Source organism: Bos indicus x Bos taurus, chromosome 1 (genome assembly GCF_003369695.1).
Source record: "Bos indicus x Bos taurus breed Angus x Brahman F1 hybrid chromosome 1, Bos_hybrid_MaternalHap_v2.0, whole genome shotgun sequence".
Taxonomy (NCBI): Eukaryota; Metazoa; Chordata; class Mammalia; order Artiodactyla; family Bovidae; genus Bos; species Bos indicus x Bos taurus.
In genome coordinates, this window is record NC_040076.1 from 72,382,253 (window position 1) to 72,454,341 (window position 72,089).

Sequence of the window (72,089 nt, forward strand, 5' to 3'; positions counted from 1 at the left end):
ACAGTGCTTTCCTGATTTCGACACAGCAAACTCTGGGTACTTTTCTCTATCATGAAGAGGTTTTGGCTGTGGTTCTCTCTCCACAGGTGTAGTCCAGTGAGACGGGCTGTTGAAATGTAGGCGGTGTTCTTAGGAAAGGGGCCTGCCCTTGGAATTAATCCTGCAATTACGGTGCCAAGCCAAGCTATGGCAAAACATCAAGCAGGGTGTTGATGTTTATTTCTAGATACCGTGCCTGGTTCTAAAACGAAACCATGATGCTAGCAGCAGGGCGGGAGAAACTAGTGCCTCCTGTGCTATTTGGCTGCAATACAAGTGGATAAAGTTTTCGACAACATTGTATTTTGGGTTGGTGTTCTTCCCATGATAAATACCAAACCAGTCCTCAGCAATAATGAGTTCTTGGCAATAGAGACTGTTGCCATGAGAAAAATTCCTCAATTTTCTTTGTCTAGCATGGGCTGTTGGATACTCTTCTTTGTTGGGGTAGGTTTATATTTATCACGATAAAGATAAATAAAATAAGCAATTAAAATAGCAAAGTTGAGAGCATAATTCATATCCCTGGGCTACTGTGCTCCAAATACTTCACTACTTTGGAATTAAAAAAAAAAAATCTTTGTGTAACAGTCACTGGCTTTTCCAGATGAAACTGGGCTACACAAACATACTTTGAGTGTGTGTGATTTCACTTAAACCACGCGTCCTGGCTCAGGGACCTATTGCAAAACCTGATGAATTCAGGGAAATGAATAATCCTTACTCTTGGATCACTTTGTGAAAGAGCGTTCAGCCTTCTTTGAAGCCAGAGAAGAAATGTTTTTTAGACCCAAAGCTTCCTGTGCGGTGCTGAGCCCCTAGTATTACTCCATTGAGGGGAAGTAGAGGAAAGGGGAGGGAATGTCGTGGAGAGAAACCACGTCACTGGACCAAGGTTTAGGGTTCTTTAAGATGCACCTTCCTGTGTCTTGCCCCGGTTCACCACCAGCCCTTCCGCCTGCCCTCTCCTTGGTGGGTCAGAGTGTGGGGGAACAGGATGGACCGGGAGAAGGGGAGGTGAGAATGTGAACTTGCGTCCTTGCGTCTGGCAGGCGTGTTTGGGTGTAGGTTTTACACATGAGGAAGAGGTTGTTAACATTTCTTTGACTTTGAAAATGCCTTTGACCCCAGCTGCACAGAAACTCGCTTTACTGGCTTGGAAGACAAATAGGAGGACATCTGTTTGTAATGTTCCAACTAATCACTTTAGCCACCCCCACAGCCAAGTACGCAGGAAGTTCTGTCCCTCTCAGGACATCCCACCTGGTAACACCAGGAATTCTCAGCCCGCAGGGCCCTGGAATGGGCTGAAGAGTGGAAAGGAGGACAAATCAACAGGGTTCTGCTTGAGAAGACGCTGAGGCTCCTCTGTGGTCTTACGCTTTAACCACCACCTAAAAGGTGCGGGATGAGGACTACAAACTTGTATGGGGCACTAAGGGTCCTGACTCCACACCCAACTTTCCCCACCCCTTCAGGAGGAGCTTGGGGGGACAGGATGGATCTACTTGGAGCCCTTTCCTGCCACCTGGCCCCAGAACCAATCACCTGAGGCCACACTTCTAATCATGTGGATCCTCAGAAAGATGGAGTCAGGGCTGCTTTGGGGTTTTCCTTCCTGGAGCTTCCTTGACTTTGCAGTTTTAGCAGTGCCTTCACGAGAAAGGCGGTGGGGTGATAGAGGGACAGGTTTATCCCTGGTTTGGAAAATCTCCTAGTCTGTGAATAATTCTAGGTTTAACCCCTTCCCACCCCCCAAGTAAAATTCTATGGCCATGGTAGGAAGGTCTCACAAGGCACAAGGAGACTGTGTCACTTAGTAGAGAGTTGGAGTTTTGTGGCAAGCGCTCAGAAGCCTTAATTTATTCCTAAGGAATCTACTTCCACCTGGGAAATCTGCACCAAGTCAAGGTCACACCGGTCAGCAGTAACGTCAGTTTTAGGGTCTGTCCACTTAGGCAGATGCAACTAACTCAAAGCATATATAACCTGTTTTTCAAACAGTATTTGTAACTCCTCTTTTTAGTGTAGATAACTTACTCTGACAGCTACTTTCCCCCTGCAAAGTCTTATTTTAATATTTTCAATCCTACAGAAAAATTTGCAAATAGACTTATGATCTGAGTACTTTTCTGTAATGCTTCAAGAAAAGAAAATTCAGACTGCTGCATTGAACACCCACATATCCTTCAGCTAGATTCACCAGCTTTAATGTTGTGTCATATGAGCTTTACCTCTCTGTCTCTCTGCACACACGCACACATACATTTGTATATTAAAATATGTATATATGTTAGTACGTATACACCTTTAAGGTAGTTTAACCATGTGAGAGTATGTCGCAGACACCACGATTCTTCACTCTTTAATGCCATGCGAATAAAAATAGAACATTCTCCTACAAAACCACAGTCACTCTAAGGAAACTTAACAAGGATACAAAACTGTGATCAGATATATAGTCCCTATTCAAGTTTTCCCAGTAGCCATGATAACTGGATTTAAAATTTCTAGGATACAATTGGGAATCATACACTCCCCTTTAGTTGCCATGTATTTTTAGTCTATTTTCAATTGGAATAGTCCCCACAACTTTAAAGAGTATCTTTTGTGACACTGATGTTTTTGAGGAGTCTAGGTAAGCTGTTTCACAGACTTGGATGTTTTGAATGTTTCTGATTGTTTCTACATGATTTATGTTAAGCATTTTCAACAGGAACAGTACATAAATGTTGTTTACTTCCATTGTATCTCTTGAGGGGACAGCACAAGGTGCCTGTCCCATTATAGGGTATGTTAAATCTGATTGTTCAGTTAGGGCCATGTCAGCCAGATTTCTCCTCTGTGACTACTATACATTTCAGTTGGAAAGAGTATGTTGAGAGAACATTCTAAATAATAATAACTTTAAAAAATGCTTTTAGCTACTGGCTAATATAACAGTCCACTTTATCTCTTCTCTTCCCTTTAGTTTCCTGACAGGGTTTCAGAGTCATCCAAAGCACTTCTCAGGCAGAAAGGCACTCGTCCGTTTATACAGCTGCCTACCATTGATGACCGGCTGGTTGCTTGTCCACAATGACTCTATGACTCTCATTGGATGAAAGGTCCTCCTTCCTCTCACTGGTTCAGAGATGTTCTCTGATTAAGCTGGGCCAGTCGGCCAGCCCTGAGGGAGCCTGTGCTGACTTCTCCTGTGTCTCTCTGGGCAGGAACTGTCAGAGAGAACCTCTTTTTAAGGGTCATATACATACTTGTTTTCTCCTCTTAGACAACACAAATGACTGGATCAAAATACAGCTCATCTTCCCAATTAATCTCATAAACATGACACAACCTTGCTGCTGCTGCTGCTGCTGCTAAGTCGCTTCAGTCATGTCCAACTCTGTGCGACCCCAGAGACAGAAGCCCACCAGGCTCTCCCGTCCTTGGGATTCTCCAGGCAAGAACACTGGAGTGGGTTGCCATTTCCTTCTCCAATGAATGAAGGTAAAAAGTGAAAGGGAAGTTGCTCAGTCGTGTCCGACTCTTAGCGACACAACCTTAAATATAGCTAGAAATACACTAACAAAATAGAGGAGTTTCAAAATGAGGGCGATTATAATGTAGGAAAAGACTGGACTGGAAGTTAGGAGAGCTACATTCAAGTCCCAACTCTTTGATTTACAAGCTGTGTGATTTGAAGCAACTCCTTCACCTCTCTGAATTTCAGAATAATTAGCTCCAGAAATAAAATCATATTTATGTCTGTCTGTTAATGCATCAGGTAAAAGAAACCAGATGAATTTTCACAGAAACTGGATGACTCTTTAGGGGATATAATAACATTTGCTGTGGGTGGTCCTGAGGGACACCTCAAAAATATAATTATATCTGTCCCAGTTACGCTTTGGTAACAACTTATTCCCCAATCTCAGAGACTCAACACAACCAAAATTTCTCTTTCTTATATATCCATTACCGGCTTTCTATGGCTCCAGGTTAGTCACAGCAGTGAAATCCTGATTTAATGATGGCTAGAGGTTGGAGGGGGTTAGAGGGAGTCTGTTAGGCAGAGACTGCAATAGCTGTCACATAGATTTCACAGGCTTCTTGTGGGGACTGAGCATGATGTCATGTGTAAAAAGACTTCAGGCTAGACAAATGTGAGATCTGATTATGTCACTGCCACTAGACTTGGGGCTCTTTAGGAGTAGGGAATAGAGTTTATTCATCTTCTTCCCAGTGCTTAACCCATGGTAGCGTATAGTAGAATCTGAATAAATATTGATGGAATGAATGATGGAATAAGGACACATAGAAGGAAAATTTAATTAGGATAATTTTTTTAAAAGATCCAAATCTATATTTGATAGTGATGGGTAAACTCTTTTTATCCATGAAGTCTGCATGATCTTGATTGGCAAGAGTGATCAAGGAAGAAAAATTACAAACCAATACTTCATATAAAAATGAATGTAATAGCCCCAAGAAGGTGCTCATCTTACAGTAACAGAGTAGCATGTATTGAACCAACCCTCCTGAAGACAACAATGATAAACTCTGAAGAAAATAAAAAAACAACTAGCTGAAGGCATTTAAGGGCAGACAGAAACTGGAGGGGAATCAATATTTAGCAAAAAGAGATGTCATAGGGTGAGCCCCCTTTTTAAAAATGGTTTTTAACTACGTAATGAAAGAGTTTGGAGAAAAAGTAAATAAAGGTAAAATAAAATATTTAATTCTTCTTATTCTTAATTGACAGAAAAGATAACTATTTTCTTAAGAAGTAGTAACAATGTTAATACGTAAAATGAGAGCTGGAAACACTGTTACAAGGTACCTACACTGCAAGTAATGTGGTATCAGATCAGATCAGATCAGTCCCTCAGTGTGTTCCATAGTGTTATTTGAAAATATACTTAGGTTAGTTTTAACATATGTGTTGCAAACTCTAGGGCAACCACTAAAATTTTTAATAAAGTATATTTGTTATGCTAAGAGAGGAGAAAAGATGAAATCACGTTAAATATTCACTTACAACCAGAAAAGGCAGAAGAGGAGAGGGAAATTATAAAACAAAGAATAAATGTAATGAACAGAAAAGCATTATAAATATGGTAAGTATTAATCCAACTATGTCAATAATTGCTTTACACATGAATGGTCTAAATATACCAATTAAAAAACATATTGTCAGACTGAATAAAAGAACAACACAACTATATACTACCTACAAGAAACCTACTTTAAATATAGAGACTTGGATACATTAAGCATGAGGAGGAGGAGGAAGAAATACTATGCTAAAACAAATCAGGAAAAAACCTGGAATGACTATATTAATTTCAAACCAAACTCACTTCAGAATGAAGAAAATTATCAAAGATAAAGAAGGACATTACAGAATGATAAAGGGACGACTTTTCCAAGAAGATATAACAATTCTAAATGGATATGCATCTAACAACAAATATGAAATATGTGAGTCAAAACCAGATATAACTCAAGGAGAAGTAGACAAAATTTACTAGTATAGTTGGAGACTTCAATACACCTCTTTCAGGAATTGATAAATCAAGCAGACAGAAAATCAGTAAGAATATAGTTGAACTGAATGCCATTATCAATCAACTTGATCTTATTGACATTTCTAAAATACTCCATCCCCAAACAGCAGAATACATATTCTTCTGAAGCTTACAGGAACATTCATGAAGATAGATCATATCCCGGGCCATAAAACACATGTTAATAAATTTAAGGAAATATAAATCATATAAAGCATATTCTCAGACTACAAAAGTATTAAACTAAAAATCAATAATAGAAAGCTGGAAAATCTCCAAATATTTGGAGATTAAGCAAAACACCTCTGAATAACACATGGGTCAAAGAAAAAGTCTCAAGAGAAATATTTTTAGCTAAACAAAAATAAAAATACAACTAATCAAAATTTTCAGGATGCAGTGAAAGCAGTGTTTATAGGAAAATTTATAGCATTGAATGCATATATTAGAAAAGAAGAAAGATTTAAAATCAGTAATCTAAACTTCTACTTTAGGAAACTAGAGAAAGAAAAAGAATTTAAACCTAAAGCAAGGGGAGGAAAATAATAAAAATTAGAGCAGAAATCAATAAAATTAAAAGCATGGAAAAAATAGAGAAAAATCAATAAACTCAAGGTCCATTTTTAAAAAAAAAGATTAGTAAGACCTATAAAACTCTAGGAAGACTAACCAGGAGAAAAAGAGAAAGATACAAATTACCAGTATTAGAAATAAAAGAAGGCCCATCTGCTGATCCTATAGACATTAAAAGATAATAAAGGAATATTATGAACTACTCTGTGTCCACCAATTTAACAACTTAGATGAAATGAACTGATTCCTTGAAAGACACAGACTACTAAAACTCATACAAGAAGAAATAGATAGTCCAAGTAGGCCTGTATCTATTAAGGAAATTGAGTAAAAAACTAATAACCTTCTCCCCCAAAAGCATCAGGGCTGTAAGATTTTACTAGTGAACTCAACCAAACATTTAAAGAAGAAATTATACATATTCTCCACCGTCTCTTCCAGAAAATATGAATTCAAGTATACAATACTATGGAAGATGTTAATAATAAAAGAAACTGGGTGTGGGGTTTATGAAAACTCTCTACACTATCTTTATGGCTTTTCTATAAATAAAAAATTATTCTAAAATTTAAAAAAGTAAAATGTGGAAAGTAAAAATTATCAACCCAGAATTCCATATCCAGTAAAAATATCCTTCAAGGATAGAGGAAAAAAAATAAAGCCATTTTCAGATAAAGGAAAACTAGGATAATTCATTACTAGCAAATCTGCACTCCAAGCAATACTAAAGGACTGAAGGAAAATAATACCAGCTGGAAGATCAGATCTTCAAGAAGACAAAAAGAGTATCAGAAATATTAATTTTGGGGAATTCCCTGGAAGTCCATTTGTTAGGACTTGGCACTTTGACAGTGGCGACCCTGGTTCAATCCCTGGTTGGGGAACCAGGGATTCTGCAGATCTGGGGAACCAGATTCTGCAAGTCACATGGTGTACTCACTCCCCCAACAAAGAAGGGAATAAATGGTAACTTTGTGGGTGTATACTTTTAAAGTTATCTTTTTTCTCTTAATTTCTTTAAAATCTATTTTACAGTTTAGAGCAAAAGTTATAACATTGCATTGTGGGGCTTTTAGAGTAATGTAAAGTAATACTTATCAGAAGTAGCATAAACATTATAAGTTAAAATGCTATAGTTAAAAGATACGCGTTGAAGGATAGCATATAAGATATACGTTAAAATGAATATAGAATTAGAAGGTTCTTACGTTTTTACATGAAATGGCTTAATATTTACTCTAAGGAGAATGTTAAAATCTAAGGATTATCATTGAAATATCCAGATCAACCACTTAAAGACAATGCAAAGACCTGTAACTAAAAATTCAAAAGAATAACTAAAATGCAATTCTAGAGAATATTCAGTTCACCCAAAAAGTGGCAGAAAGAAGAACAAAGATCAGATGATACAAATAAGAGACAAAGAACAGACACTGATCTAAATTCAAGCATGTCAATAATAACATTGATAATTGATACCATTCTGTCATTGATAAGACAGAAATGAACTGAACATCCCAATTAAGAGGCAGAGATTATTGGAATGAATTTTTTAAAGAGATCCAATTACATGGTCTCTATAAGAGATGAGCTTTAAATACAATGACACAGATAGATTGAATAAAAAAAGGATAAAAAACATGCAAATATAAAGCATAAAATGTTGTAGTGGCTGTATTAGTATCAGATAAAATATACTTTAAGATGAAGAATATCACAACACATAAAGAAACACTTCAGCATGTGTTTCATGATTTCACAGGAAGGGGAAGTTTTCACAGGAAGATACAACCACTATAAATGTGCATGCATCCAGTAACAGGACTTCAAAATGTACTGAGAAAAAAATGGACATAATTAGAAAGAGAACTAGACAATTCTAATGAAAGATGTTAATACTAGGGGAAACAGGGAAATTTTGATAGGCCCCCCCATAACATAAATCACTTAGGTGTTTATCTAACTGTATATGTCCAAGGCCTTTACAAGGAAAATTAAAAACTGATGAGAGAAATTGAAGACTAAATAAATGGAGAAATGGAGAGATATACCATGTTCAAGAATTAGAAGACTCAGTGTTGTTAAGATAGCTATTTTCCCTGACACAGACTTATCACAATATCAATCAAAATTCACATTGTTCATGGGGTTCTAAAGGCAAGAATGCTGACGTGGTTTGCCATTCCCTTCTCCAGTGATCTCCTAAAGGAAATCAATCCTGAATATTCGTTGGAAGGACCGATGTTAAAGCTGAAGCTTCAATACTTGGGCTATGATGCGAAAAGCCGACTCCTTAGAAAAGACCCTGATGCTGGGAAAGATTTAAGGCAGGAGGAGAAGAGGATGACAGAGGATGAGATGGTTGGATGGCATCACTCACTCGATGGATGTGAGTTTGAGCAAGCTTGGGAAGATGGTGAAGGACCAGGAAGCCTAGAGTGCTGAAATCCATGGGGTCGCAAGGAGTCAGACATGACTGAACAACTGATCAACAGCAACAAATAGAAATTCAAGTGAACTTTTTAGAAACACATATTGGCAAGCTGATTCTAGAATTTATTTGGAAATACAAAGGACCTAGAAAAACCAAATCAATTTTTTTTTTAAGTTAGAGGGCTTCTTTACACCATCCAATTGAAAAACTAACCATAAAGCATTATAATAAAGACAGTGTCAAATTTGTGAAAAGTTATGCATGGAAATCACTGGAAAAAAAATAGAGAATTCAGAGAAAACAAAGAGAACTACATGTGTATGATTATTTGATAGTCGACAAAGGAGTAAAGGCAGTTCAATGGGGAAAATAAAAGTCTTTTTTAACAAATAGTGTTCAATCAAATGGATATCTCTATGGAAAACAGTGGATATTAGCCTTTAAAACATCCCATATGGAATAATTAACAAGATATGGATCATATACCAAACTCTGAACATTTTGATGAATTTGGTCTCAAGTGACATTTATCTTCCTTGACCACCTTACATGCAGAACTCTATTACTATCTTCCTTCATGCACAACTACTGTAGGTCCTCCTAACCTGTTTTCAATCATAATAATCTCATCCCCCAACACCTTCAATTTTTCTGCCCTTGTTTCATTATTGCTTCTTTTATTATTATATCTGATCCTGTAAAAATCCCATAAGTGGGACAATTAAATGGAGAGCAGTGGGAAGAGCTGTTAGGGATACAGCTGTGTGGATTTTCCCCTTGAGTAGGTAAGGTCACTGCAAGTCACCACACTGTTACAGAGAAAGGCCCGAGGGTGACCACAGCCACAGTCTGTCTAGAATCGGGATGTCATATGGGAAGAAACATTCCCTGTTCAGTTCAGTTCAGTCACTCAGGTGTGTCCGACTCTTTGCAACCCCATGAACTGCAGCACACCAGGCCTCCCTGTCCATCACCAACTCCCGGAGCTTACCCAAACTCATATCCATTGAGTCAGTGATGCCATCCAACCATCTCATCCTCTGTTGTCCCCTTTTCCTCCTGCCCTCAATCTTTCCCAGCATCAGGGTCTTTTCAAATGACTCAGTTCTTCACATCAGGTGGCCAAAGTATTGGAGTTTCAGCTTCAACATCAGTCCTTCCAATGAACACCCAGGACTGATCTCCTTTAGGATGGAATGGCTGGATATCCTTGCAGTCCAAGGGACTCTCAAGAGTCTTCTCCAACACCACAGTTCAAAAACATCAATTCTTTCGTGCTTAGATTTCTTTATAGTCCAACTCTCACATCCATACATGACTACTGCAAAAACCATAGCCTTGACTAGACAGACCTTTGTTGACAAAGTAATGTCTCTGGTTTTTAATATGCTGTCTAGGTTGGTCATAACTTTCCTTCCAAGGAGTAAGCATCTTTTAATTTCATGGCTGCAATCACCATCTGCAGTGATTTTGGAGCCCCCAAAATAAAGTCTGCCACTGTTTCCACTGTTTCCCCACCTATTTGCCATGAAGTGACAGGACCAGATGCCATGTTCTTAGTTTTCTGAATGTTGAGCTTTAAGCCAACTTTTTCACTCTCCTCTTTCACTTTCATCAAGAGGCTCTTTGGTTCTTCTTCACTTTCTGCCATAAGGGTGGTGTCATTTGCATATCTGAGGTTATTGATATTTCTCCTGGCAATCTTGATTCCAGCTTGTGCTTCCTCCAGCCCAGCGTTTCTCATGATGTACTCTGTATATAAGTTAAATAAGCAGGGTGACAATATACAGCCTTGATGTACTCCTTTTCCTATTGTATCCTACTTCAAATAATGCTGTGTTCCCCTGACCCAGGAGATGAAGGAGGTGACCATGAGTGTCTTTAGGGATAAGGGATTTATTCAGAATAAGACCAAAGACCAGGAGAACTTCCTCTGAAAGAATAAGCATTCACCTCTGAGTGGAAATGGCCTGAGGTGGCCCAGCTGACAGTGCTAACTCATACTTGAACAGACATACTTGGGTTTTGGGAGTCAATATGATGTGTCTGTGTTTGGGACTTGTCAACCTTTTAAACTGATGCTAAATAATAAATACAGAAATGTCTGCTCCTGTCCCCCCCCTCCTCCTCCAACCTGACAAACATCGGTGTGATTCTCTGGCAGCTCTAGGAGAGTCTGATGGGGGCTTTGGGGATCCTTCCAGTCCTCTTCTGACCCCAAGGAAGCAGCTGGGCTCCCCATGGAGCCCAGAGAAAGGACCTTTCTGGCTTCCAGTTAGGAAGGGGGACTGCTCCTCTGAATTGCCAATTCAGGCACAGATGGAGAAGGGAAGCACAAGAGTGTAAAGCTCACACAGTGCAATTATATCCAAGCAGAAAATGAGGCAGCTGGGCAGCTGTTCTAGGAGCCAGAGTCCCAGTGGTTCCCATTTGGAGAGAGAGAGGAAAAGAAACTGTCTTCCTTTCTCATGTGGTCAGCGGCTCTTAGGTCTCAAACACCTGTTGCCTGGGGGACCTCATCTGACCCTCAAATCTGGACAGAGCACTGATCTGGAGTCAGGGAAACCTGGCTTGGAGGGCCAGGGGAAGCAAGGGGAGTGCGCCTGATTTGTCTAACTCCTGTAATGGTCTCCACGGTGCTCTCTGGCGCCATCTTATTAGGCTGTCCTTCCCTGATACTAGCAGGTTCTTAGCAAAACCCAGAAGTGTTGAAAGGTTTGCATTATCCCATGCCGCAACTTCAGACCCCAGCTGGAGAGCCAGCCTGGTGTCTGTGAGGCCTGGATGATGGCTCAGGGGCTGCAGGAAACCATGCCCCATTCGAGGTCTTTGGTGAAGGCATGAAACTCAGCGCATATTCGTAGCACACTTGATAATGACTCCTGGTTTTGTGTGCAGTGAATATATATTACAGAATTATCATGGGTAGATTTATTGGAGATGGGAAGTAACCAAGTTTTATGAAAAAATAATTACCACCATCAATTGATTTAATTACTAGTACTGGTTTTCCAGGGTTGCTACCCAATTTTATTTATAGGGAATTTTTCTGATATGGTTTAAACTACAGTCTGAGAATAATTGGTCTGTTTTAATTGATTTCCAGACTGCTCCTCTGCTGCCCCAGCTGGCCTGGGGAGGATGTACTGAGGGCACGTGTGGTGGGGTTGCGGCCGTGGCCTCTCTTGATGCCAGGCCAGGCTCTCCTAGGAGGGAGGGCTGGCTGGAGAGCCCTAGCCCTTCTGCCTGGGGAAGGCAGTCGATTGGCATGGTTCCTGTCAGAATCATGCCCTGGCTGCCCTTCTCTTGAATAAATGATTGTATTCTTTGGGATGTAGGCTCTCACAGAGAAATTGACTAGAAAGATTGCAAACGAAAATAAACAACAACAGAAGAGAAAGAACATAGGTCTTAGAATTAAGTAGGACTATGTTTTAATGATGAAAGTGAAAGTGGAGAGTGAAAAAGTTGGCTTAAAGCTCAACATTCAGAAAACGAAGATCATGGCATCCGGTCCCACCACTTCATGGGAAATAGACGGGGAAACAGTGGAAACAGTGTCAGATTTTATTTTTCTGGGCTCCAAAATCACTACAGATGGTGACTGCAGCCATGAAATTAAAAGACGCTTACTCATTGGAAGGAAAGTTATGACCCACCTAGATAGCATATTCAAAAGCAGAGACATTACTTTGCCAACAAAGGTCCGGCTAGTCAAGGCTGTGGTTTTTCCTGTGGTCATGTATTGATGTGAGAGTTGGACTGTGAAGAAGGCTGAGCGTCAAAGAATTGATGCTTTTGAACTGTGGTGTTGGAGAAGACTCTTGAGAGTCCCTTGGACTGCAAGGAGATCCAACCAGTCCATTCTGAAGGAGATCAGCCCTGGGATTTCTTTGGAAGGAATGATGCTAAAGCTGAAACTCCAGTCCTTTGGCCACCTCATGTGAAGAGTTGACTCATTGGAAAAGACTCTGATGCTGGGAGGGATTGGGGGCAAGAGGAGAAGGGGACGACAGAGGATGAGATGGCTGGATGGCATCACTGACTCAATGGACGTGAGTCTGAGTGAACTCCGGGAGTTGGTGATGGACAGGGAGGCCTGGCGTGCTGCAATTCATGGGGTCACAAAGAGTTGGACACGACTGAGTGACTGATCTTATCTGATCTGATGTTTTAATGTTTTAATTCTGGTTCTGCCACTCACATCCTGGTGACCTTTACTAACAAGGTCTCAGTTTCTGTCTCTGAAATGAAGGGACTCTAACTTGGGGAGTTGTGGAGAGAACTACATGGGGTGATGTGAACCAGCCCATTCCAAGTCTGGCACCAGCAGGTACACAATTAAATGTTACTAGGAGGTGGAGGCTGGGGTTGGGGGAAGTTAACCTCCTTAAGTGGCACCCTGGGGAACCCTGGGAACCCTGGGTAGCAGGGTACCTGAGGTCTCATGTGGGGAAGAAGACTTATCTCCAGGGGCCACATTCCGTCGTGGCTGAGAGGGTTGGTGTGGGCACCTGACCTGAGGGCAGCAGATCGTGGGTTGAGGAGCTGTTCTATGAGGCAGCTTAGCCCAAAAGGTTAATCCAAACAAGGTAGATGAGTGATTAGCTGAGCCAAATGGGTTTTCTCTGAATGGTCCCTGAGGGGCAGAAGCAAGCAGGCATCCAAGGAGAAGCAGAGAGACAGAAGCCAGCACAGGTAAGAGTGGAGCCCCAGAGCTGCTACAGGTAGACAGTTAACACACAATGGGCTTCCTGGACTCTGCACGTGTCCCCCGGTGCGGCGCTCTGTGCCAGGCTCCACAGATCCAGCTACGGCCATGTCTGGGTTCCTCTGTGACTCTTGCCTTCCTCGTTACTACTGCACTCCTGCAACAGCCTTCATCAATTGAGATAACCTGTGTGGGTCTCTGTTGCTTGCAATAAAAAGCCAACATAGCACTGTTGCTGCTGCTGCTGCTAAGTTGCTTCAGTCGGGTCCTACTCTGTGCGACCCCATAGATGGCAGCCCACCAGGCTCCCCCGTCCCTGGGATTCTCCAGGCAAGAACACTGGAGTGGGTTGCCATTGCCTTCTCCAATGCATGAAAGTGAAAGGTGAAAGTGAAGTTGCTCAGTCGTGTCCAACTGTTTGCCACCCCATGGACTGCAGCCCACCAGGCTCCTTCGCCCATGGGATTTTCCAGGCAAGAGTACTGGAGTGGGGTGCCATTGCCTTCTCTGCAACATAGCACTAGAGACAAGCAAAATGATGTCCTGCCCCCAAGCCTCACTCACCAGCACACCAGACGCCTGGAACACTGGACCCCAGAGAAACCAAGCACCACTTACTGGGCTAGTGGCCCAGCGGAGGTTTGAAACCAGGTCATCTGATTCTTAGTTCATTGAGAAGAAGGGGCTGGGTTTGGGTTCCTCTGAAAGCTGACAAGCATGGTTTTGTCGGGAAGTGGTAAAAGGTAGGGTGAGGAGAGGGGTTGCAAAGGCAGTCGTTTCTGCCTCTAGATCCAGTTATCTAAAGTGCCCTCTTTCCTAGACTGTCTTGCCCTCCCACTCCCTCTCACATACTGTTTGTGGTGACTTCTTTCCTGGTGTTCTTGGTAATGCTGGCCTCCTACTCTGTGATAGCTCGCACCACCATCAGGGGGACATTGCATAGCAGTTCAGCAGTTCTGGGTGTGTGTATAAGAGAGTGTGTGTGTGTGTGCACGCACATGCTTGCTTGTGGGCGACTCTATGTCTACAGAGAAAATCTCTGGGGTTCAGAGCACTGGGAGCCTGCCTTGTCTCCCTTCTCTAGTGAGTGCTGGGGGCTTCAGCTGAGAAAGGCATCCACGAACCCCTCACTGGGTATCCCCAAGACAATGCTCATCCCCCTCAAGGGCAATTTAAACCTTTACAAAGCTAACCCTCTGCTGCCTCTTCTGCCTCTCTCCCAACACATGACTCCTACCTTTACTTCAGTGGAAAACAAAGACCATTCCATGGAAGCATCAAAACTTCCTAACAAGAGTTATAGATTTTTTTTCAGAAGTGAAAGGAAAGTTTTTCTATTGAATAAGCATTTATCAGCCTTAGTGAGGTATAATTGACCAAAAATTGTAGAATATTAAAAATGTACTTGATGATGATTTGATAAACGTACAAATTGTGACAGGATTCCCCTCATTTAGTTAATTAACACATTTGTCACCTCACATATTTATCTTTAGTGTGTGTGTGTGAAGACAAATTCTACTCTTGTAGCAAATTTCAATTACCTAATACAGAGTTAACAACAATAATCCCCATGTTGTGCATTAGAGCTTACTCATCTCCGAGCTGGACGTTTGTAGCCTTTGACCCATCTCTTCCTGTTTCCTCCACCCCGCAGCCCCTGGCAACCACTTTTCCACTCTCTGTTCCTATGGATTTGACTTCAGATTCCACATGTAAGTTATACCAGGAGGTATTTGTCTTTCTCTGTCTGACTTATTCCACAGCTAAATATTTATTTGTCTTTGTATCCATTTCTCTCCTGCTTCCCTCTTCCATGAGAGAAAGATCCTAGCGTTCTGGATCCTAACCATCACTTTCTTTTTCTTTCTTTTAACAGTCTTAAAGGCCTAAGATGCCTTGGGTTCTATTGCTATTTCCAAATTCCTGAAAGACAATCTTTGGGAATTGGGAATGAAAAATCGGAATTTCTGGGGCCCCACAGTAATTACCAAAATCATAAGTTATTATAAAATACTTTGCAATATTCTCCATACTCTATTCATTATGATGGATATCTAAAAATTCTGTTTAATAAATAAATACTAAGTTCGGTAGCCTTTGTAAAAAACTTGTACTTGAAAAAAAAAAAAACAAAAAAACTTGTACTTGATTATATATATGTGTGTGTGTATATATATATATATATATACATATACATATATATATATATAACATATACCTTGGTAAAATTTTAAAGTATTGCTTATAGCAAATATTCAAACACTGAGGAACACCAGTGAATATCATCGGGTAGTATTTGAATAGTGCTAGGTTTCCTAGCAAATATAATAGCACCTCACAGAATCTGTGTGGAAATTGCCAAATTAAGGAATTATTTTGCTTCCAAAACTAGTTCATATTAATGCTTACTATACATAGAAACGTTAATATTTATTGTGTTTGGAGCAGTGATTCATCATTAGCAGCAGATGTGTCCAGAAACACACATTTATAACAAGCAATGCTGACCAGTGAGACTACGATATCTCTTCTACAGGCTCCTGTCTCAGTTCCCAGAAATGCCAACCTTAGCCTTCAACTCCACAGGCCAGTGTTTCCTGCTCTTGCCTTTGATTTGATGTCAGTGGATACCTTTGACAAGTAATGTCTCTATTAATCTTTAATTCTCACAGAAGAATTATAATCCTTTTCTTCAATTTCTTGACGGATTTTTCTTGGTTTTCAGGATTGGAAATGTAAATTCCAAATTTCCAAAGAAATGCAGGGAAGGGATTCCTGCATGGAAACACTGATATTGAACATATGGTAAGTGCCACAGTTGTGATTAAGGGCTCCAGTTTGAGGATGTAACAGACCTTGATTATAAAGTCTGTTTATACTACTTATTTCCTGTGGTTCATTGCTAAAGAATCTGACTGCAATGCAGAAGACCAGGACTCAATCCCTTGGTTGGGAAGACCCCCTGGAGAAGGGAATGGCTACCTACTCCAATATTCTTGCCTAGAGAATTCCACGGACAGAGGAGACTGATGGGCTACAGTCCATAGGGTCTCAAAGAGTCGGACATGACTGAGCAACTAACTTTCACATACTACTTACTAGCTCTGTGACCTTGAGCAAATTACTTATCTCTGAGCCTCTTTTTTCCTAATTAGTTAACTTAGCTCATAGAGTTGTTTTGAGGTTAGGTGTTTGTAAAGCCTTTAACAATCTCTGGCATACAACATGTAGGAATATATACTGTATTTTTTAAGACACAAATCCTGATGAAGGAATGTATGATTTTTTTTCCAAGAGAAATAGAACATGAAACACAGATGTAAATTTAAATTTTCTGGTTACCACATTAAAGAAAAAAAAAACAGATGAGATTAATTTTAATAATATATTTAACACAATATATCCAAAATATTATAATTTCAGCATGTACATAATATAAAATTATTAAGGAGATATTTTATATCGTTTTTTAAAAAACAAGTCATGAGTGTGTTTTTTACAGTACGTGTTAATGTGGGCACTAAATTTTCACTGAAAATATCTTATCTGTAATTTACATAAATTTATAGTTGAAAAAGTAAATTCACATGCTCAAGTTGTTTCAAACAACTTAAAAGTTTTCCGGTAACTGAATAGAATACTAAAAAGTAATTTTTCTTTGCTATTTATATTCATGTCACCAAAACTGCTTCATCTTTTTCAAAAGAGTCAATTTAACTTTGAGACACGAAGGCATATTAGTTTCAATACTATTTCTGTTCAAATGCAGTAAATTAACTAACTCTTGAGTCAACTAAGTATCATTAGCATAGAGTTCAAAGACAAGGCATAAATTGAAAAGCATTTCTCTACTTGCTGATATCAACAAAGCATTCTTCAAATTTTCTTGTATTTTAGCAGCAAATTTTTTAAATTTATTTTAATTGGAGGCTATGCTATGCTATGCTATGCTAAGTCGATTCAGTCGTGTCCGACTCTGTGCGACCCCATAGACGGCAGCCCACCAGGCTCCCCCGTCCCTGGGATTCTCCAGGCAAGAACACTGGAGTGGGTTGCCATTTCCTTCTCCAGTGCATGAAAGTGAAAAGTGAAAGTGAAGTCGCTCAGTTGTGTCCAACTCCTAGAGACCCCATGGACTGCAGCCTTCCAGGCTCCTCCGTCCATGGATTTTCCAGGCAAGAGTACTGGAGTGGGGTGCCATTGCTTTTGCTATATAATATTGTGGTGGTTTTTGCAATACATTCACATGAATCAGCCATGGGTGTACATGTGTTCCCCATCCTGACCCTCCCACCTCCCTCCCCATCCCATCCCTCAGGGTCATCCCAGTGCAACAGCCCTGAGCACCCTGTCTCATGCATCAAACGTGGACTGGGATCTGTTTCACATATGATAATATACATGTTTCAGTGCTATTCTCTCAAATCATCCCACCCTCGCCTTCTCCTACAGAGTCCAAAAGTCTGTTCTTTATATTTGTGTCTCTTTTGCTGTCTCACGTACAGGGTTACCGTTACCATCTTTCTAAATTCCATATATATGCATTAATATACTGTATTGGTGTTTTTCTTTCTGACTTACTTTGCTCTGTATAATAGGCTCCAGTTTCATCCATCTCATTAGAACTGATTCAAATACATTCTATTTAATAGCTGAGTAATATTCCATTGTGTATATGTACCACAAATGTATTCTTTTTAATGGCTGAGTAATACTCCATTGTGTGTATGTACCACTGCTTTCTTATCCATTCATCTGCTGATGGACATCTAGGTTGCTTCCATGTCCTGGCTATTGTAAACAGTGCTGCGATGAATGTTGCGGTACACATGTCTCTTTCAATTCTGGTTTCCTCTGTGTGTATGCCCAGCAGTATGCCCACACTGTTCTCCATAGTGGCTGTACTAGTTTGCATTCCCACCAACAGTGTAAGAGGGTTCCCTTTTCTCCACACCCTCTCCAGCATTTATTGTTTGTAGACTTTTGGATAGCAGCCATTCTGATCAGTGTGAGATGGTACCTCATAGTGGTTTTGATTTGCATTTCTCTGATAATGAGTGATGTTGAACATCATTTCAGGTGTTTGTTAGCTATCTGTATGTCTTCTTTGGAGAAACGTCTGTTTAGTTCTTTGGCCCATTCTTTGATTGGGTCATTTATTTTTCTGGAATTGAGCTTAGCAGCAAATTTAAAGGATGCTATTACAATTAAAATTTTCTGCATATCAATTCATGTTAGAAAATGTACAAAACATTATGGTTGATTTTTCATTATAAATAGCTTCAGTTTCATCATAAACTTTCATACTTATTTAGCTAGGTCACCAAAAAAAAAAAATGCTTTTCTTTCCTAGGAACTTCAAATTTTGCTCATTCATGTCCAGTATGATAGGGTAGTATTCTTTCTGTGATTATTTAGTATTTAGCAAACATTATTCTCATTTCTTGGAGCAGGAAATGGCAATCCACTCCAGTATTCTTGCCTGGAAAATCCCATGGTCAGAGAAACCTGGCAGGCTCCTCTGGGGTCGCAAACAGTCAGACGTGAATGAACGACTAACACACACACACATTCTCATTTCAAGAAAATCTTGAATTAGAACAAATCTTTGTAAAAAGAAATTTCCATTGAAACCACAAGCATTGGTTAAAAAAAAAACAAAACCTAATATTACTAAACTTATTGTCTTTGTTTTCAGCATTTCTATAAACTGGCAATAATTTATATATGTATACTGAAAGATTAAAACAATTATATCCTTGACACTTGACATAATTCTTCTTCAAAAGCTGAGAAAAAAATACTTTCACAGAGGAAAACATCAGCCTCTTACTTTAGAATTCTAATAAAATCTGGATTTTTAATTTTAATGTAGTTGAAGCACTATCCAGCATGTTAGAAACTATTTTCTCATTTCTAATGGAAATTCTTATTTGACAGATATCAATGATCCAAAAATGTCAATGCCAAGAGTTCAGTTTTTTTGGCTATAAATGGACATTTCTTCATAAATTTGGACATCTTTTTCTATAAATTATATATAAATATTAATTGAGTAGAATATTTTATATTGTATGACTCATCCAAAGCTAAAGGAAAGGACTTGCAATTTCAAAATATTGAATCAATTGATTTTTGATGTTATTAAAAAGTCTTGAATCCTATGAACGATGGTGTGGCAGCTTTACTGAAGATCTCTCACAATTGGTATCTTTTTTCTTCATAATTTCCATAATCTAAACAGTGAAAAAAAATTTTTACCATTATTCATCTAAAATATTTGTGTGTATGTTTGCAAAAAATCCAAACCATTTTATAGTTAACCCAAGTTACTGGCTCAGATACTATTAAATATAGTTTAAACTTTCAGATGAATATTTAATTTTAATTTCAAGGGACTAATTTCATTGATTCTGTTTTTTTCATTACTCACAGGAAACGTTTCAAATGCAGTATACATTTGCTAAAAATGTCTCTTAGTCATGTCTACTTTATTATCTTTAAAAACATTTACGCCACAAATAGCCTTTTTTTGCCCTGCTGCAGCTAATGGTAAATGCTATTCTCTGTCTCTATCCACATCTCTCATTTCTGCTCTCTCTGGATGTTGATTTACTTCTTTCAAATGACATTATCCCCACTATTTGGGAACCTGGTCCCTAGAAACTCACTTTTAGGGAACTAAGGGACTATCCTCTATCAGTTCCAATTAGAAAAACTCCAGGGGAGGATTCTGACTGGCTTGTTTGGGGGAATGTGGGATGTTTTGATTGGTCCACTTATGTGCATGCAGGCTTAAAAGTTCAGTCCTGTCCAACTCTTTATGATCCCAAGGACTGTAGCCAGCCAGGCTCTTCTGTCCATTGAATTTTCCAGGCAAGAATACTGGAGTGTGTTGTCATTTCCAACTCCAGGGGATCTTCGTAACCCAAGAATCAAAACTGTGTCTCCTGCATTGGCAGGAGGATTCTTTAACACTGCACCACTGGGATCCAATGTGTATTACTTCCCTATTCTCAAGGCCAAACAGGTGGGATCCATCACCAGAAGAAGGAGTGGAAGGCCAGAAGGGTGGCCCTTCATCCTTCCAGGGTGGAAGTATAGTCAGGGAAGGATTCCTGAAGGAGAGGATCCTTAGCTGAGTCTTATATAATGAATTAAAGGATTAAAACTCAACATTCAAAAAACTAAGATTATGGCATCCAGTCCCATCACTTCATGGCAAATAGATGGGGAAACAATGGAAACAGTAACAGACTTTATTTTCTTGGGCTCCAAAATCACTGCAGATGGTGACTGTAGCCCTGAAATTAAAAGATGCTTGCTCCTTGGAAGAAAAGCTATGACAAACCTAGACAACATTAGAAAGCAGAGACATTACTCTCCTGACAAAGGTCTGCATAGTCAAAGCTATGGTTTTTCCAGTAGTCATGTGTGCATGTGAGAATTGGACTGTAAAGAAGTCAGAGTGCCAAAGAATTGATGCTTTTAAACTGTGGTGCTGGAGAAGACTCTTGAGGGTCTATTGGACAGCAAGGAGATCAAACCAGTCAATCCTAAAGGAAATCAGTCCTGAATATTCATTGGAAGGACTTATGCTGAAGCTAAAGTTCCAATACTTTGGCCACTTGGTGTGAAGAGCTGGCTCATTAGAAATGACCCTGGTCCTGGGAAAGACAGAAGGCAGGAGGAGAAGGGGACTACAGAGGACAAGATAGTTGAATGACATCACTGACTCAATGGACATGAGTTTGAGCAAGCTCCAAGAGATGGTGAAGGACAGGGAAGCCTGGCATGGTGCAGTCCATGGGGTTGCAAAGAGTCAGACATGACTGAGCGACTGAACCACAACAACAAACCAGTCCGAATGAAGAGACAATGTACACATCCAGAGAGAGATTATATACCCATTTTACTGGGCATTTTTCATTTAGAAATTTATTTCATTTATAGGAAAATTTCTTAAACTGTTTATTCGATGGTTTCTTCTCTTCTATTTTCTTTCTGGAACTCCTATTATTTAGATATTGAATCTCCACAATTTTTCCTTAAGTTTTTTCTTAAGAATTTCTTCCTTATTTGTCATGCTTTGTTTTTTTACTCTACTTTTTGGGATATTTTTTCACCTTAATTTTCTAATCTTTCTATTGAGTTTTTCATTTCTGTTTTCATATTTTTAATTTGCAATGGGTTCTCACAATATCCTGCTTCACAGAATGCAATGTCTTATCCCTGCAAGGCTATTATGATAGATTCTTTAAAGTTTTATTCTCTTTGCATTGTTTCTGCCATCCAAGTTTCTTTTTTCTTTCTGTTTGTTCAGGTGTCTTTTATATTAGAGACTTTCCGCCCATGTCTGGTGATCACTGCTGTTTATAAGTGGGGCCTTAAAAGTAGGGCCTTAGCAGCAGATTGGAAGCTTCATGGGACAAGGGCCCTGTCCACTGTGATTTTCAGTGCAAAGTTATCTGGCTAGGGACCCCTAATGGCAATATCATCTTATCTTTTCTCTTGAGCTAGTCAGTTGCCCCAGTGAATAATACTCTTCTCCTGCCTGGACGATATAATCGAATTTCCAGCTTTCACGATACTGGATAGGAGAAGAGAGTTAATGATCTCAACAGATTGCATGTAAGCATCCATTTAATAGCTGTTTTCTATATGACACCTCTGTCCTTAGTATGGACCTTCAATGCAGACTCTCTCTTTTATTATTTATTGAGAATCAGTCCCAGTTTTCTGTACAGGGAAGTCCCTAGTATGTGAAGCAAAGGAATCTAACCATAATGGATCTAAACATCCCTTATACAGGTTTTAACCAATCCTCACATTTTAGCTCTCTGTTACCCTCACTTCCAGTGGTACCAGGAGTCACCAATTCTTGAGCCTTTTGAGAGTTCTTTGATATAAAATCAGAATATCTCTTGGCCTCCCATAGGCTGCTTTCTAATTCAACTTCCTAGGGTCTGCTATGCCCAATACCACTTATCAGGTCTGCTTTCTAATTCAGCTTCCTAGGGTCTGCTATGCCCAATACCACTTATCAGGTTTCCAGACTCTGAAATATTGTTGTTGATGATTCCTTTACCACACTCTTTGTCCTTATGAGGTTATGCCTTTGTTTAACTTGTGATTTTTCAAGTGATGTTTGGAGATAGAGGGGAGCAATCTGTACATTCCACCCATCATTTATCCTGGACTTCTGGTCATTTTTCATTAAAAAAAATTTCACCGAATAGTTCTCAATAGCAAGCTGCTCTGTAGCATTTAAAATAATACTAGGTTAGCAAATTCATGTTTCACAGTTTTCAGGAACCATTATTTTTCTGGAAAGCAGGGTGACTCCCTGGGAGAGACAGACAGTTTATCATCAGTCAGGAGCAAATGCAGACCCACCTTTTTGAAATTTCTGGTTTCTATTCTTTTAAAGATTTTTATTTCAACGGGCTAGTAAAAGTTTGGTTTCTGGGTGGAGACATGGCACTCGTTTCAGTAAAGGAGCTTGGAAAATGACTGTTGTCTCTTTGTGGTGACCAGGGTGGTGATCCCCAGCAGTACTGGTTTAAGCCAGACATTGCTTTAGGAATAGGCATACTTTAGGAAGTAGGGCTTCCCAGGTGGCTCTAGTGGTAGAGACCCTGCCTGCCAATGCAGGAGATGAAAGAGATGTGGGTTCAGTTCCTGGGTTGTGAAGCTCTGGAGAAGGAGGTGGCTACCCACTGCAGTATTCTTGCCTGGAGAATCCCATGGACAGAGGAGCCTGGCAGGCTACAGTCCATGGGGTCACAAATAGTCAGGCACAACTGAAGTGATCTAGCACGCACACATATACGCAAGTACAGCAAAGCATTGGCTGGAAGTCTGCCAGGAGTCTGCTGGAAGAACTTTTCTTGCTTCTGAAAAGAAAAATACAAGGAAGAGATAGCTTCTGTCAGTTCTCTCAGTATCTGTTTCTGGATGCTATACCTGGGGCTGCCTCAGCCTCCAAGCAAGGCAGTCTTTGATCCAACCGAAATTGAGAACTGCAGAATAGAAGAAGAAAACAATTTGCTTTATTGAGCTGCTGGTTGATCCAAGCTTGGGCTTCCCCTTCCTCTGAACTTCCAGTTAGAAGAAATGATAACTATCCTTATTCCTTAAGCCAATTTGAGTTGGAGTCTTCTGCTTCTTGTAGCTGAAAACATACCAACTCCAAATACTGCCAGTATACAAGCCACATTCTTTGGCAGAAAAATGTTTTTTAAAAATTCTATAGAAATTTTGATTTATAGTTTCTGTTTCAATCATGAAAATAGGTTCAGGAAGAATGAGTTTAATATCTGTACAGATAGGAAAAAACATATTACTTAGCATCCAGGTGCCTAAAGTTCACTCTTTTGAAAAGAGCTTATTTCATTGTTTTCAGCGTCTCCTATCAAACCAAAATTTGGGTTTTTCCCCATGTACTTGGGTCCCAGTAAAGAAAAAGTAGAAAATGAAGTGCAGTGAAATGAACCTTCAGAAGTAAGTGGAATATATAACTCCATCATTTTTAATTGCTTTTATCAGTTCTTTTGAAGTTCTAGTTTGAAGAGGACTTTTTCTGTAGATGACTCTGAAAGTTATTGGAGTTTTAATGCTGTGGATTATCCCCTAAAAGAAAAATTTTGTTATTTTTTATAATAAGCAGGTTTAGCAGAGAAGGGCTTCCCTAGTGACTCAGATGGTAAAAAAAAATCGCTTCCAGTACAGGAGACCTAGGTTTGATTTCTGAGTCGGGAAGATCCTCTGGAGAAGGGAATAGCAACCCACTCTAGTATTCTTGCCTAGAGAATCCCCATGGACAGAGGAGCCCTGTGGGCTACAGTCCATGGGGATGCAAAGAGTGGGACACAACTGAGTGACTATCAGTTTCAATTAGCAGAGAATTATCATGAGAGGGGGTGATATAGGGTGGGGCCAAATATGGTGACCAAATGTGTGCTTGCTGTGCTTGGAGGGTCAAGAATCCCTAACACCCTATATAAGGGGTTGCTTTAGGTCCTGGGCCCTTGAGGGCACACAGAGGCAAGACACACACACCAATGACCATCAGCTGACCTGGAAAGAAAATAAGGGCCTTGTGAGAGTGCAGGTGTGGTCTTTGGAAGGACAGAGGAAAAAGTGAATTTTTTGAGCTGGTGAATTACTACTAGAGGATGTGCGTTTGAGCCATGACAAAGGATGGGAGGCTTGGACATGCATCAGGAAAGAGGTGTAGGAAGCGAGGGGGAGAGGGTGAGCAATGCCACATTCCTTTCCTTTCCGGATGATGGCACAGCCAATGAATACTGCAGCCAGGCCATGTTACGGTCATTCCTTCATTTACTCACTTTGGATTCTCTTCCCATGCCATGAAGATGTTTACCTTCTTAATTCAACCTGGATTGCTGTTGTTCATGCCTCTTCCCTTCACTTTAACTGAATGTTTCTCCTGCAGAGATACCCATATTTGGTAGGTGAATCATCAAAAACATAAGGCTATGGGACTTCCCTGGTGGTCCAGTGGTTAAGAATTCCCCTTCCAGTTCAAGGGATGTGGGTTTGATCCCTGGCTGGGGAAACAAGATCCCACATGCCTTGGGGCAACTGAGCCTGTATACCACAACTAGAGAAGCCCATGTAGCACAGTGAACAATCCTGCATGCTGCAGCTAAGACCTGAAATGGCCAAAAAAAAAAAAGTAAGGTTTTGACTCTGAAATTTCAGAAACTGACACTATCCCTTCCCCCTAAGTTTGTTCCCTGTCTTTTTACTGCCTATTTGGAATGAGGAAGGGACCTGGTCATCTTTAAGGTACAGCTCAAGGACCACCTACTTTAAGAGGAAAAAAGGGAAATGCTTTTACTGAAAAGCCCCTCCACACAGGCATCTGCTGCCCACCTCCCCTGCCCCCTCCCACTTCCTCATTTAGCTCTCACCATTGTCGTAGCAGGGACTTCACCCAGGCTCTTGTGCTCTATGAACTGAGCATTCTGTGGTGCCGACACCAAAATTGGGTCTCGTCTTGATGTCCAGCCCCCAGCTGGTGATAGGAGCAGCAATGAGAGCCTGAAGTTCACACCCGAGTTCACTGGGTCCCAAGTTCACAGCAGGATCTGGCCGTATTGGGAGTCCAGCCAGTTTCTTCCTGAGGATGTGCTGTAGTGACTCATGACCAGCCCTGTGGGAGAATATCAGAATCTACTCGCCAAAATTTAACAATAGCAGCATTTTAATCATCTCTTAGGAGTGACGGACGTCACCGCCTCCAGGGGAAGAGGAGGCGTCCCACCCAGCTGCATCCTACGCGAGGCCTCCCTTCCTCTCAGGTGGGTGGCAGAGTTGGCAGGATGGGGTGGAGGTGTAGGTGAAAGGCTAAGAGAACTTGAGAGGATGCTGCAGTTTGTGGGATCCTCTAAGCCATGGGCCCTACTGTGTGAAATAAAGGGTTGGACTATATGATTCCTAAGTCTCCTGGAGGGCACAGGAGGGCCAAGAGGAGCTACTCCACGTTTGAGGCCAGGAGGGGCAGCCATGAGGAGATACGCCTTGTCCAAGGTAAGGAGCAACAGCTGCGCTTTGCTGGAGCAGCCGTGAAGAGATACCCCACGTCCAAGGTAAGAGAAACCCAAGTAAGATGGTAGGTTTTGCGAGAGGGCCTCAGAGGGCAGACACACTGAAACCATAATCACAGAAAACTAGCCAATCTGACCACACGGACCACAGTCTTGTCTAACTCAATGAAACTAAGCCATGCCCGTGGGGCAACCCAAGACAGGTGGGTCATGGTGGAGAGGTCTGACAGAATGTGGTCCACTGAAGAAGGGAATGGCAAACTACTTCAGTATTCTTGCCTTAAGAACCCCATGAACAGTATGAAAAGGCAAAATGATAGGATACTGAAAGAGGAACTCCCCAGGTCAGTAGGTGCCCAATATGCTACTGGAGATCACTGGAGAAATAACTCCAGAAAGAATGAAGGGATGGAGCCAAAGCAAAAACAATACCCAGTTGTGGATGTGACTGGTGATAGAAGCAAGGTCTGATGCTATAAAGAGCAATAAAGCATAGGAACCTGGAATGTCAGGTCCATGAATCAAGGCAAATTGGAAGTGGTCAAACAGGAGATGGCAAGTGTGAACGTTGACATTCTAGGAATCAGTGAACTAAAATGGACTCTGGAATGGGTGAATTTAACTCAGATGAGTATTATATCTACTACTGTGGGCAGGAATCCCTTAGAAGAAATGGAGTAGCCATGATGGTCAACAAAAGAGTCCGAAATGTAGTACTTGGATGCAACCTCAAAAACAACAGAATGATCTCTGTTCATTTCCAAGGCAAACCATTCAATATCATGGTAATCCAAGCCTATGCCCCAACCAGTTATGCTGAAGAAGCTGAAGTTGAATGGTTCTATGAAGACCTACAAGACCTTTTAGAACTAACACCCAAAAAAGATGTCCTTTTCATTATGGGGGACTGGAATGCAAAAGTAGGAAGTCAAGAAACACCTGGAGTAACAGGCAAATTTGGCCTTGGAGTACGGAATGAAGTAGGGCAAAGGCTAATAGAGTTTTGCCAAGAGAACGCACTGGTCATAGCAAACACCCTCTTCCAACAACACAGGAGAAGACTCTACACATGGACATCACCAGATGGTCGACACCGAAATCAGATTGATTATATTCTTTGCAGCCAAAGATGGAGAAGCTCTATACAGTCAGCAAAAATAAGACTGGGAGCTGACTGTGGCTTGTATCATGAACTCCTTATTGCCAAATTCAGACTTAAATTGAAGAAAGTAGGGAAAACCACTAGACCATTCAGGTATGGCCTAAATCAAATCCCTTATGACTATACAGTGGAAGTGAGAAATAGATTTAAGGGACTAGATTTGATAGACAGAGTGCCTGATGAACTATGGACGGAGGTTCGTGACATTGTACAGGAGACAGGGATCAAGACCATCCCCATGGAAAAGAAATGCAAAAAAGCAAAATGGCTGTCTGGGGAGGCCTTATAAATAGCTGTGAAAAGAAGAAAAGCAAAAAGCAGAGAAAAGGAAAGATATTTCCATTTGAATGCAGAGTTCCAAAGAACAGCAAGGAGAGATAAGAAAGCCTTCCTCAGTGATCAATGCAAAGAAATAGAGGAAAACGACAGAACGGGAAAGAGTAGAGATCTCTTCAAGAAAATTAGAGATACCAAGGGAATATTTCATGCAAAGATGGGCTCAATAAAGGACAGAAATGGTAAGAACCTAACAGAAGCAGAAGATATTAAGAAGAGGTGGCAAAAATACACAGAAGAACTGTACAAAAAAGAGCTTCATGACCCAGATAATCATGATGGTGTGATCACTCACCTAGAGCCAGACATCCTGGAATGGGAAGTCAAGTGGGCCTTAGAAAGCATCACTACAAACAAAGCTAGTGGAGGTGATGGAATTCCAGTTGAGCTATTTCAAACCCTGAAAGATGAGACTGTGAAAGTGCTGCACTCAATATGCCAGCAAATTTGGAAAACTCAGCAGTGGCCACACGACTGGAAAAGGTCAGTTTTCATTCAAATCCCAAAGAAAGGCAATGCCAAAGAATGCTCAAACTACCACAAAACTGCACTCATCCCACATGCTAGTAAAATAATGCTCAAAATTCTCCAAGCCAAGCTTCAGCAATATGTGAACCGTGAACTTCCAGATGTTCAAGCTGGATTTAGAAAAGGCAGAGGAACCAGAGATCAAATTGCCAACATCCACTGGATCATGGAAAAAGCAAGAGAGTTCCAGAAAAACATCTATTTCTGCTTTATTGACTATGCCAAAGCCTTTGACTGTGTGGATCACAATAAACTGTGGAAAATTCTGAAAGAGATGGGAATACAAGACCACCTGACCTGCCTCTTGAGAAATCTGTATGCAGGTCAGGAAGTAACAGTTAGAACTGAACATGGAACAACAGACTGGTTCCAAATAGGAAAAGGAGTACTTCAAGGCTGTATATTGTCACCCTGATTATTTAACTTATATGCAGAGTACATCATGAGAAATGCTGGGCTGGAGGAAGCACAAGCTGGAATCAAGATTGCCAGGAGAAATATCAATAACCTCAGATATGCAGATGACACCGCCCTTATGGCAGAAAGTGAAGAGAAACTAAAAAGCCTCTTGATGCTTGATGAAAGTGAAAGAGGAGAGTGAAGAAGTTGGCTTAAAGCTCAACATTCAGAAAACTAAAATCATGGCATTTGGTCCCTTCACTTCATGGCAAATAGATGGGGAAACAGTGGAAACAGTGTCAGACTTTATTTTTCTGGGCTCCAAAATCACTGCAGATGGTGATTGCAGCCATGAAATTAAAAGACACTTACTCCTTGGCAGGAAAGTTATGACCAACCTAGATAGCATATTGAAAAGCAGAGACATTTCTTTGCCAACAAAGGTCCATCTAGTCAAGGCTATGATTTTTCCAGTGGTCATGTATGGATGTGAGAGTTGGACTATAAAGAAAGCTGAGTGCAGAAGAATTGATGCTTTTGAACTGTGGTGTTGGAGAAGACTCTTGAGAGTCCCTTGGACTGCAAGAAGGTCCAACCAGTCCATCGTAAAGGAGTTCAGTCCTGGGTGTTCATTGGAAGGACTGATGCTAAAGCTGAAACTCCAATATTTTGGCCACCTCATGTGAAGAGTTGACTCATTGGAAAAGACCCTGATGCTGGGAGGGATTGGGGGCAGGAGGAGAAGGGGACAACAGAGGATGAAATGGCTGGATGGCATCACCAACTTGATGGACATGAGTCTGAGTGAACTCTGGGAGTTGGTGATGGACAGGGAGGACTGGTGTGCTGTGATTCATGGTGTCGCAAAGAGTAGGACATGACTGAGTGACTGAACTGAACTGAAGTCTCCCGGCACAGGCTTCAGGCTTCTGAAATTCCAGAACTCCTGGGCTATCCTTGAGGTTTTTCCTGCTTGAGTTGAACCTGGAAATTAAGGCTTTGGATCCCTAAAAGAAGGAGCGATTCTTCTAGGTTATTTCCCATCAGCTGTCATCAAAGCCGTCCTTACATTCTGGTCCCAGCCAGATTAGCTTCTTCTATTTGCTAGTCATTTCTCATGATCAGACACTCAAGCCAGAAGCTGGGACTTCTGGGAAAAGAGGACTCTGCCAAACCATAATCTTCTGCAGGACCCTTGCCTTCATGTCCTGGGCTTTTCCAAAGAACTCAGTTATTAAAGATTCCAGGAAAATAAATGACCCAATCAAAAAATGGGCCAAAGAACTAAATAGACATTTCTCCAAAGAAGACATACAGATGGCTAACAAACACATGAAAAGATGCTCAACATCACTCATTATCAGAGAAATGCAAATCAAAACCACTGTAAGGTACCATTATACGCCAGTCAGAATGGCTGCGATCCAAAAGTCTACAAGCAATAAATGCTGTAGAGGGTGTGGAGAAAAGGGAACCCTCTTACACTGTTGGTGGGAATGCAAACTAGTACAGCCACTATGGATAACACTGTGGAGATTCCTTAAAAAACTGGAAATAGAACTGCCTTATGATCCAGCAATCCCACTGCTGGGCATACACACTGAGGAAACCAGAATTGAAAGAGGCACATGTACCCCAATATTCATCACAGCACTGTTTATAATAGCCAGGACATGGAAGCAACCTAGATGTCCATCAGCAGATGAATGGATAAGAAAGCAGTGGTATATACACACAATGGAGTATTACTCAGCCATTAAAAAGAATACATTTGAATCAGTTCTAATGAGGTAGATGAAACTGGAGCCTATTATACAGAGTGGAGTAAGCCAGAAAGAAAAACACCAATACAGTATACTAACGCATATATATGGATTTTAGAAAGATGGTAACAATAACCCTGTGAACGAGACAGCAAAAGAGATATTGATGTATAGAACAGTCTTTTGGACTCTGTGGGAGAGGGAGAGGGTGAGATGATTTGGGAGAATGGCATTGAAACATGTATAATACCATATATGAAATGAGTCACCAGTCCAGGTTTGATGCAGGATACTGGATGCTTGGGGCTGGTGCACTGGAACGACCCAGAGGGATGGTATGGGGAGGGGGGAGGGAGGAGGGAGGAGGGCTCAGGATGGGGAACACATGTATACCTGTGGTGGATTCATTTTGATATATGGCAAAACCAATACAGTATTGTAAAGTTAAAAAGTAAAATTAAAAAAAAAAAAAGATGTGGAATGCAAGGATGGCTGGAGAAGCCACCGTGGTCCAGGGAAAGATGCTATTCCAGTAGCCTGTCATCTCTTTGAAGATAGTTCCCAGATCAGCATCTTCACTGTCACCCTCTCTCCACAGCTCCACCTGGATGCCCGTGAACATCTCACACTCAGTCTGTTCACTGAACTCAATGTCCTACCCTACAAACCTGCTGTCCCTCCTGCTGTCTCCACTTTAATGCCACCAGAGGGATCATTTGCACTCTCTTTCTCACTGGCTTTCCTATTATCTGATCCCTTATCCTATTTGGAAAAAATTCCAATAAATGTGAGTCTGAAGGGGGCTAGGTGTTCCCACACTTGCCCCCTCGTGACTGGGGCATGCTTCCATGACTTAGACATGGTCATTTACACCATCTGCAAGGGATTTTGGTTCCTGAGAGTGAGACAAGGCTAGAGATTATTCATAGCAGGAGTGGAGGAGGGCACTGCCGCAAGTAGCCAGTCATTGAGCTGCTTTCACTTCAACCTGACCAGGCTGTTCTAGTGGTGTGACCAGCCTCTCTTGGTCCCACCTATTTTCTAAGACTGGTTTTCCAGTCCTTTCATTGATTCAGTGAGCTCTAAAAATATATAAATTTTGTTTCTTCTTAGGGAGCCAGAATCAGTTTCTGTTGTTCGCAACTAAGTTCTGGCTGGTACCCTCTCCATTCCCCTAGTCTCCAAATCTGGAGCTACTTTTGGTCACACCTCAGAATCCAGGATTAGGCTGTATCCTCCATCAGAGTTTTTGGCAAGGAAAGAAAAAGAGAAAACTGAAGAAAAGAAAGGTATCCAGCAACTGTGAGTGGAGAGGGAAGAGAGAAGGCAGATGCCACAAAACAGGTGTGACTCAGTGTTCCTGTAATAACTCAGTCTTCCTGAGGTCCTGAGACTGGATGGGCTCTTCCTCTTCCCTGACACTTCTCCCTGTTTTCTAAACTCACATCAATGAAAAGTATTAATTACCCTTTAAATGGAAATAAATTAACTTAAGAAGATGCAGTTTTATATTGCTTTTTCTAGTAGCTGGGTTCCCTGAAGATTTACTAATGGATTTTAAATCCAAATCAGCCTAATGCACTTGGACAGTTTGCTGGGTAATGGAAATTAGTGATGACTTCTGTAAAGGAAAGGCTGGAAGCCGATTCCTCTTTTCCACATTTATATCACTGTGGGTGAGGTAAGGATAATCATAGGTGAAGAAAGCCCAGCAGCACCAAACTCTTATTTATTCAGTAAATGCTTATTACGCATCTATTTCATGTCAAGTACTGTGCAAGGCACTGGCCATCCAGTGATGAAATGGACAGACTTGGTCCCCCAATGAAGCTTATAGCTGAACACACTAAAAAGCCATTTGGGGGCTTCCTGAAGTGCCTATGCACAGCTCCCCCTGCCTGGGTCTCACTGAAGCTGGCTGTTACAGTAAGCTGGGCCCAGGAGGGTCCTGGAGGTAGAACATCAGACAGCCTCATCTGCAAGCACCAGGAGACTTGGGAGTTGTGAACAACCACAGAAGGGTGTCAGCTTGACTGGGCTCATCCTTGCCCCCACCCCACCACCGCTTCCCCAGCTATTCCTCCCTACAGACACAGGTTAATGGACAGAATTGGGCCTAGAAAACCTGTGGAGATGATCTCCAGAAGCTTCTTTCTGGCACGCCCATCTAGAGTTGCCAAATTTAGCAAATAAAAATACAGGACACTGAGTTAAATCTGAATTTCAGATAAATAATGAGCAATTTTTTAGCATAAGTATCAGGAGAAGGGGACACCAGACAGAAGATTAGATGGTTGGATGGCATCACCATCTCAATGGACATGAAATGTGAGCAAATTCCCGGAGATGGTGAAAGACAGAGAAGCCTGGAGTGCTGCAGTCCATGGGGTCACAAAGAATCAGACACAACTGAGCAACTGAACAACAACGATAATAATAGCAACAACATGTCTCATGCCATATTGGGGATATACTCACGTTCAACTTAATTGGGTTTTTCTGTTTTGTCTGGCCCTACCACCAGCTCTCCCAAGCCAGAAAGTCGCCCTTTGTCCCTATTAGCCCTGATACCTGCCCAGAAGAAGCTTCTTCCCCAGTGCAGGAATGCAGAATCCACCAGCCCTCTTTCAAAGTACACTGGTTATGAGGAGTATCCAAGCTGTCTACCTTCAGGTAGCTGCCCCCAGGAAAGAAATTCAGTTCAGCCACCTTGACAGCACTGACTTCAAGCAAGGAGCAATATCCCTTTGTATCCAGAGGATACAGTCACTACCTAGGGATACAGTCACTACCTAAGGAACCTAGGGATTAGCAGGGGAAGGGGAACAAGCTATTCATATATTCATGATACAAGGTGGAAAAGGAAAAATGACTTAATCCATCAAATCACCTCACAGCTTGGATGTGGTCATTCCAAAACTGGCATCCCAGATGAAGTTTTTTCATCATCTTTGACCTAGAAGTGTACCTAAAGCTACCAATAAGGACCTTCTTCTGGAAAGGGCATGCCAGGTGGAGCAATGAGTATAGACCCAAGTCATGAGAAACAGCCTGTGCATTTGGAAAACTCCGAGAAGTCTCATGTAAACAGAGTCGCAAGCTCTGTGTAGGATGTGTAGCCGAAGAGTCTGTCTCCAAGTTACATCAAGGATAGGGGGATGGAAAGTCTAAGATCGTGGGGAGCTGGGACTTCCATTTGAAAGCTGGGGCTGAGGGGTGAGGAGGACCACTGTTTTCCCTGGAGGAGGCCTCCCCTTCTCCCAAGGGTCTGCATAGGCACCATTCCTATTCCCAACACCCAGTGAATGCTGGCTGTGCCAAAGGAGAGAATGTCAGTCACACTCTTGGTAAATATTTAGACCCCTGAGGTTTCAAAGAGATAGTATTTCAGTGCTTGTTTTATTCTTGTGCAGCATCTAATGCAGGAGCAGAAAGGCTTCTCATTCATTGCTTCCTGGTTAATATGAGGGAATTTTCTCCAGCCAGGGAAAACATTTATAGCATCAGTGACTAAGCCCAGTCCTGATCATGACCTGAAGGTAGCCAGAGAAGAAAGCCAAATACTCTGACTGCCTGTTTGCAGAAGAGGCAGCAAAGAAAATATTCCACGGGGGCTGTGGTCCCTTTCTATTGGAGGGATTCTGTGGTCCGTGATGGCTTCATAGAGATTACTCTCCACACTCAGCACATTGTATACAGACCATCCCAGTTCTAAGGTCTCAGGAGACAGAAGATGGCTGGTTAATGAATCCTCCACCAGCAAGTCACTCTGACAGGCTCCAGCTGCCCCCGACCTGGTCTATTAGCCAGGCTGGGCTCCCTGGGTAGGGCTCAGCGCGGGTCTGTCAGGGAGTGTTTTTTGAGAAATTAAAATGTCATTGCTAAGTGGGTAAACACAGCTACCTCCCGTTCCTCCTTCTGCACTGCAGGAATAGTGCATGAGAGTGTGTTTGTGTTTCTCCAGAAACTGAATTTAAGCTGCCTGCAGAAGTCAGCCTGCACCCAGGTTCAGGCAGGGTGGGGCCAGGCTCGTGGGCCCCTCCCCTCAGACTCCTCTGGACCCTGGAAGGAAAGCAGATGGGACACTACTGGAGGCACTGAGGCCAGAGATTCAGGGCCCCCATCCCTGCCTGTCCGGCCGGTGCCCGAGTCCTCCCAATGGGGTCATCCAGAGCTCACTTGCCCTTTTGTGAGCCTGCCATCCCTCATATCTTGACCTCTTTCTGTATTTTCGCTTTGCCCAGGCCTCCATATCTAGGTGTTTGGAGGACTTGGCTATGACCTGACCCTGCTTTCAGCAAGCATGGGGGGCCCTGCTGGAAGGGCCCAGGCTCAGCTTCCCCTGGCTGGGGCCCAAGACTGCCATCCTCCCTCTCCTCTCCCCTTCCCCTTTCTCCTCCCCACTCCTCCCACTCAGCCCTCCTCCCTCCTTCTCTTTCCCCCTCCTCCCTCCACCAGGCAGCTGAGCTGGAAACCACAGGCTGAACTGGAAACCACAGGAAGGGGCTGGGTTGGCTTTGGCCACAGAGGCTGAAAGCTGGAGGTGGGGAAATCAGGAAACCCAGGCTTGATTCCAAAGTGAATTGGAAATATCCCCACCAGCCAGGGCATTAGATAAATAAGGCTCCAAAACCTGTGATTGGCAAAGGATTTTTTAATTTCCATTAAATTTTAAGACTTTTGTTTTGAAGCACAGTTCTACCAAAGAGGAGTAATATGTCTTTTTATTAATTCTTACAATACATGGTCATGGGGAGGAATCAAAATAATATAAACAGTATTAAATGAATCGTTAGCAGTTTCTTAGGTCAATTAGGTTTCAAAGAAACAAAATTCAGGCTTGAAACTGCAGAACTCGTGTAGAATCTGGGGGGTGTGTTTGGAATACAAAGGAGGCGCATGTGCGTGCACGTGTGTGTGTGTTTAAGTACAGGCCATGGCTTCCCAGGTGGCTCAGTGGTGAAGATTAGGCCTGCCAATACAAAAGATGCAGGTTAGGTCCCTGGGTCAGGAAGATTCCCTGGAGCAGGAAATGGCAACCCACTCCAGTATTCTGGCCTGGAGAATCTTATGGACAGAGTAGCCTGGTGGTCTATAGTTCATGGTGTCACAAAAGAGTTGGCCATGACTGAACCACTAAACACCAGCAACATGGATTGCTAACACAGGCTCCACCGTCAGTGGCCCTGGTTTAGATTCCAGCCCCTCTGCTCCTAACTGCGACAAGTCTGGTGATGTGCTTCACTTTTCGGTGCCTGGTTTTAGCATTCGTAACTGCTGAATAATGATAATAGTGCCTCCTATACAGTTGTGGAGATTCGACTATTTTTCAGCTCACAAAACATTGTGAACCTGTAAACACCTTGCTCATCCGGGCCTCAGTCCCATCTCCTTCTAGAACCAACAGGAATTCCAGTAACACCTGATGCTCATGCACTGGCCATGTAATTTATAGCCCTTGACACAGATGTCCTGGGAGGCAGATACATGACCCCCAAAGAGGTGAGGAAACCTGGGAGCAGCCACTTGTCTAAGATCCTAGAGCTGTACGTGCCAGAGCTGGGCCGAGACCCCAAACAGCATGATTTTGTGTGATTTTCTGGTGCTCCCATGGGGACATTTGTGGCTGGCTGAGCAGTGAGAACAGGAGCATGTGATGCTGACTAAAGGAGGGGCTCCTGAGTTTCTCTTGTTGCCTCCCCACCCCAGGAGTCTAACCTCGTGACTTAGGCGTGACGGCAATCAGGCCTCTTGTCCAGGGGTCAAGCTGCAGGTCTCAGGGGCAGAAGTGTCTACGGTCAATGTCTCAGGTTTCCTCCCCTTCTTCTCATGGAGTTTTTATGGTTTTCATCAACCTAATTGCTTGTTGTTTTGTACTTTAAAAATGTATTGCTTTTCCTTTTTACAAAAGTGATACTTGTGGAGTACAGAAAGTCTAAACAAGCAAACAGAAAGTGACAATAATAATTCTACAACAGTAGAATTGTTTTCTTCTTCTCTGAAGTGTTCCTTCCGGCCCCTGACTTGACCAGCAGCACCCAGAACCTTCAGCCAAGGATGCCTCTCAGCCCATCCCAGTTTCAGCAACAAGCTGATATCATGTGAAACTTTCCAAGATTCACAGGATTGATTACAATGATTTTGAGCTGCAAATGACTAATAAGACAACGGCATGACTTACTGCTTTTAAAGCTGCTCCTTAATTTAAAAATGAAGTTAAGGACTCCACCCCTCATGTGGAATTTGACAAAGTTCTTGGAAAAATCGATTTGGTATGTGGATCCAAAAGTGCCTCACTGCATCGGCTCCAACTTTCTTTGATATACTATCAAGAAAATAAACTCGTTGTAGAGTTCAACAAACTGTTTCTGTACATCATGGAAATCAAAGACAAGTAGGGAGAGAGAGGCACGCATGTAGTTACAATGAGGGGCATTGAGTGTCATGATAAAGATGTTTACCAAGAGCTGAGGAGCACCAGGATAGGGTGGGAGGGACTGCCTTTTCCTGTGGAGGAAAGGTCTGGTGAAGAGTACCGAGGAGCTGGACATTGAGTAGGAACTTGAATGAATTTTAGGAGCTGATTAGGGCTTCCCTGGTGACTAGTTGGTAAAGAATTGGCTTGTAATGCAGAAGACCCAGGTTCGATTCCTGGGTTGGGAAGATCCCCTGGAGAGGGAATGGTTACCCACTCCAGTATTCTTTCCTGGAGAATACCAAGGACAGAGCCTGGCAGGATATAGTCCATGGGGTTGCAAAGTGCTGGACGTGACTGAGCAACTAGCACACAAAGGCAGAGAAAAGATGGCAGGAAAAGATGTATGGAAGGTAGATAGGTATGGCCAAGGCATAAGGGGTGGAAGGGGTGGGGTGTGAAACTGAGTGGGAGGGGTCTGCAGGATCCAGAGATAAGGCTGAAGGAGGTGATTGAAACTGGGTTAAGAAGTACCTTGTGTGCCACATTGGAGATTTGGGTGTTCATGGATCCAGGTCCCAGGTCCCCTGCCTTCATCTGTTTGCAGGTAGGATGGAGGTAGAAGGGCTCAGCCTCACAAACCCCAGGGAAAGGTGCTGGGCAGGTTGGCTCGGGCAGAAGACAGGGGCTGGGTCCCTCTCACTTGCACTTTTACCAATCCCCTTCGGGGCTTCCCTGATAGCTCAGTTGGTAAAGAATCTGCCTGCAATGCAGGAGACCCTGGTTCGATTCCTGGGTTGGGAAGATCCACTGAAGAAGGGATAGGCTAACCACTCCAATATTCTTGGGCTTCCCTGGTGGCTCAGCTGGTAAAGAATCCACCCACAATGTGGGAGACCTCAGTTCAATCCCTGGGTTGGGAAGATCCCCTGGAAAAGGGAAAGTCTACCCATTCCAGTATTCTGGCCTGGAGAATTCCAAGGACTGTATAGTCCATGGGGTAGCAAAGAGTTGGACACAACTGAGCAACTTTCAGTTTCACTTTTCGGGGTTTCTCTGGAAAGTTCTTGTGTTTCTGTTACCAAGTGTCTGTCTTCAGCCAAGTTGCTTATGAATATTGAAACACACACGCACAGCAAAGGGAAACAATTAGTTCACTGGGTTTTTTTCCAAGAGTTATTTTTTTATTACTTATTTATTTTAATTGGAGGATAATTACTTTACAGTATTGTGATGGTCTTTGCCATACATCAACACCCAAGAGTTTTAATATGGGAACTAAGGACTGTAGAAAAATATAATTCAACTTAGGAGACAGGTAAAAGTCGATAGAAAGGGAGCAGGTAGCAAATAGGCAAAAGCAAGGAAGCAAAACCGAATCTCCTCAGAGGCGTATGTTAACTCGTGGCCTTTCAGCAGATTTCCTGCCCCTCTCTGACTTGCGCACGATGAAAGCAAAGAGCACAAAGCTGGCTCTACCACTAGTTACTTGCATTTTTCTTGGACAAATTTTGACCATCTGGGTTCTGTCAAGGTGAAAAATGTTTCAGCAGCTGGAAAAGCCCTGAGCCAATAAGTTAGCAGAAGGGAGAGCAGAGCCGGGCCTCCTCCTTCTCAGCACCTTCCCCTAACTGGTGCCCCTCTCCCTCCAGCCACTCACAACCCAGCCAGTCTGGAAGGAGCTGGAAGTCAAGCAAACAGCTGGACTTGATCAGCTGCAGTGGCCCCAGACCAGCTGATCCTCACTCTCTGAGCTGTTGAGCGCGTTTAGGCTGCAGCGGGTGGAGGTGCGGTGGAAAAGGCCTCACATTGGGACAGGGCTTGCTGGGTGCAGAAACGAGGCAGGGTCCTGGCCACACCAGCTCTCTTGTCATGGCCTCTAGTGTCTATGGCTAGAAACAGAGCTCTGGAGATGACTCTGTCCCTCAGTCCTGGCTTCCCTGAGGGATGGAGTGTGGTGATGGTCTGTGAGAGGGGACAGCAGAAGGGCATCAGGTTGCCACCTCTCAATGGGGGCTGGTCAGAGAGGGTAAGAAGCCAAGGACCAGGACTTGCCTCTGGTTACTGCCAAGCTTTCCTCTGAAATCAGCTTTATTCCTAGAATGTTTAGAAGGAAATAATGTCCAGACAGGAGGAAGATAACAGGTCCTACTGGTGTGACCAGATGTCCCCCATGTCCCAGGCCATGGAAATGCAAAGATAAGTAGGACCCGTCTCTCCAGGAGTGCTATGTACTTTTTGTTGTTGTAGTTTAGCTGCTCAGTCATGTCTGACTCTTTTGAGACCCCATGGACTGTAGCCTGCCAGGCTCCTCTGCCCATGGGATTTCCCAGGCAAGAATACTGGTGTGGGTTGCTATTTCCTTCTCTAGGGGATCTTCCCAACCCAGGAATTGAATGCATCTCCTGCATTGGCAAGTGAGTTATTTACCACTGAGCCACCAGGGAAGAGCTGCTGTGTACTTTATCAGCGCTTTATCTGTTCCCCTCCCCGGGGCCTCTGGAAGCCATGGGGAACTACCTCTCTCACTGGTACCAGAGGCTGAGGCTGCTCAAACCCCAGCATCCCAACATTCAGCATTTCTACCTGTGCTCCCTCCTGGACAACCAGAACCTGAGTATCTTTCACTTCACTAGACCCAGGAACAGGCAGAAGTGGCAGATCCCATCTCCGCCATGTACCCTTGGTTATCCATGCCTATGAACCCACGAGCACACTCTAAGCTACAGCTCTACATATATGGGCATTTGAGGATATGGGATATGGTTCTCAAGAGATCACAAACTAGACACAGAGTTTTTGAAGTTTAAATTTGGTTTTTAAACCTGTAATTTTATTTACCTAGCTACTGTCCAAAAAATAACCTTCTTGATTCTTCTCTGCTCTTCCTACTTCTCCTTCTCCCTCCCCACTAGCAGATGATGTCACTTCAAGATCCCTTTCTTTTATTCTCCACAAAGATCCAATATTTGGCATAGGTTAGTCTCATGCATAGGCAAGGAAATATCATAAAAATATCCTGCAGCCACTGTTTATTATTGGATGACCTTGGGCAAAGTATTTCAAGTCACCGGTTTCATCATCTATAAACTAGAGGTGATAATAGTATCTTCCTCTTAGGTGCTGCTGCTGCTAAGTCACTTCAGTCGTGTCCGACTCTGTGCGACCCCAGAGATGGCAGCCTACCAGGCTCCCCCGTCCTTGGGATTCTCCAGGCAAGAACACTGGAGTGGGTTGCCATTTCCTTCTCCAACGCACGAAAGTGAAAAGTGAAAGGGAAGTCACTCGGTCGTGTCCGACTCTTAGCGACACCATGGACTGCAACCTACGAGGCTCCTCCGTTCATGGGATTTTCCAGGCAAGAGTACTGGAGGGGGATGCCATCACCTTCTCCGCCTCTTAGGTGAGCAAGGGGTAAATGTGACAATAAAAGTAGAGAGATAGTGCTTGGCACATAGTAAATGCTCAATAAAATAGCGACTGAGCTGAGGCTGCTGAGATTTCTCTGATCTCAAATATTTCCAACCCCAATCAGTATCAGCAGAGCCCATTAGAAGATCTCTCCTTGGAGGTACTAAGAAACCAGTATTTATTAAATTAAAACACTCTAGAAATCCTTCTTACTTTGGTTTATCAACAAAATTAAATGCTATGTGAGAAGAGTTCAGAAGGACTCAGTTTCCTCACATGTAGAATGGGGTCACACAGGGCTGTCTCAGGGGCAAAAGAGAAAGTGAATGCAAAAGGTCACAGGCTGAGCAGGTCTGCAGCTGGCTGCTGTTTCCCCTCTTCTGCGAGGGTGAGTGCCTACCCTCTCATCCTTCCCAGCTCCCCTCCTTCACTCCTCACACAGGACTCCAGCAGAGAAGATGGGAAGATCTGACACTCAGAAGCTATGTCAAGTGTGTGTGGGGACCAGATTTGTCGCTTTTTTCCCACCATCTGAGTCACCATCATTATCAGTCAGGCCCTGAACAGACCAGCACCCCGACTCAGTAAAGTGGCCCCATTCGGAATCCCTGACCTCTCAGATTTGCCCGATCCTTTCCTTCTCTTTCTTAAATGTCTGTTTATACCTTGTTGCCTTGGTCTTGACTTCCCCAGGCTCCTCATATATCCCTTACTGCACTCTCCTTGCTTCTCTCTGTCAAGCTCAGAATGGTGACACGGATCTTTGAGTGCTGGTCCAGATAACCAGAGGCCTGTGTTCTCGCCCTGATGCTCATCTCTCCCCATCCTACTTTGCTTCATGGACACCCAGTCTCTGCCTGGCACCTTGGTGGATGCTGGGGACAAATTGTGTCATGGACAGACATGGTATCTGCTCCCACACAGTTCAATCTCCTTGTACAAACTGTGGGAACTTGGGTGAGTCCTTGGCTTTGCCTCTGTTTCCTTCCTCCCAGGCCTTTCTCTGATACCCAGGCATTCTCTGTCCTGTGATTTCTTATGGTTGAGCAGCTGGCTGAAGCCCAAATGCCACAGAATTGAGGCTGAAATTTTAGTTGCAGCTCAAGGACAATCAGACTCAGCGTCCATCTGTCCTGTAACAATAAAATACCACTCCCCCAAGATGAACTGATGCCTGTTCTCTGTTTAAAGCATAACCCAAGCAAACCCCAAACACCTAATCTAAGAGCCATGCAGTTGTCTTAATTTGCCCAATTGGCCAAATACCCAAACCTCCTCCCTCTCTAGAAAGCAGCCCTGCAGTGGAGTCCAACCAATCCCTGCCCCACCCAAGGCAGGGTCTCTCGCAGGGCAGTGTCCTCAGCAGGACCCATCGCTTAATTTCATCTTGGAGGAGTGAGGCTGTTTTCTGTAATCTGTGTTCTGAAATCAGGGGCAACCTTCCCCCACAGAAAGAATCAGAGCTTGCCTTCCACGTGTGTCTCCTATGGGTCAGGACAGCCCACAGAAGGGCCATCAGGAATGGCATAGCTGCAGAAAGGGGGGCTTTTAGACTTACCCTGAACCTGTGCTTGCGTAGTAAGCACTCTGCTTTTATTTGTATTGTATGTTGTAAATCATTAAAAAATAGCAACATCTTCTAAATAATCTGTATGGGGCTTCCCTGGTGGCCCAGATGGTAAAGAGTCTGCCTACAATGCAGGAGAACCAGGTTCGATCCCTGGTTGGGGAAGATCCCCTGGAGAAGGAAATGGCTACCCACTCGAGCATTCTTGCCTGGAGAATCCCATGGACAGAGGAGTCTGGTGGGCTTTAGTCCATGGGGTCACATAGAGTTGGACACAACAAAGTGACTAACACACACACATAAAGATGTATGTCTTCACACTTTATATGAGAATGAAGAATCAAGATGTTCATATGAAAAATTATTACCTAACGTTTTGATGGCGACTTGGCAGGGGATGCTGGGGTTGGAGGTTTAGCTGGTGATTCTCAAGACCACTGTCCCAGATGAGCCCCCCTGAAGGCAGCACTGGGGAGACCCTGGATGTGCTGGGTCCAAAGGGATGTCCAAGAGCCTGAGGAGGGAGCGCTGTCTTGGGCAAGTCCATTATCCCTCTGAGCTTCAATTTCCCCATCTGTAAAGCTGAGATCAAAGTTTCCACCTACTCAGGATTCTTGAGAATCAAATCAAATCAAATAACAGATGCAACAACCTTTTGTGAGAAGCTAAGATCTGTGTAAAAGGAGGATCACATCATTGTTGTTTTAACTGCAATTATATTACCTACCTGGATGTTGGTTGAAGCCCTGGAAAAATGGAGGGGCAGGTTCTCCCCAGTCCTATCTGAAGCTCCTCCTGCTGTACCCCCAGCCCTGCCCACCTGGCCGCTCCTGGGGGTGGACTCAGCACACATTGGCTTAGTTCATGACCTCAGATGTCCCTTGGAATCTGCAGTGCCAAAGCCAGTTTGTTCTGACGCGTCTTTCAAAATGAATGTGAGTTTGCAGGTGTCCATGAATTAGGTGACAAAGGGGCTGGGCAGGACCAGGTTTGTTTATTATAATTCCTAGCTATGACTCACCCGGAGTTCAACTTTCATAAAGGTCAAGCCTGGGAACCCATCACTTCAGAAATCTTCGCCACTTGCTGTTCCAAGGGCGTCTGCCAGGACAGCCACAGACATGCCCTCACACAAGGCAATGTGAAATGCGTGGGTCTGGCCCTCAGTCCTGGTCTCGCTGCACTTACTCAAGAGGGTTCAGGGGCTGGATGCCACCATGCACCCTTTCATTTTACAGACGAGATCCAGACAAGGCCCAGGCACAGAGGTGACTGACCTACCTCTCTGACTGAGAGATAGGTTTGTGGCTGTGAGAATCTGACCTGCCAGACTATGCTGGGTTGAATAGCGCCCACCCCCCAAATAATTCATGTCCACCCAGTACCTGTGAACACGACCTTATTTGAAAATTGGGTCTTTGCAGATATTCTTAAGCTGAGGTCATACTGTATTAGACTGGGGCCTAAATCCCATGGTGTCATTATTAGAAGGCCATGTGGAGACAGACATGCAGGGAAGGCTGCCAGTGATGGTGGAGAGGGTGGGGGGCTGGGTGATGCGGCTGCGAGCAAAGGATGCACCAAGACTGACACCACCAACCAAGCTGGAAGAGACAGGAAGGAGGCTTCCCTCAAGCTGCAGTCCCTGACCTTTTCAGCACAAGGGACTGGTTTTGTGAAAGACAATTTTTCCATAGACAGGAGGGGGGTATAATTCAGGCAGTAATATTGGCGATGGGGAGGAATGGAAAGGGCAGATGAAGCTTTGCTTGCTCTCTCACCTGCTGCTCATCTGCTGTGCGACCCAGTTCCAAACAGGCTGCAGACCAGGATTTGGGGACCCCTGCCCTAGAGCCTTCAGGAGAGAATAGGGGTGGGTGGATGGGGGATGGGGTGGAGAGAAGAATACACTTGTTGTCTTAAGCCGCCCAGTTTGTGTCACTGTGTCACATCAGAACGCAGAGGAAACAAACACAGAAGCTGAGGCTTTCTCTGCTGTTTCCTGTAGAAGCACAACCTCAGGGCTAAGGGCTGAGCTGAGCAGTTTCCCGTGCATCATCTCATTCAGTCTTCATCCCAAACACATCACAAATGCATTGCTGTTCTCACAGCAACTCTATGAAGGGGGGCACTTTTCTTTCTTTTTCATTGTAGTTTTTAGTAGTAATATAGTCACATCACACAAGATCGTAAAGGCAACTAAAAGGTATGATCCACAGTGAAAAACCTTCCAGCCCACCCCACTCTGGTTCGCCGTTCTGGGAGTAGCCCTTGTTACCAGGTTCTTCCAGAGCTATTACACAGTAAACCTGCAGATCAGCTAAAACGTTCTCTCTCCCCCACACACTTTTCTAAAACACCAATGATAATACACTCTACAGAGGCTTGCGTGTCTCGCTCTTCACTTATCAGTACAGCTTGATGCTTCCATCCTCATCTGCGCAATACTGGACCAGATGGGCATCCCACCTTCTTGAAATGGCCCCTCTCTCCCCTGGTCTTCCTTGGCAGAGTGCTTTGCTGGCCCCTCTTTGTCTTCCTTACTCTAAGTGCAGTGACCTTCTAGCCATTGTGGAGCCCACTTCTCACCCCTCCCCTCCCGTTCTCCCTGAGCTACCTTTCTCCTAAAGTGTTCTAAGTGTAAATGTTATAGACTGAATGTTTGTGTTCCCTCAAAGTCCTTTATTGAAATCCTAACCCCCAGTTTGATGGTATGAGATGGTTGGGCCTTTGGGAGGTGTTTAGCTCATGGCATCTGGTCCCATGACTTCATGGCAAATAGATGGGGAAACAGTGGAAACAGTGACAGACTTTATTTTGGGGGGGCTCCAAAATCACTGCAGATGGTGACTGCAGCCATGAAATTAAAAGACGCTTCCTCCTTGGAAGAAAAGTTATGACCAACCTAGCCTGCCTGCCTGCTGCTAAGTCGCTTCAGTTGTGTCTGACTCTGTGCGAACCCATAGACAGCAGCCCACCAGGCTCCCCCATCCCTGGGATTCTCCAGGCAAGAATACCGGAGTGGGTTGCCATTTTCTTCTCCAATGCATGAAAGTGAAAAGTGAAAGTGAAGTCGCTCAATCCTGTCCGACTCTGAGCGACCCCACGGACTGCAGCCTACCAGGCTCCTCCATCCATGGGATTTTCCAGGCAGGAGTACTGGAGTGGGGTGCCATTGCCTTCTCCAACCTAGACAGCATATTAAAAAGCAGAGACACTACTTTGCCAACAAAGGATGATCCAGAGGGATGGTACGGGGAGGGGCAGTGGTGGCTTCAGGATGGGGAACATGTGTATACCCATGGCGGATTCATGTTGATGTATGGTAAAACCAATACAATATTGTAATTAGCCTCCAATTAAAATAAATAAATTTATATTAAAGAAAAACAAAGCTATGGTTTTTCCAGTAGTCATCTATGGATGTGAGAGTTGGACTATAAAGAAAGCTGAGTGCCAAAGAATTGATGCTTTTAAACTGTGGTGTTGGAGAAGACTCTTGAGAGTCCTTTGGACTGCAAGGAGATCTAACCAGTCCATCCTAAAGGAAATCAGTCCTGAATATTCATTGGAAGGACTGATGCTGAAGCTGAAACTCCAATATTTTGGTTACCTGATATGAAGAACTGACTCATTTGAAAAGACCCTGATGCTGGGAAAGATTGAAGGCAGGAGGAGAAGGGGATGACAGAGGATGAGATGGTTGGATGGCATCACCGACTCAATGGACATGAGTTTAAGTAAACTCCTGGAGTTGGCAATGGACAGGGAGGCCTGGCGTGCTGCAGTCCATAGGGTCGCAAAGAGTTGGACACGACTGAGTGACTGAACTGAACTGGACTAGGTCATGAGAGTGGCGCCTTTATGAATGAGATTAGTGACCTTACAAAAGGGACCCCAGAGAGATTTCTTGCCCCTTTCACCACGTGAGGACATAGTGAGAAGACAACTATCTATGATCTAGGAAGCAGGTCCTCACTAGACCCCTACTCCACTGGTGCCTTGATCTTGGACTTCCTGGACTCCAGAGGGTAAAAAATTGAGTGTTGTGTAAGCCACCCAGCCTATGGTATTCTTATGATAACATCCCAATGGTCTAAGTTGGTAAGTAAGCTCACATTTGCTTGTAAATCATTGGCTCCCATACTTGATCTCCAAATGGGATTTGTGCTGAGTCTAGTCTGCCATAGCCATTCCATCTTCATTTGGCTGTCTCACCAATATCTTACAACTTACACAGTCAGCGATCTTGATACTCAAAACTGTTCTCTCCATCAGTCTTCCCCCACATCAGTAAGTAGAACCACTTTCACGCGCTGGCTCAGGCAGACCACCCATCATCTTAAAGAAAAATGGCACATGGTTACTGTACAATGTTGTGTAGGTTGCAAGTGTACAATATCAGTTCAGTTCAGTCGCTCAGTCGTGTCCAACTCTTTGAGACCCCATGAACCACAGCATGCCAGGCCTCCCTGTCCATTACCAACTCCCTGAGGTTACCCAAACTCACGTCCATCGAGTCGGTGATGCCATCCAGCCATCTCATCATCTGTCATCCCCTTCTCCTCCTGCCTTCAATCTTTCCCAGCATCAGGGTCTTTTCAGATGAGTCAGCTCTTAGCATCAGGTGGCCAAAATATTGGAGTTTCAGCTTCAACATCAGTCCTGCCAATACAGTGACTCATAACTTTTAAAGGTTATACTTCATTTACAGTTATTATAGAATGTTGCCTATAGTTCCGTGTTGTGTGATCTCTCCTTGTCGTTTGTTTCGTACCTGGTGGTTCTTAGCTCTTACTCCCCTACCCCTGTATTGCCCCTCTTCCTGCCCTCTCTCCACTGGTGGCCACTAGTTTGTTTCCTGTGCGAGTCTGCTCCCTTTTTGTTATATTCACTTGTTTCCCAATATCCTCTTTTGTCTTTAGCTGAAGATGGTATTTAAGGTGAGGGATTCAGCTATTCTGATGTACTACTCAGTTTTTCTGGGTCTCCCCCATGTATCTGCAAGTCACTTCAGTCATTTCTGACTCTGTGTGACCCTATGGACTGTAGCCTGCCAGGTCCTTTGCCCATGGGATTCTCCAGGCAAGAGTACTGGAGTGGGTTGCCATGCCCTCCTCCACTCCCCCATGTATACATTTTATTAAATTTTTGCTTGATTTTCTCCTTAAAAAAAAAAAAAAACAGTAAATAAATATTCAGCTCCTTCTTTCTGGTTGAAAAAGATTCTGCCTTTGTTAAGCAATCTGACTATAAAAGGGGGCCACTGATGGTGAGGAGCAGGAACTAGGGAAGCTGGGTGGTCCTTGAGCTGCATCCACAGGAAGCCATGAACTGGCAGGGGGCTGATCACATTTCTCTGGGCCCAGCAGACAGGAAGTGCATTGTGTGCTAGAAGCGCATGTCCTTCCTTCCTTCCTTTTTTCACTGTGCTTATATGGAGAATTTTCATAAGCACATCCCTTCCCCATTAAGGGCCAAGAGGAATGAGGGATGAGGACAGGGGAGAACAGCTGTTTCTATGCCTTCTTTGTTTCCTTAAAAAAACTATTTTGAAACATGAAATTCATACAGAAAACTGCACCTATGATAAATATGATACGTCTCTTGAATGAGATTATTATTCACTAATATTCACTCCTCTCATTGACTTCCATGAGGTGAGCCCATTTCCCCACTGATGCTGGGCTTGGCCACGTGATGTACTTTGGCCAATGGAATGTGAGCAGCAAAGAACACTAGTTCCTAGCCTAGACCTTAGGAGACCTGTGTATTTTCTTTCACCCCTCTTGTGATCCCGCCTTTCACTTTAAAAGAACATGCCTCAGACAGTGGCCAGTTAATGGAAGAGACATGTGGGGAGAGCCTTGCTCTCATCTCACAGCTTACAGCCAAGGCCAGCCCAGCACAACCCAGAACTCTGCCCACCACCAGCCAGTGCGAAGTACATGCCTACTGCCTGCACTGGGCATGGTGGTGGTTTGGTATGGCATAGCCAGATGATTCTATGAGTGCATACCCCAATACATTTTCACCGCATGAATACACCTTTGCAGCCAGCACATGGATCAATAGACAGAATGTCACACACCTGAGAAGTCCAGTCTCCCTGGTACCCAGTCCAGTTCCTACAGCCTTCTCCAGGTATCCACTAATCTGGATTCTAATAGCATAGAAGAATTTTGTCTCTTTTCTTTCTTTCATTAATGGAAACATACATAATATTCATTTGTGTCTGATTATTATCATTCAATACAACATTTGTAGAATTGATCCTTAGATTGTTTTATGTGGTAGCAGTTCATTATTCCCATTGTTATGTTATGAATATACTATCATTTATTTTTCCATTCTATTGTTATGAGCATTTGGGTTGTTTTTTGCTTTCAGGTGTTACGAATAGCATTGCTATGAATATTCTCATGTGTATCTTTCAGTGAACACATATACACATTTCTGTTGGATCTGTACTAGGAGTGAAGATATATATACAGTATGTATATATTTATCTGTAGTAAATACTACCAAAATGTTTTCCAATGTTCACGAACCAATTTCACTACTGGCAGCTTATGAGAGTTCTGGTTGCTTCGCATCCTTGCTGATACTAGGCATTTCCCATCTTTTAAAATTTGGTCATTCTGTTGGATATGTTGTTAGCATGCATATTGGTTTTAATTTGAATTTTCCTGATAACTGACAACTTATGTCATTTTTCATAAGCTTGCTGGTCATTTGGATATTCTTTTTTGTGAAGTGTCTATTCAAGTATTTTGCTTATTTTCTTCTGGATTTTTTCTCCTTTTCTTATCAATTTGCAAAAGTTCTTTATATATTCTGGATATTACTTCAATATGTATTACAAATATTTTCTTCCATCTTGTGGGCTGCCTTTTTACTTTCTCAATAGTGTCTTTTCATGAGTAGAAGTTCTTAATTTTAATCTGCAATTGACCCTTAAACAACATAAGTTGAGCTATATGAGTCCACTTGTACACAGAGTTCTTTCCAATACTTACACAGGTAGTACTACGTTTACAATCCATGGTTGACTGAATCCTAGGAAGCAGAATCCGAGGCTGTGAAGGGCTGCCTGTGGGACTTCAGCATCTGCAGATTTTGGCATTTATGGCAGTTTCTAGAACCATCCCCCATGGATACTGAGGGATGACAGTTATCTAATTTATCAACTTTATTATTAATGGTTTATGATTTTTTTGCCCTGTGTAAGGGCCTGTTACCCACTCTGAGGGCCTGAAGATGTCCTCCTGGGTTTTCTTCTAAAAGCTTTATTGATCTATAACTCAACTGGGAGTGATCTATGTGTGTGATGAGAGGTGGGGGTTAAAATACCTCTTATATGAAATCTGGTTGACCCAAACCATTTAATTGGAGGGGCCGTTCTTTTCCCCTGTCACTGCAGCATTTCTTTTTTTTTTTTTAATTGGGGAATTGAAAAAAACCATGGCTTACAGAACATGCTTTCAAGCTAGATGAACTAGAGTCACATGTTAACTTTCATGCCTTGGCTGTGGATTTAGGATGAGTTACTTCCTACCCCTGAGTCTCAGTTTCCTCCCCTGTATTTGAGAATAATGCAACTCTTCATCTCAGAGTCTCCCAAAAAGCATGATGATGGGAGAATGCATGAAAAGCACTTAGTATAGCACCTGGGAATGAAGGCTCAATAAATATCTGCCAATTACTATATTCTCACCCCACTTTCTTACTCTTTCACCGACAGTGTATTGTGCACACTCTTTGTACACATTCTTTGTAATCTTACTTTGTAAAGTAACATATCTTAGAAACCAACCGTAAGAGCTCATTTAAAATCACCCTCATTCTTTTCAATAGGTGCCTCGTATTCCAGTGTATGATGTACTATATTATCCAAACCAACACATGGAAGGATCTTCATGGTGTTTATTATCAACCTTTCCCCCAACCTAAAATAATGTTGAGTAAATTAGCCTCTATGGGTTATTTGGAACAGGGGGTGTGGGGCCTTCCCCAGTGGTTCAGTTGGTAAAAAATCTGCCTGCGATGCAGGAGATGCAAGGCATTGGGTTCAATCCGTGGGTCAGGAAAATCCCCTGGAGAAGGAAATGATAACCCACTCCAGTATTCTTGCCTAGAAAATCCCACAGAAGAGGAGCCTGGAGGGCTATAGTTCATGGGGTTGCAAAAGAGTTGGACAGGACTGAGTGACTGAACAACAGCAATTACTATTACCATGACTACCACCATATTCCTGATGTTAGCACAACTAAGTCAAATGGGATTTTTTTCAGATCTGGGAAACAAATTTATTGTCTGTGCTCAGTTATTTCCACGTTTCTGTGAGACCCAGTAAAGACCAGTCTCCACTCTGGGCTGACTTTGCATTCCTCTATGCTCCCAGCATCAGGCAGCTCCTGTCCCAAGACTCTTACTATTTCCAGCCTTTGCTTTCCTGGGCCCTCTATGAAATCAACAACCTCCTCACATTATTTACTGCCATTTCCCTCCCCCTATTCACTGCTGCTCTGCCTTTGAAGCTGTAGCCCCAGCTTCCCTAGTGAGCTGGCATCCCTGAACATACTTTTCTGGTTTGTTTGTGACACTCCACCAGCTGCTGGCCTGTCCAGCAGAACCAAAAGCCTCTTTTTTTAGGACAACATCCTGTCTTTGTGAAATCGCTTTGTAGAGACACAGCTGTGAAAGAAGACTGCTTGGCCCAGGTCTCTGGCAGCAAAGTTTTAACTCAATGCAAAGCACAGATAAAATAAACATCAGACATTTCACACATCAACTTGATTCGAGTTATGTGATCTTGTTGATTAAAAATGTCTTCTTGGCACGTCCCGTCAACAAGTAGAGTTAAGGCTCTTGCTGAAGCTGGAGAGACTACATTGGAAATAAGTTTCCTGGGCCTTGACTTCTGTCTATAGAAATGTCAATGGTTTATTTGTGTTTTAGGAAGCTGCGAATGTCATCGTTTTTGGTTTTTGAGATTGGGCTAAATGTTTATCAGGGGAAATGTACTAAAATGGTCCGATCTTCCACAACCTGCATGGAGGACGTTGCTCCATCTGGGGTGAACGCCTCCCCGCTGTATCGTTCGTGTGTTTGGTCCACCCACAGATAGAAGTGTATTGTACCAGGTCCTCTGCTGGGGCAGGGGGTGAAAAGATAAATGCTCTCCCTTTCAAAAGCCCCTCACTTAGGCTGTAACACTTAATTCACAATAGTTTATACTATAGGCAGCTATTTCCAGAACAAAACTTGGTATCGTCTTTAAACGCTTTTAATGTCATGCCTATGTTTGCGCTCTGACTTACCAAGGCATTTGCCTTGGCCTCCTGCCTCTGGGGCAGCCCTCCTCAGGTGACAATTGTGTACCATATCCCTGCTGAGAAGGGTTTCTCAGTTTGGCTTGATCGCTGATATTTTCTACTTTGCTTCCCACCAGGGAGCATCTATTTAGCCTGTACATTTATAAGCTAAATCAAGTATATACAAGTTGGTGCCAAAGCCTGCTTGGTCTAGTTACCTGAAATCTGAAATAAGATGTGAACAGCTTTTAGATTAACCTTGGAGATATTTAGAAATCATATATCTATGGAGTGAGCATTTTTTCAGAACTTTTCATTAGATGTCAAGGCCAGTACATTCTGCTCTCTTCATTTCAGAAAAAAAAAATATATATATGTATGTATGTATATATTTCAAATTGTAAAGATTCTCATGTCATGGTTACACGTCTGTGGCATTAAATCATTGGCTAATTCATGAATGTGTTTTCAAAAAAATTTTTTTGCCAAATCTGGTTCTTCATGTCACAAACTATCTTTTTGCAATTTCTCTATAGACCAGCAGTTTCCAACTTTTTTGAAAGAGCACCTATCAGTAAAAAGAAAAAAAATGGTCTCTTCCCAACACATTTTGTTTACCAATTATATACACAAAGAGAATGTGAAATAAAGACACCTGCGTCTAAAGAAAGCTGCTAAATATGTTCAGGTGGGACTCTGACAGAATCCATCAACCCCCGCCCACCGCCCCAGCCTAGGTAAGTCAGACATTTCAAAGAAGTTCACTGACATCAGAAAATTCATAAGAGTAGAGAGGTCTTTTACTTTCTCCTCTGCTCCCTGTGAAGGGAAAGGGAGCCACTTACCTTACCCCAAGCCAAGTAAGGGACTTTAAGAGGACTACGAACAAAATGAGTATTGTCTCCAAGAAAGGGGATTAGGGAACCCACCCTCTGGCGTGAGGCCTACTGTACTCCTGAGGTAACCATATCACAGGAAGGCACTGTGAGAGAAGTTTCTAGAGAGAAACTAAAGAGCATGCCAAGAAGCACATACAGACTGGAGCCCACCACTCACCCAGGGACGTGTGAGGACAGGGGGCTGGCTGGAGCCACCTGTGGAACTGGGTGAAGAGAGACTGCGCTGGAGCAACCTGCACCAACTTGAGTCTCCACAGCCCACAGGCCAGAGGGATGGGCCAGTATGAGGTATGTGAGGGATATCTTCCCAGAGAGTGACCTGTGGAGCTGAGGGGATTCCAGCGCTGAAAAGCTGGAGATTTACAGAAGGGAGTTTTGTCAGAGGTCATTCAGAGAGCACGTTGCTAGGGGCAGGGACAGTGAGTGCAGTGTGAGGGCCTCCGTGTGGAGGGAAGGAGAAGGAAGGACATCTCCAAATGCACCTAAACGTGTCCCACCAAACAGACAGGAGTTGGTCAGTGGTCACCTCGACAGAGGGCACCGGCAGCCAGATTCAAGTAGCATAAACCATCACACGAGGCCTTGCCACTTTTTCTCTGGCTCTCCCCGGCCCCCAACCTGGAGGAGCTGCCAGTAGGAAGGAACCTGTGGAAGAAAAGTGAGAGAACAGCCCCCTGCTGTTTCCTATTATAGGTTCTCAAACCGTGAGTTAAGCCTAAGACAGGGGGCAGAAGGATTATTTTATTTGATGTGAGTTTCAAGTTTTGATTTAGACTGGCCTGAACTTTTTAATACCTGAACATGAGACCATTCATAAAACTGAAAGTGACGAACAAGCTGAGGTTTCTGTGTGAGATGCTAATCAAGGAGGGGAAAGGAGATCGAAAGGGCATGTTTGAAGGCAGCCGTGGGAGAAAAATGAAGCTGTTTCCTGCTGGTCCCCATTGAGATTAGTCTACTCAATAAACTGACATCAGGAAACCTAGAATTTCTTTCTTTTTCTTCAGGTAAAAATAAATGCAGAAAGAAGTCCCAATCTTTGCCTCTTATGCCCCAGGACATCATCTCCCACAGCCCCTGGACTGAGCAGCTGTATTAGCGGCCAGAGCCGGAACCCAGCCAGACCCTCTGGAGAGCAACTGTGTACACAGCTCAGAGGGAAGCTCAGGAAATACATTTAGTCCACTTCTAAGCCACTGAGACTGATCACCCATTCATCCATCCCTCCATCCATTCCATTCACCCATTCGCTCATCTGCCTACTCCCAAGTCTCAGGCTCTGCACATGGCTTAGAGATTCATTGGTGAATAAAGCAGACAAGACCTCTGCCCTTGAGAAGTTTACCATCTAATAAAAGAAAACACACTTTAAACACATAAACATGTATTTACCAAATTGTGGTTCATGTTATGGTAGTGGCAATAAACAAACAAATAACAATGACAACAACAAATCCAGAGTACGGTAATAAAATATTGTGTGTGTCCGTGTGTTGGTGCGAGACAATCCACTGGCAAATCCCCACTTAACCACTCCAGCAGCTGAAAATACCCCAAGAAAACCCAGAAATTATTATGCATTAAATTGAGCATTTTTATCTTAGGAGAGTGTGTTCTTGGAAGGGAAGTGAGGGTGAAGAGAATGTGTGTGTGTTTGTGTGTATGCTTACTTAAAAGATAATTTTGTTCAACAAACATTTGCTGAGAACCTGTTTGAGGAAGAAACATGGGAGACAGTGCTTCAAAGAGAGTTTCATTCGCTAAGTCTGGACGAGGAGTCTCTGGGTATGTAGAAATGTCTGAGCCATTTTTAGCAGCTGAGCAGTGAACTTGCTTTTGGTCAACCAGCCCTGGCATGTCCAGGCTAGGAACAGACTTGGTGAAGCAGGAAGAAATGCCACAAAGATGTTACCAGAATAATTTAGATTTCTTCTTGAGATAGACAACCACCTGACATGAAACTTAGCTTTAGACCCATCTCTTCTTGGCTCTTTTCCTTTCCAACTCTTGGTCTAAGGTATGAATAACAATATTGCATCCCTACTATGTGGTGGAAGACTTCCTAGATGATTTTATGCATGATGTCATTACAGCAAGCTGAGGGTATTAATACCTTCAATACAGGTGAGGAAGCTGGGGCTCAGGCTGTTCAAGCCCCCACACTCCACGCAGATCCAGGTTTCTGATGCATATATGTCCCTGTGCAATCACACACTTTCTCCTCCACCCTACCGTGCCTCCAACCAGATCCTAGACTTTGAGCCTCTTGAGGCTGAAACCACAACTCATTCATTCCTGTAGCCTCCAAGCCCAGAACGGTGAGGAATGCAACCACTCACTCACCTATCCACCCCAAACCAGTATTTATTGAGTGCTAATTCAATGCCAGGACCTGTGTCCCGTGTTTTTAAATCTTTGAGAAATGAAAGAGGGAAGAGAGAGAGAAAAGGAGATAAAGTAGATACACAGCAGGGCTCAGGAAAGATGGCTGCCGAACCTCAGGCTGTACAGGAGGAGAGGGTGTCAGGGGGGCTGGGCAGAGCCCCCGCTGGGATTTACCCCTCGGCTCTGGCACTAATCCTCTACCTGTCACTACCTCTCTGGGCTTCAGTTTTCACAGAACTTTCCAGTGCTCCTCAGGTGCCTTTTTGACAGGTAATTCTGAAAGCTTTGTAAACTGAGCAGACCATGTGGCCTTTCACTGCTGTGGCCTTTCCATGATTTGACTGAGTTCTTTTCAGGAGGAAGAACTTTTTTTCTGAAGAGGGATTTAGATGTGCAGCCAGGGTTGAGAACTACCTGTTAACAGGTCTTGTTTTGTTTTCCCCATTATCTGTAGAGGCTAGAAGCCAGGTATACAAAGCTTCAAACTTCCAAGCCAAGCTTCCAACCCATAGGAAATCTGAGAAACAGATTTTTATTGTCGCTATTGTTACTGAAGAAATGATTGTGGATGAAAATAAAAAAGCAAATGGGAGTTTAGAAGGAGAAGGTGGAGAAGCAGCAACCCAGGTGGAATGTTTCAACATCGAAGGATTATTGTGTTATCTTCATCTAATCTCTGTGGACCTCTATTTCCGAACTGTAAAAGATGGAAAGTATGTGGACCTCTATTTCCCAACTGTAAAAGATGGAAAGTATATAAATCCTGGTAAACTGTCTCAATAAATAAAAAGATAAACAAAAAGCCCTAATTGTAACATTTGCCAATTTCTCTGGTATACATATTCTCACTGCGGTCAGTTTTCACTTATGAACAATTTAATGATGGCTCAGAAAATTCCTGGATATTTAACAATCACCCTCCCAAGCCTGTACCAACCAGCTCCAACAGAGCTCGAGTGGGGCATGCACAAGTTAAACGTCTACAACATGCTTGGGATGATGCCTGCCCCATAGAAAACACTCAGTAAATAGCAGCTATTATCATGATCATTATGGTTATTAATACCGTTATATTCTTTAATTTTTCTAATAGAATTTCTCTTTTCTTTTTTTTGTTTTTTTTTTGCTCTTCCAGGACTCAGATTTGCTGAGGGGTAGTATTTTTTTTTCCCAGTATTTTAAGTAGAAACCTGGTAGCTCCTAGCATTCCCAGGTAGTCTGCATACACTCCAGAAGTCATTCAACAGAAATGAATGGCATTTTATGAGAGTTCAGTTTTTGAAGCACTTCTGTGACTTTTTCTCCTCTTTTGGTACCCAGAACAACACAGTGAGGCAGGGAGGGCTTCCCATTTTGCAGATGAAGAATGGAGGTTCAGAGAGAATGTGACTTACCTGAGTTACACAGCTGTCAGTGATTGAGTCCGCTCTCAGAAAAAAAAAGCCCATCCCTTATCATAGCTGCCTCTTCATTTCTAGGAGGCGCTTGTGTGGGATACATGGTTTTCCTGGCCAGAGACCCAACTTGAACTGAGAGAGGGGGAAGGGATGAAGAAGGAAGGTGGAAGATTTCATCTACTCCAAACAGAAGCCCACAACACTCCCAAGAGGCAGGAGCCTCAGACAAAGATGGTTAATTCAGCACAGATACCTTCAAGTGAGTGCTTTCGGAGAAGCCCTCTCCAGAGGGAAAGATTACTAATTCATGATGAGGATAAAGTGGACCCATCTCTCGCTTTTAATGTGAGCTTGAGTTACTGAGATAATTAAATTTGGCAGTGAGAGTATTAGCTGTGTAGTGCAAGAAGCCCTGTTATCTGGAAGACACCAAGCACAGTTTAATGGGATGGGTATGCATGAGTGTGTATTAAGGACAGGCTGGGGAGGACTCCAGTGACATTATGGAGATTGGTGTCTGCTTAGTTGGGTAGCTTATAGGGCTCCCCAGAAGCAGCTTCTGGGCTGAAAGCCTCTCCCTACTGAAGAGACAATGGCTGTGTCTCTTAAGGATGGAATATACTCCATTCTGTACTCTGGGACAAGAAGTGGTGGTGAGGAGAAGGAAGGCATGTGTGATGTTTCATTCTGATGCATGCTCAGAGGAGGCTCACCAAGAGAGAGGAGGGGTTGGGGGTGATTCTCCTATATTTTCTCCCCCAGTCCTTGTGTGACTTGGTGCTTGCATGAGGACTTGGCAAGAAGTGGGGCCCCTTGTGGCTGTGAATAGAGAAAAGGGTCCACTTAGAGAATGAGTGCTGGGCCTCTCGGTCCTGCCAAAGTGAGTTCAGGAAGGCTAGGCCCAGATTTCTATGTTTCAAGGTGAAAAACCCCCAAATGCATCAACACACATGAAGTGTGCATGAACAACAATAGGAGAGAGACTGTCCAGTTGGATGCCAATTTTTTTTAATTTACAGAGTTTTATTAATGTTATTAAATCAGTAATGACAAATGATTTGCTTCCAGACCTTTGTTATGTTGCCTCAAATTTCCCAGAAAAAAAACCATGCCAGTGTTCAGGGAAAAAGTGGGTTCCAGGAAGCCTTCAGGTCCCAAGAGACTTTGGAAGGAACTGCTGGATTCCAGGGACATGGATGACCATGATTCACAGCTCCAGTGCTGTGGGCTCCAGACTCTAGGCCCAACATGTCTAGGTGATGCTCCTTGAGTACAAGTTTCCTGAGATGCTCCTTTTCAGTGTGAACATGTTTCACTTTGGCAAGTTCCTCCTAGGTCTGGTGCCTAAAGGTGATGAAACTGGCATGGGTTGAGCAGATCCTAAGTGACAGACTCAGTGCTGCTTGCTTCCTCTGCTGCTGCTGCTGCTAAGTCGCTTCAGTCATGTCCGACTCTGTGCAACCCCATAGATGGCAGCCCACCAGGCTCCCCCGTCCCTGGGATTCTCCAGGCAAGAACACTGGAGTGGGTTGCCGTTTCCTTCTTCAATGCATGAAAGTGAAAAGTGAAAGTGAAGTTGCTCAGTCGTGTCCAACCCTCAGCGACCCCATGGACTGCAGCCTTCCAGGCTCCTCCTTCCATGGGATTTTCCAGGCAAGAGTACTGGAGTGGGGTGCCATTGCCTTCTCCATTGCTTCCTCTACATTATCTCATTACATCACTGGAAGCACCAATATGAGGTGCCCACCATTACCTGCTCTTTCCAGGAGAAGCAGAATGCCCAGCGTGGGTGACCTGGGAGACAGCAGAAGATGGTAGGTGGGACTCTTCCTCTGCCTGCCTGTTTCCTCTGAGACCAGTGTTTCAGGCATCAGTGGCTTGGCTTGGACCAGCACAGGACTGGTCCTTCCTTGATCCAGGAAGAATGAGAAGCCCATGTCAAAGCAGCATGGTATAATGCAAGGAGCACCAGCTTTAGAAAGAGAAGGTCCTAGATTCAAATCCTACTTGTTGGTTGTACAATTTGGGGCAGCTTAACCTCTCTGAATCTCAGTTTTCTCATCTAGAAAATGAGCATAATAATAGCACAAACTTGTCTTCATGGAGTTGTGGAAATTAAAGGAGATAACAGATGTGACAGCATAAACATTAGCATCATCACATATTCTTCACACACCTGTGCTGAGTGCCCAGCCTTTTAACAATATACTCTACAACTTTGTTCAAATGGACGTCAGACTTTTTACAGATTTCAGAGTACATCTTCACCGTCTTTTTAAAAATAAGACTGCATTTGCATTTCTATATGCCAGCTCCTTTCATAATTCCTCCAAAATCATCTCTAGTGCTTCAGTGAGCTTATTCAGTCATTGAGTAATCTAGGGGCACATTCTATTCTCACTCTTGAGAGCTACTAAAGGTTCTGAGAATGGTAGGGAAAGAAATATTTCACTTGTCTTTTGGTCCTGTATTATTTATGTCCTGTATATACCTGCCACGTATCACTTAGCACCTACTAAGTGAGGGACCATGGATGATGCAGATGTGAAAGCCACCATCTGTGCCCCAGTGGAGCACACATTTTAGGGAATAACTGGACAGCAAGGCAGAGATCATTACACACTAGAGAGGCACCTGGCAGAAGGAGAGACATCCTCAGTCTTGGACATCACAGAGGAAGACCAATTTGGGCAGCTCACTTAACATTTCTGGAAAGTGAACAACTTTGTTAACCTTTGGACCAGGCTTTGAGGAGTGAGTACGATTGAGGAAGCAGCCTGGGAGAGGCAATTAGGGGTTGATGGAGGAAAATACAGGGCGTAACAAGGAGTCCTACCTGGTTGGAGCAGGGGAAAACAAGAGATAATCCAGCTGGGTGCCAGAGCGTAGAAGTCTCAAGCATCAGGCTGTTTAACTTCAGTGAGGAGCCACTGGCCCAGGATTTTCAAAAGAGGAGGGATACAATAGCCATCCAGAGATGTTCTGTCAATCAGACTGAGGAATCGGAGACAGGAGGGAGGAACACTGATGCAAAAGTTGCTGGCCAGGTGAGAGGTGAGAAGGTGAGCCTTTGAGTGCGGGTGGTAGGCAGCAGGCAGGAAAGGCTAAGGGAGCTGTCCAGGACAAGCACTTTCGCACAGAGCCCCAAGTTCCCATCCAGTGTCCACTAGTCCCTACGTGTGGGGTCTTGCTTAGCCTCTCTGGGCCTTAGTTCCCATAGCTGGGAAGGAAAACCCTGGCAGCAGAAGATGATTTCTACATGTCCTTCCAATCCTGGCCTCCTGACCCTCTTCCAGACATTTTTGGCACTGCTCTTCAAGCTTTGTGGTGAACAACCGTCAGTGGACAGGGGAGGACTGGAGTTGTGCCCCAGTCGCTGCTGACAGCTGGTGATATTTCTTTTGTCAAGCCTGGCAAAGACTCCCAATGAATTAAGTTAGTTCTGTCGGCTTTGATTTCACAACTCCTTCCAAACCGAAAGATTCTAAAAGCAAAAACAGATCAGTGGAGCAAAATAATAATGTCAAGAATACATAAGAATGTTCTTTTTTGTTACAAAGGTGACATTTCAAGTGAGTGAAGAAAGGATAAGTTCACCCAGCAGACCTGCAGCCAACGGCAGTTTAGGAAAAAAATAACATTCCACCCTACCTCATTTTTGGACCAATATTACTTCCAAATGGTTTCAAGAGTGAAATAAAACATTACTGGAAGTTAACACTGAAATTGTTAAATCATCTTGAGATAGGGCAAGTTTCTCTTAGCCTGACACCAAGGCAGTTATAATAAAAGAAAAGATTAATAGATTTGGCCGTGTAAATCTTTTAAAAACTGCATCCCAAAGATACCAAAGCCATTCCATAGCATTTTCTTCAGCCCTTCTGTGAAGGTAGGAAAGCCATTTCTGATTCTCTCAGTGTGACCTGGCAGAGCCCATTACTGAAGAAAGTGAAGAAAACCAGCTTCAGGGGAAACTTCAGAAGGGAAAGGCGCAGCACCACAGGCTGGAAGGTGGGCTCTCAGGGAGGGGGCACCAGGGTCAGATGCCAAGAGGACACTGGGCTCCCACTCCTAGGCAGGCCCCCCTACCCACCGCCCACCTGCCCTGCTGGTCTCCCCTCACCCTTCCTCCACCTCCCCAGAGGATGTAAACAAAGCCCCTGCCACCCGGCTTTGCCCTTTCTAGGCCTCAGACTTGGTGGCTGTCTGTGTGACGGGAGTAAAGAGGTTCACCTGCCTCTAGACAGTAGCCTTGGGACTCCCCTGAGAGTCGCAGGAGCTTGTCTTTCCCGTTCTGTCTTTACCACCTGGGCATCACAAGGGAGGGGTTTGGTGTCGCGTTGCCTCCACAGCCCGTGGCTGCATGCCAGGCCTCGGTGCCCACAAGAAACATGATTCCACCTGCTCTAGGGAACAAATGGGCCACGTGCCTCACAGACGCACTGATAAGTGGCTGGAAGCCTCCAAGGATTGATCGCTGTTGTCAGAGCCAGCAGATGCCTCCTCTGCTTTCTCTCCTGGAGTTGGTGGGGCGTGGGGGAGATGGGGTGCTGAGAAGGAGCCCCGGCACTCCTTGCAGAGGGCCAGCTCCCTTTCTGGTCCCCTCTCCATCCATGACTGCTGGCCTCATGAAGGGTTTGCCTGGACTGCATGCCCTCAGCAGCAAATTCATATGTCATAATGGGTCCCAGCCCAAGACGGAGAATTTTAGAACTGATAGGAGATATGGGGGTTAACATGGCTTCTGGGAAAAGAGTTCAAGTTGTATCCACAGGCGCAATTTACAAATGCCTGGGTCTCCTGGCAAACTGGGGAGCAGAGGCCCAAGCTAAGACTAAGGGCAGAGGGAGCTAAGGAGCTCCACAGGAGGGCACTTATCCTAAGGGAAGAACTTCAGTGATCGGCAAAGCCTGAGTGTTGGAAGAAGCCATTTCTGACTTCACCTGGAAATTTCTTTGTAATCCCCCACCCGCCATGCCCTCGAAGCCACAGCAAGACAGAATGACTCATAATTTCCCAAACATGTGCCCTTTTATGTCCCCAGATCATTGTTCAAAGGAGTCTTGTCTTTCTGGAACATCCTCTTCACCTCCTTTTTCTCTTGTCTAAGTCTCAGTGGTTTCCCGAGCAGCTTCCTTGAAGCCCCTGGCCCAGGTTAAACAGCCCTCCTTTTTGTTTCGAAACATCGCAAGCGTGGAACTCCGTCACTGTTTGTTACACTGTATTATGATCCCCTGTTTAGTTCTCTGCACTGGGCTGTCATCTCTTTAACATGATTTAGTGCCCAGTCCACAGCCTAACAGATGTATTGGTGTTTACTAAGGTGTACAATAAAAGGAGTCAAAACAATTCTCAAAATGTGTTCACTTCTGCACTCTACCTTTCAGTGAAATGGGAAATTGAAGTAGTTGGTTTGTATGGACACTAAGAAAATAAATCTTTGTCTTATGTGGCCCTTAACTTGCCTATAGGTTAATAAAATCTCTTTGAAAAGTATTGAGCGATTGCCAAATGACCAGCACTGTAGAATAAACAGAGTAAGTCATGGTTCTGTTCAGGCAAACTCCATCTCCTTTGCTTCCACCACCTTAGTAGTGATGAATCCCTTCTTTCTCCCAGAACTGTTATCACCTGGGCTTGTACCTCTTACACCACCACACTTGAAGCATTTGTAGGGCAAGAATCTTGCTTTGTGATTCCTCTAGGACACACCTTGCCTGAGGCAGGTGTTCAGAAAATGTTGTCCAATTCTGAATTGTGATGAACGAAGGATATTGGAGACACATTCTGAAATGCTTGCTTTGGGCCCCTAAATTAAAACTTTCACAATTGATGAAGATGCTCTAAATCCTTTCTAGAATAAGGTAAGCTAGAGATAAATGAATACAGGAAAGTGAAAATATACCTAAAAATAAATATGTGAGGAAATGAAAAGAAATTTTAGTAAAACCCACTCTCTCTCACTTGTTCATTTACTTGCCAATCCATCCTTCCATCAAACCAACCAACCATCCTCCATTTAACAAATATAGATGTGCCTGGAGCTGCGCCAGGAGCTGGGCTCAGAGTGATAAATAAGACAAAAACTTTATAACTGTGCATGGACTTACATTTTAACAGGGAAGCAGACATCTAATAATTGCAATTGTCACCAGAAGAATGATAAAGGTGGTGTGGAAGTGTCCCCCTGATGGGGGGAGGGGGGAAGTGACACTCGTTTGTCTGTTTACTCATTCCCAGATCCAGAGCCTGGACCTCGAGCAGCATCACTGAATGATAGCTTATTGAAAGAATGAGGGCTGCTGCCTGTACACAATTAACAAAGAAAGGTTTATCTGGAAATTTTACCTGGGAGCCCCAAATTAAAATGCTAGCGTCTTTTGAAAGGTTCTGCTTTCTTCAGAAGAAGCACAAGCATCTGTAAAGTTAGAGTTGGGACTGACAGCCTTTTCATCACTACTAAAGGGCACCCTGAGATGAAGGAGCACGTGTTGTATAAAACAGTCCCCAGTGCTTTAGCCAAAGGAATGTTAACTCTCGATGATAAAGACATGACATTTCCATTACCTGGCCCCTCTCAGCGAGAAACAAGAAGAAAAAAAAATGCAAATCATGGTGCCATAATTTCAACAGTGAAGAAGATCAAGCCTGAACTGAAAATGCATCACTTCCCATTTTTCACTGCCTCCTCGTTGTCATTGTTCAGTCTGTAAGTCATGTCCAACTCTTTGTGACCCCATTGACTGCGTTACGCCAGGCTTCCCTGTCTTTCACCATCTCCCTGAGTTTGCTCAAACTCCTGTCCATCGAGTCAATGGTGCCATCCGACCATTTCATCCTCTGTCACCCGCTTCAATTAGAAGCCCTGCCCAGGGTAGTTGCCCCTGCCATTGAAGTCCCAGTGAGTCCAGCCAGAGCCGGGGGCCCTAAGGATATCTGCCTGTTGGCTGTCAGAAGGACTGGGCTTTGCATTTCCTAGCTAAACATGAGATGGGGGAAAACAGCAGAAGCAGGCTTGGGCATGTCACTGTGACCTTGTCTGGGGCCCATTCTACTGCCAAGATGAGTCACCTGAAGGGCAGAGTCTCGATCATTTGTGAGCTGGATGTTACCTTACTTGACATAACTTGAATTCTGTAGCAGGTGTGATGAGCTGTCACTCTCCATTCTACTTGAGTCTGGATCTGTAGAAGCATCAGGTTTCCCAGGTGGCTTAGTGGTGAAGAAACCACCTGCCAAAGCAAGAGACTCAAGAGATGAGTTTTTATCCCTGGGTTGGGTCGAGAAGATCCCCTGGAGAAGGAAATGGCAACACATTCCATATTCCTGCCTGGGAAATCCCATGGACAGAGGTGCCTGATGGGTTACAGTCCATGGGGTTGCAAAGAGCTGGACACGACTGAGCAACTGAGCACACACACGAACACACACACACACACACACACACACACACACACACACACTGCAGAAGCATCAGTGGGTCCGGAAAGCTGAGTTTGGTTCTATGCACTTCTGCTTTCCAGCTTAAGAACTGAAAGGGGGTCCATATACTGAAGAAAGGATCTAGGACTTGGGTTGGGAGACCCATTTCTAGTCCCAGATCTGCCACCAAACTCCCTTGTGTGACACTGGACAAGTCACTTCCTCCCTCTGACTACACTTTCCCATCTGTAAAATGAGAGTTGGTCTAGTCCAGAAGCTCTAAATTTAGGGTTCCTAATCTACCAGAAGTTCTCTAATATAGTGTATGTCTGTAATTTGGAAGGCTTTATGGAGATTTACTTTTCACATAAAAGGGCTGATTTGACTAAAGAACAAAATTCCATTGCTTTTGAATAACATTGTATAGATTACATGTATTTTGATTCCTGTGATGATAAGAGACCCCTAACAGCAGTCACATATTTCTTTAATAAATATTAGGTAAATATATTTATGTTAACACAATATATTTTATTTCATTTGCTTAATATATAAAATCTTTCTATTTTTATTTAACTCTAACTAATTTGGTCATAGCAAACACCCTCTTTCAACAACACAAGAGAAGACTCTACACATGGACATCACCAGATGGTCGACACCGAAATCAGATTGATTATATTCTTTGCAGCCAAAGATGGAGAAGCTCTGTACAGTCAGCAAAAATAAGACCGGGAGCTGTGGCTCAGATCATGAACTCCTTATTGCCAAATTCAGACTGAAATTGAAGAAAGTGGAGAAAACCACTAGACTGTTCAGGTGTGGCCTAGATCAAATCCTTTATGATTATACAGTGGAAGTGAGAAATAGATTTAAGGGCCTAGATCTGATAGATAGAGTGCCTGATGAACTATGGACGGAGGTTCGTGACATTGTACAGGAGACAGGAATCAAGACCATCCCCAAGAAAAAGAAATGCAAAAAAGCAAAATGGTTGTCTGAGGAGGCTTTACAAATAGCTGTGAAAAGACGGGAAGCGAAAAGCAGAGAAAAGGAAGATACACCCATTTGAATGCAGAGTTCCAAAGAACAGCAAGGAGAGCAAAGAAAGCCTTCTTCAGTGATCAATGCAAAGAAATAGAGGAAAACAATAGAACGGGAAAGACTAGAGATCTCTTCAAGAAAATTAGAGATACCAAGGGAACATTTCATGCAACGATGGGCTCGATAAAGGACAGAAATGGTATGGACCTAACAGAATCAGAAGATATTAAGAAGAGGTGGCAAGAATACATAGAAGAACTGTACAAAAAAGATCTTCATGACCCAGATAACCACGATGGTGTGATCACTCACCTAGAGCCAGACATCCCGGAATGTGAAGTCAAGTGGGCCTTAGGAAGCATCACTATGAACAAAGCTAGTGGAGGTGATGGAATTCCAGTTGAGCTAGTTCGAATCCTGAAAGATGATGCTGTGAAAGTGCTGCACTCAATATGCCAGCAAACTTGGAAAACTCAGCAGTGGCCACAGCACTGGAAAAGGTCAGTTTTTATTCCAATCCCAAAGAAAGGCAATGCCAAAGAATGCTCAAACTACCGCACAATTACACTCATCTCACATGCTAGTAAAGTAATGCTCAAAATTCTCCAAGCCAGGCTTCAGCAATACATGAACTGTGAACTTCCAGATGTTCAAGCTGGATTTAGAAAAGGCAGAGGAACCAGAGATCAAATTGCCAACATCCGCTGGATCATCGAAAAAGCAAGAGAGTTGCAGAAAAACATCTATTTCTGCTTTATTGACTATGCCAAAGCCTTTGACTGTGTGGGTCACAACAAACTGTGGAAAATTCTTCAAGAGATGGGCATACCATACCACCTGACCTGCCTCTTGAGAAACCTATATACAGGTCAGGAAGCAACAGTTAGAACTGGACATGGAACAATGGACTGGTTCCAAATAGGCAAAGGAGTACGTCAAGGCTGTATATTGTCACCCTACTTATTTAACTTATATGCAGAGTACATCATGAGAAACGCTGGGCTGAAGGAAGCACAAGCTGGAATCAAGATTGCCGGGAGAAATATCAATAACCTCAGATATGCAGATGACACCACCCTTATGTCAGAAAGTGAAGAGGAACTAAAAAGCCTCTTGATGAAGGTGAAAGTGGAGAGTGAAAAAGTTGGCTTAAAGCTCAGCATTCAGAAAACTAAAATCATGGCATCCGGTCCCATCACTTCATGGGAAATAGATGAGGAAACAGTGGAAACAGTGGCTGACTTTATTTTTCTGGGCTCCAAAATCACTGCAGATGGTGATTGCAGCCATAAAATTAAAAGACGCTTACTCCTTGGAAGGAAAGTTATGACCAACCAGAGACATTACTTTGCCAACAAAGGTCCGTCTAGTCAAGGCTATGGTTTTTCCAGTGGTCATGTATGGATGTGAGAGTTGGACTATAAGGAAAGCTGAGCACCAAAGAATTGATGCTTTTGAACTGTGGTGTTGGAGAAGACTCTTGAGAGTCCCTTGGACTGCAAGGAGATCCAACCAGTCCATCCTAAAGGAGATCGGTCCTGGGTGTTCATCGCAAGTACTGATATTGAAGCTGAAACTCCCATACTTTCGCCACCTGATGTGAAGAGCTGACTCATTGGAAAAGACCCTGATGCTGGGAAAGATTGAAGGCAGGAGGAAAAGGGGACGACAGAGGATGAGATGGTTGGATGGCATCATCAACTCGATGGACATGGGTTTGGGTGGACTCTGGGAGTTGGTGATGGACAGGGAGGCCTGGCATGCTGAGATTCATGGGGTCACGAAGAATTGGACAAGACTGAGCGACTGAACTGAACTGAGCTGAACTGATGGATAACCTTGTGCTAGTTTTAGGCGTATAACTTCAGATTCTTTCGAATATAGGTATTGAATACAGTGTCCTATTTTATACAGTAAATCTTTCTTATATATCTGCGCATTTATTAATGCCATATTGTTAATTACTTTTTATTGGAGTACAGTTGCTTTACATTGTTCTGTTAGTTTTTATGTACAGCAAAATGATTCAGCCATACATTACATGCATCCCCTCCCTTTTGGTCTTTCTTCCCATTCAGGTCACCATGGTGCATTAAGGAGCATTCCCCATGCTATACAGTATGTTCTCATTAGTGATCTATTTTATGCATAGTATCAATAGTCTACATGTGTCAATACTACCCCAGAAAAGAATGCCATAATATTATTTTACCCCTGCCCCTCCTTTTCCCTTTTTGGCAACTGTAAGTTTGTTTTTATGTCTGTAAGTCTGCTTCTTTCTTTCTTTTTTTTTTGTAAGTCTGTTTCTATTCTGTAAATAAGTTGATTTGTATTATTTTTAGATTCTGCATATAAGTGGTATCATATAATATTTATCTTTCTCTACCTAACTTTCTTAAGTATGATAATATCTAGGTCCATCCAGTGCTGGTGCAAATGGCAATACTTCATTTTTAATGGCTGCGTAATATTGCATTGGATATATATACTACATCTTCTTTATCCATTCTTCTGTTGATAGACATTTAGATTGCTTCCATGTCTCGGTTATAGTAAATAGTGCCACCATGAACAGAGATGTGCATGTATCTTTTCAAATTAGAGTTTTCATTTTTTCCAGATATATGCCAAGAAGTGGGATTGCTAGACCGTACTACAGTTCTATTTTTAGTTTTTTTTTAAAGGACCTTCATACTGTTTTCCTTAGTGACTGAACCAATTTAAATTCCCACTGACAGTGCAGGAGGGTTCCCTTTTCTCTACCTCTCCAGTGTTTATTATTTATAAACACTTTGATAGTGGCCATTCTGACAGGTGTGAGGTGATACCTCACTATAGTTTACAAAGTTTTTCTAAATATGAAGCAAGGATGAAGAATATCTTTTGAAAGCGTATTTGGTAGAAAAGCACTCAGAGACTGTGAAACCCAGAACCTCTCAGCTCTGAGGGTCTAAGATAGGCTAAGGATCCCAGGTTCCTCCACTTCCCCCTACTTCCTCCTCCACAGTAAACAGTGCTATCTGCCTCAAGGATCAGGCTGCCCGGTCACTTCACTCACTTCAGAAAAGAGCAGGGGCTCACCTGTGTGCTCAGAAAAAGGCATGCGCGAGATTCTGATACTTGCTTTCCCAGAGAATCTCTCAAAAAACACTGGAAATTCACTTTTATCATGATTGCCCTCATTTTCTACTCTATAAAATAATGTGCATTTCTATCTATCCTAGAGAAAACTTTTAGCTAGTGGATACAGTATGAGGAGAAGCAGGTTGTTATCATCCAGTTGCTAAGTCGCGTCCGACTTTTTGTGACCCCATGGACTGCAGCACGCCAGGCTTCCCTGTCCTTCACTATCTCCTGGAGTTTGCTCAAACTCATGTCCATTGAGTCTGTGATGCCATCCAGTCATCTTATCCTTTGTCAGAGAGGCAATTACAATTACAATTGTAAATTCAATTCCAATTCCAATAACAAAAGTGGATCCACCAGGTGCACACGTGTACACACACACACACACACAATCATAGTCTCCTACATGTATCCCTGACCCCTCCCCGCCCAGCCCTCTCTTTATGTCCTTTCTTTCTGGTTTGAGTAAAAGTGGCCATCGAGGGGTATCAGGAGAAGGATCAGCTGGATTTAGAGCCGAGGCCTGGGAAAGTCTTTGAGCATCACCCCACCCACCACGCCTTCTTCCAGGCGACACCAGAGAGAGCCTGGCTTCAGTGTGGATACTGATGCTCTGATTTCCAGTTGCTCAAGGGGAGGCATCTAGGAGGTGCAGAGTACTTGGCAGAGGGAGAAGGATGCTCTGAGACATTCTACCCAAATTCTCCCACACAGAGCTAGAAATGACCCTTCGAGCCAGGATGAGAACCCAGGGGTGAACGAGACAGATAAATTCAGGCCATTAAAATCAGAAATTCATCTCTTGGTATGACATTTATTGGAGCTGTGCATAAAAAGTAGCTCAGCTACCATTATCATCATCACCATCATCACCATCACACTGAGAGAGAAGCATCTGCTCAGTGCCCCCTGTAATGTTCAAAACCAGCCTTCACATCCATTATTTTTCTTAAGCTCATAATCACCCTGTGAAGTGGGCACAGGGGGGATTATTTCCTGGTCCTCCTCCCTTTTAAGGGTGAGAAAACTGCAACTCCCGGAGGAGGAGTGACTTGTTCAGGGCCTCCCAACTGGTAATAGCAGAGATAGGGCTAGAACCCGGACCTCCTGACTCCAGTCCAGAGTTCTTCCTCTACAAGCTGCTGCCTTCCCAAAAGCACCTTGGGAAATGGTGGGAGCTGGGAGGGAGCCCTCTGGGGTGGGCCAGGCCCTAGTTCATGCTGACAACAGAGAAGCAGAGCCCCTGGGCCCTGAGGGAGGCCTGCAAACTTTCTGGTTCCTTTGGGGTTGCTGGGGGCCCTCATAGCTCCAAGGGAAGCAAGTGATTTTCTGGTTGGCTTACTTTTTTGATTGAAGTTGAGTTGAATTTTCAAATTGAGTTTGTCAGAAAAATTGGTACAGATAAAAGATGAGCCTTCTGCTCTCCATGGCTGGTTGGAATTAAGAGGCCCAGGGGAAGGTGATGAGGAGGGGTCCCTGCCGGTGAGATCCAGCCCTTGTCCTCTGGCTCCCGAGGCTGTTGCTCTGTAATCTAAGGAGCGTCCCTCATCACGAGCATCCTTTGCTTTCCTCAGCAAGTCCTCTCTGTATTTTGTCCTCTTGCTTCCTCTCTTGAGCTACTTCCTACCTCCTTTAAATCAGCCCTGCCTTGTCTCAGAAATGTGCTGAAAGCCCCTAGAAGTCTAACTGCAAACACAGAGGCTTTAGCTCTAGAAGGCCAGGACTTCAGCTGACCTCTCAGACACCCCTCTCTGGCAGCTGCTCTCTGCTTCTCCAGCTGTACACCCACAGCCTGGACAAGCTCCAGCCCACAGAGGCCGAGGTCCCCAGCAGGCCAGGTCCCCACCTCTCCACTTTGTACCCGGAAGCAGTTCCTTCCCATCACTGCATCTCCCACCCAGGAAAAGATTCTATCCCTTGACTTTTAACCAAGTCAGCTACATACATCATTTATCCTTGATTGCAAATGACCTCTTTTCTTTGCTCTTCAAAATTTTGAACAAGACTGTCCCAGCTTATCCATGTTGGCTTTTGAGCATGAATTATATGTGCTAATGTCTTAACACTTTTTACTACTGATTAATTCCTCAGGGTCTGACACAGGGATTGGTCCAAATGTTCATGTTGATTGAATTGAGGGGAATTACTCACTGAAGGATGGGGTCAGGCTCTCCAGGAGCTGCCTTCTAAGCAGGGTTCTCTTTGGTAGACTGGGGCTGGGGGCAACTCCACCAGCGGAGGCCACCCAGGATACATGAACTTGAAAGAAAATCTCTCCATCGGTATCTTCAGAGATCTCCTGGGATATCAGTCATGACAGATACTTCATATTGGACTTTACAGGGTTCTGAAAAGAGGAGGAGGATGGAATGCCCCATGCCCCTCCACCCCTCCAAGTACAGGGGCCAGGGCTGCTGAACAACTGGAGGGATGGACCTGCTTCTGAGCCCTGCCTTAGCGGGAGGGGAGGCTCTTTCAGGCTGGTGGTCAGACGAGAGCACCCTGGCTTCTCAGGAAAGAACTTAGGAGGGAGTAAACACATAAGTCTTCCTTGACTCTCCTTCCCCACCTTCTCCTCAGACTCTCAGAGGCTGGGATTTGTACTTTTGACATGTAGTGATTTGTTGGGATGAATCATGCTTACTTCAAGCCTTAAACAAGTAGCAAAACTGCCTTCCTCTTTCAGGTGACGTAAGGGTGTAGGATGAGGCTGAGGAAAGTTCTGGTGCTATGATGTTTTAGGAAGGAAAGAAGACGTTCTATTTTCTACACTAGAAATTCTTCCAGGTTGGTCTGATCTCAGCACATGTTCTCACTCCAGCACGTCCCTAGGCTTAGAAACAAGCAAAGCTGAGCTGCTGTCATCTGTTGGTTATTACCCTTTCAAAGTTACCAGTGATCGGATTTAAGATGTTGTCATGAAGACTCTTAGAACTTAATTTGCTTGTTTGTTTGTTTGTTTTTTGCTTACTGTTTTCGTTAAAAAGATGATGAAAGGTCTTTATGTGGACATGTCTCTCTACATGGTCTGTCCACATAAAATTCACTTTGAGGTAGGATTTTGTACCAATTTTAAAAAGCAATAGAATGGAGTAGCAGTGAACATATGGAGTGAAATTAATGCTGTGATATTTAATTTGATTACAGGTTAGACTTCATTACTACAGGTTCGGCCGTGGCTCAGCCTTTTTATCTCAAGAAGATTTTGAACTCCAAACATTAGCTTACTCATATGAAGCAATGAGTAATTCAGCAGTATTATTAATTAAAAAAAAAGGACCAAAAAAAGTATTTGTTATTTCAAATACATTGTGTAATGAGGTAGAGGAAGAAGAAAGGAAGGTGGGAAGGAGGGGAACAGAAGGAGAAAAGAAGGATTCTAGTGAATTCCTCACAATTCATTTGTAAAATATCTTGTCTATTAACATTTTCTAGTGTTCTCTGAAGGAAGACTTCCGGAAAATAAGATTAAGAAGTTCTTTATTACAATAAAGCCTCTTCAAGAATCCTCTGGGAGTTTCCCCACCATCCATTTCCCCTTTTTGCCACTGAGATGGTCTGTTACCTTGTTGAGATGGTCTATTAACTTTGTTGGCAATGTTCTCAAAGGAAAGTTTTCAGTTGAGTTACTGAGTCTCCTTGTTTTGAACTCATCTATATATAAAGAAGGTGTTTCCCTGGTGGCTTAACCAGTAAAGAATCTGCCTGCAATGCAGGAGACCTGGATTTGATCCCTGGGTTGGGAAGATCCCCTGGAGAAGGGAATGACAACCCACTCCAGTATTCTTGCCTGGGAAATCCCATGGAAAGAGCAGCCTGGCTGGCTACAGTCCATAGGGTTGCAAAGAGTCGGACACTACTGAGCAACTAAACACACACACACACACACACACACATTTATAGGAAAAGAAAAAAAAAAACTGAACTGGGGGCTGACCTCGTGTTTTTCTATCAAACCAGAAACCACACACTCTCGTCAAACCCTCATAATCTCCAAGTGTGGCACCATTTGAGCAAGTGTGTGTGTGCACGAATGCAACTCTTGCCAATGGTTTCTGCACCACTGGAGAAACGTGAAAGTATTTATTCTTGCTGAGAAGCAGCCTGGGGTCAGGTCAGTATCAACATGACTGCTCATTTCTGGTTCACCTTGAAGAGAATGTTCTTTCAAGAGCACTTAAAAATAACAGCTTTTAGGGGACAAGTGAAAACAGTGTATGAGCTGAGGATGTTTCGTCTGAAGAAAGAAGACTTGGGAGGACCAGAGAGCTGTCCTCAAACCTTGGGAGGCTGTTTTGAGGAAGAGGGAGATTTGCTCTATGCAGCCCCCAGGGTGGAGTTCGGCTCAGAGGGTGCATGTGAATCTAAGGAAAATGTCCTCCAGGTTCAGCTGCCCAAGAACAGGGCTGTGCTAGCTCCTCATCAGTGGAGTTGTTCTACCAGCAGCCTCCCTGACAGGCATATCCTGAAAGGGACTGCAGCCTGGATAAGAGCCCTCCTCCAGCTGCAATTTACCGCCATCTTGCCCAACTCTGTCTTCATAAATACAAGGAGAAGCCTCCTCAAGAGCCATGTGGTGAGCTGCAGGACATCTTGGCAGGGCTACAAGAGGACATGGCAGGGCCACAGAGGACAGGAGACAGCTACAAGAGGACGGGAGAGTCAGCTGTGTTCTTGCCATTGCAGGAAGGGAAGTTGAGGGTCAGGTAGACACCAGCTGCCCTGGCTCAGAGTTCAGAGAACGGCTTCTTGGACATCTTAACCCCAAATCCAGAGGAGCCAAGTTGCGCTCCTGGCTATGCCTCCTTTTTTCCTATGCTACTCAATTTACCCAGCTTACCTCCTCTTCTTGGCCAGGCCCTGGCTGTGGATGTGGGGCTGGGTGGGCTCACATGAGGCAGAGATGAATCCCTACCCACCCCTGCCCACCAGGACCTGCAGTCTGGTCATGAGTAATGCAGTAGATTGCAAGTGCCAGAGCAAAAGCACAAAGTGGGGGGCTTTCAGGACAGAGTGTTCTGACTGGTTGGGGAT

The 72,089-nt window shown here is 43.5% G+C and overlaps 1 long non-coding RNA gene across 1 annotated transcript; it reads right to left on the bottom strand.

Annotated features, from left to right (window-relative positions):
* Nucleotides 1–23,063: 23,063 nt before the first annotated feature.
* LOC113898887 lies at nucleotides 23,064–25,468 on the bottom strand. Its single transcript, XR_003512763.1, has 3 exons — nucleotides 25,249–25,468; nucleotides 24,661–24,761; nucleotides 23,064–23,205 (listed from the first exon to the last, which is right to left on the bottom strand). It is a non-coding gene; the product is annotated as an uncharacterized LOC113898887 (long non-coding RNA).
* Nucleotides 25,469–72,089: the final 46,621 nt, after the last annotated feature.